At 41.2% G+C, this 72,089-nt stretch overlaps 1 protein-coding gene across 3 annotated transcripts; it reads left to right on the forward strand.

Annotated features, from left to right (window-relative positions):
- The first annotated feature begins 6,584 nt into the window (after positions 1 to 6,584).
- Positions 6,585 to 44,941, forward strand: fancl (FA complementation group L). 3 transcript variants are annotated; one of them, XM_086165147.1, is made up of 15 exons: positions 6,585 to 6,684; positions 6,778 to 6,907; positions 7,206 to 7,264; positions 7,955 to 8,015; positions 8,535 to 8,591; positions 8,891 to 8,988; positions 27,101 to 27,197; positions 30,491 to 30,559; positions 34,888 to 35,038; positions 35,118 to 35,201; positions 37,088 to 37,133; positions 39,460 to 39,541; positions 40,516 to 40,632; positions 43,996 to 44,067; positions 44,434 to 44,941. In XM_086165147.1, exons 2-15 carry the CDS (start codon positions 6,821 to 6,823, stop codon positions 44,467 to 44,469), a joined length of 1,116 nt encoding a protein of 371 aa, XP_086021273.1. In that variant the 5' UTR covers positions 6,585 to 6,684; positions 6,778 to 6,820; the 3' UTR covers positions 44,470 to 44,941. The 3 variants fall into 3 exon arrangements, with proteins under 3 accessions (XP_086021273.1, XP_086021275.1, XP_086021274.1); XM_086165149.1 differs by having other exon boundaries at positions 39,466 to 39,541; XM_086165148.1 differs by lacking the exon at positions 37,088 to 37,133.
- Positions 44,942 to 72,089: the final 27,148 nt, after the last annotated feature.

The following is a 72,089-nucleotide window of genomic DNA, read 5'->3' on the forward strand; positions in this document are numbered from 1 at the left end:
GGCGCAGAGCACCAGACCCGAGTTGGTCCAGATCATTAATGTCCTCAACTGCTGGCTTCACTGGTGCAAATTTGTTCAATAAGGCTTTGGCACGAGTTTCAGGATTTGATTTTGATACAGCCACGGCATTCTCTTTGTAGCTGCTCAACGGGCCACAAGGTTTTCTCAAAACCAAAGAAGCATTCAGTTAAATCATGATGTGACGTTTTTCTTTATGAGTGTGTTACAGGAAAAAAGGCTAATGATTTTATAGTGTGAGCTGATTAATGAACATGCACGCTGCCTCTCAGCCTTGTGAAGAACACCTAGAGTCAGAAGAACATCCATAGTTATCAATAAAAGAATAATAGTTCATTGAAATCTTTTGTCATACATGCACATACATGAACCATGACAAATTTTCTGTCAGATTTTGTCAGATACTATCAAATATTCTCACATCCTTAATGTAAAACTAAGTGAAATGTCTAACCGTAATAACTTCATCCAGAAAGGAATAAACTTGTTCATACTTTTCAGTAAAGTTCCGTAAGTTATCAAAGCTGCGGCACAGCGAGCCAGTTTTAATTACCAGGAATTTTCCTTATGCTTATGATTTCAATTTTGCCCCATATAGCCAGTAATGATGTTCAAAACGCCTGCTGGCAACTCCTCATTTTCTCCTGTCTTTTCCTTCTCACTAAAGTAGCAATTCCTCAGTTTATATGGCTTATTTGTCCTCCAGTCACTTTGTAAAATCTTTATTCTGTCGAACATTTCTTTTTAAATGCAAGCCTCGCTGGAAGGAACGGCAATAAAGGGTTTTGGTTGGAGGGAGGGCAGGAGGAATGAAGGAAGAAGGTGGGGGGGATCAATGCAGAATGTATTAGCCTGCACTGCAGCGAGCGACTTCAATAATAAAAGAATTGATCCTTTAGAGTGAAGCTTATACTGGGCCTGCATGGTAAAGGAGGATGGGCCATTCCAATACTGCACAGGCCAGATGGAGAATCACAGCAGGCTACTACACCACTCCCGCATCAGCAACCCCCATCCCCCAAAAAACTGACTTCAAAGCAGTGATAGTTTAGTGGCACATTAACAGTTTTTTTTGTTGTTGTCTGTTTTTATTCAAAGCATATAGTCTGCAAAGAGGACAGCAAGTATTAACAAGTAAAAAGAAAGGGTGATAAATCAGGTTACCGTGGAAATTATTTTTTGAGTAAATATGAAACTAGACAGAGAATATTTAGTTCAATAGGGCAATTCAGACAGAAGTTAATTTTCCCACGAATTATTTTATCCCAGTCATATACAGTTTTCCCTTAAATTCTAGTGCAGGCCATTGCCAAAACTGGAGCCGCTAATATTTCTCCATTTCCATTAGTCACCAAACACATCAGATCCCAGCAGTGTCTCCGTACACAGCTGTTGGTAATAATGTGCCAGCAGTAATAAAGCATGAGGGCTGGATATATAACAAGCACACTTCACTGTGTGCCTAACAAGAACACTTCACACACTAATCAGCTCAAGTGGACTTGCACTGCATCCACATACTTGTGTTTGGTTTCCACCTCCAGGAGATGAGGGCTGGTTTAGATGACGAAATTTCCTGAATAGTTTCAATAGATAAGGTTATCTTTGATTCGCTGGAAGTAATGAGTGTGTCGATGTTTTGCAGGGAGGAATGATTCCTGTTGGTGGTAGTATCAGTGACTGATGTGCCAGAGATGCAAAGTGGTGAGCTGCAAGTAATCAGGGAAGAAGCAAATACACACACACAAACATACAGACACACACACACACACACACTCACACATGCACAAGCACAGACACTCACATTTGCACATGCACACACAGACACAAACACACACACACACACACACACACACACACACACACACACACACACACACACACACACACACACACACACATAGTACTTTCTCTAAGCAAACTTCACTTTTTATTGATCCTCTCAGAGAACAATCAACATTAGAGCTCAATGTGTTGGATTATTAATGGATTATTAAATTCAAATGAGTTATCTAAACCCCTGAAAAGTAACAAGAAAGGAGGTATCTAATCATTTCTCACATTGCATTCACTGATTATTTTATAGTCAATCAATTCAGATTGTGTCTCTGCAATTCAAAAAGAAACATCTTGCCATGCCAGTAAAAACTAAATTTTATTAACCCTAGATAAACACACAAAAGTACCTGTCTAATTTTGAAGTTTTGTAAAACACAAGTAAATTATACATTCTCAAATAAAATGCTAAAATGACACCCACTTTTAACGTTACCCATTTGTCTGCTGTGTGTTTACATTCCACTTTAGCAGCAATATATATTTTACTTTTAGTTTGAATATTTGAAAAAAAAAAATGTGTCTAACGGATGAATTGTGAAGTTGGTCAAGCTCGTATGTGCAATACAGGCACATACACACACGAACACAGACACACACGCATATGCACACACACATACACACACACACTGAGAAACTGACATTGCATAGCAATCCATTTATAGTGTATTATTTCTATAGGAGGGCGTTGTAAATGAACATGCGCAAGCATGTGTGTGTACTCTGCCAGATAACAGTAGTTTAAGTTTTCAACTTGCTCCAAAAATGCGTTTCTGCGCGCGCACAACCACACGCAACATTCATGAAAATATATAGTGTAGGGTGTGCAAATATCAGGAGAAAGAAAGAAAAAAGGACGAAGGAAAGAAAGAACAGAAACCATCAAAAACAAATACTGATATTTCAATCCAGTCTAAAGCACAAAAAATACCTAATTTGATTTCAATGTAAAATATACAATAAACAAATAGATAGCTAGATATCAACTCTTTCCATTCACCCCTTTCAACACTTGAAATAAAAGCAAATATCGACAACGGATAAGCTTCAATTGTAAATAGACACCATGAACTAGAAGTGGCAGATTTTAGAACACCAGTAAAAACTGTACCGAGACAGTAAAATGTGCACATTCAAAAAAGTGCCCCAAAACAGAAAAAAAGAGGAGAGCAGTGCATAAATAGATGATTCTGCAGCACATTTGCTGCCAATCAATCACCGGTCAGTGAAACAGTATACATTATACATGCAAACCATAGCGGCAACAAAGACAAGGCTTTTCGAACAAGGTACCCCTGCTCACGTCTTGCTTCACAGAGAAGGAGAGATGGAGAGAGAGATTGGGAATTTAGAGAGAGAGAGAGAGAGAGAGAGAGAGAGAGAGAGAGAGAGAGAGAGAGAGAGAGAGAGAAAGACGCAGGGTGCAGGACCCACAAGGTGCAGTTCCAGCCAATTGCATTCCAGAGAAGTGACCATGGTCATTGATAAACAAAGCCCGATAGATCTCTCCTCTCCAGACGGAGCCCAGCGCTGGCGGCAGAAGCGGCTATGACGGCAAGGCAGCGAGAGAGAGAAGAGGAGAAGCAAACAGAGACGTAAGACAACAGAAAGCTCACCGCCTGTATGCCTCTGCCCCTCCGCTATCCCCCGATGCTACATTTTCACGCCCCTTTTTCTTTCTTTTTTTTGCAACTGGAATGCCAATAAACCCACCCGCGTACGCAGATTTTGCTCGCCATGACAAGAAGGCAAGGAGAACTAAAGTCTGAGAAAAAAGAGGGAGGGAAGAGTGGCTGCTGCTGCCTCTCCCTTGCAGATGCAGCTCCTTAAAAAAAAAAAAGAAAGAAAGAAAGAAAGAAAGAAAGAAAGAAATACTCTAATTGTTCGCGGTTCCCTGCGAGAACAAAAAAGGGCATTCAAAACTTACCCTTCTCTGAGACCCAAGACACATTTAAGCCCAGTGTGCATCACACCAAAGCCCTCAGATATTCCTCCAAAACAGATGTGCAAAGAGGAGCAGTGAGATTCTTCCTCTTTTGTTTGTGAGCCTGCCAAGCTAGATTTCTCTGTTTGCATCAGCTGGCTTTTAGCAGCTTTCAAGCAGGTGGATGACAAAAACATCAATCTCTCCAGGCACATTGTGTGGCATGCATGCTTTGACACACTCCCCTCACCAGGTCTATACAGTATAATCACACATTCCTATTCTCTGCTCATGGCTTCAGGGATGAATATGGAGCAAAAAGGGAATTGAAGGACAAGTGTGTATTGTTGGAGTGAGCTTTCATGTTTTGATTGGATTAGAATAGGAATTTGAGATATCTCCAGAGATCCCTGTGCCATATGTTGCAGCAATTTAAGACACATGGGTATGGAATGACAATGGTCGATGGATTGAAATTAGCATCGGGCAATATGCGTGAACCAGAATCATAAGGTACCTCTCCCCTGCAAAAAACAAATTAAATATAGATTCTTCAAGCAACTCTGAAGATGAGAAGATATAAAACAGGGTTAAAATGTATAATATTGAAAGAATATGTGACAGTACAATTACTTTTTGTTATTTGAGGATTTACTGAAGTGTTTTTCTCTCTGTTTGCATGAACATGAGCCTGAAATAGAACAGTTTATCTTTCCAAAGATAGGAACACTACTGAGGGAAACAAGACATAAAGAACAGCCATCAGCTAAGATTGGATATGTTTTTTTAATAACCTTTTTGTGCTAATTTCATAGATATTTTCTTGAGATAAGATAAAGGGAGAACAGACTGAGTTTTGTTCCCATTCAAGCTTTTCAGTTCATTTTCAGAACAGCATTGTTTAAGTAAATATAGACATAAACATGATGTGTTAGCTGTTTGACACACACTGCTGTTTACCACTCTGGCTCATGAAAAATGCTACCTTAGAATCAGGTGCGCTATTGTGGCAAAAACCTTTGGGGAAACAGTTTAGTTTTTGGATTGATGTATATTGCATTTTGGTGTTACTCAGGTGCAGTGTTTATTATAGGGTTTTATGGCAATGTTTGTTGGTTTTCTGTTTCATGATTGAATTTTACAGCAATAAATGTGAGCCAGAAAAACAAACTGAGGATTTCATTAGATAAAAGTTTCCTTTGGGTACATTATTCAAAAGCCAAAATTCAGAATAAACGGCACTGTATGTGAATGTTGCTGTATTGTGGGGCTTAAAATTTATAAGAATCTCAATTGCAAAATCCTGAAATGGGTCACATATGTTTCTTTGATTACTTTTTTTAAACATATTTAAACGTAAAGTGTGAGAAAATGAAAAAAAGAAATTCTCCCCCTTCCAACATTTTATCTTGCAGATACCTGCTCTATCACAGTATTTTATTTAATTTACATTACCGTATAACAAAATGATAGGCATCAATAAAAAATACATGACTTTATTGAAGGCTTATCTACTCATTCATTTGGCTAAATGTCAAAGCCATTGAATGTCCTGGTACCCTCATCAGTTACAATAAATAAGTGATTTATCAATTACAGCTATACCAGTTGTCATAGATGCATATCCGCAATACTGGGAAGTAGCAACATGTCAAACCGCTATCAAGCTATCAACACTGAAAATGATATGTCAAATAGCCTATTTGAAGAATAGTCCACATTATTTTTTTTCCCCGACTTTTCGGTGATCATTTTGGTCTTGGATGAAATCTTTGATGGATTGTAGTGGATTCAGTTACGGTCAATACAGTAATGTGACACACATGCTGTTTGTCTGTTGTCACTCTTTTTATGTTGTTGTTTATTTCTTTATAGTTTTGGTTGTATAGTTTCATCCATACTGTCTGTTTGTTCTGTTTTCCATTCTTATCCTTGATTTTGTTACTGTTGTTGTTCTCTCTGCTGTCTATTGTTAATGTCTTTTGATTTTTTAATTTGTCTCCTAATTATCTCTTTATTTATACTTATATTCATATTTATTTGACATAACTGTCAGGCTGCTGTGACAAAAGAATTCCCCCCTATTGGGATCAATAAAGTTTATCTTATCTTATCTTATCTTATCTTATCTTATTTTATCTTATCTTATCTTATCTTATCTTATCTTATCTTATCTTATTGGAAATTAAAAATGTATGTGTGTATTTTTTGTGGTGTATTTTACTAATTGATGAATGTCCTCTTTAGCAGTTCATTACACAAATGCAATTCCCTTTTCATGTTTGCATAACAAAAAGAACTGCTGAAAAAAAATCGGTAATTAAAGTATTAATACATTGTAAAACATTTAAGTACCCTTCTCATTCCCACACTTTCTACTTGTGTGATTTGTTAAGCATTTGTTCCATTGTCTTATGGACAGTTTAGAAAATGTGACATTTGGACCATTAAACCCTAATTGTTTATTTAAAGTGTATATCCTCATTATGTGTGTAAAATTATACCTTTGACATTTTGTTTTATCGATATTTTTTTTAATCTTTTTTTTGCCACCATACATAGCAAAGTTGTTTTCCTCTTTAAGTTTGCAGTGTTTACTTGAAGCCAAATTATTTTTCATTATTCAATTTTAACTTTTTACTCTTGATTTCCAGAACGGGAAAAGTGCAACGGAACGTAATTACGCAGATTGAAACCAAATCGTAGTTTTATTAACGTCAATAGCACGGTAGCAAGTGAGGAGAAAAAAATACGCCATCTTCTTAAGTCGCTGAAGGCAGCTCCATGACGTCACCTGTTTTGTTTTATTGGCGCGACGGAATACGGAAGTTGACCCACTGTCAGTAGTTTGGGAATTACTCCGGTCAAAGCGGTTCAAGTTTTGCGTAAGAAACGCACCTATAAAGGTATGTTTGAATATCAGATATGTAGCTAATAAGTGTATTAAAAAGAAGATGAAATAGCACAGGTTTGTTCATAGTGTTTGTTTGTATTGGTAGAGGAAACGGACCTGCTTTGAAAGGAAGAGTGAGTGTGAGCACAATGGAGAGACTATTGATAAAAGACAATCCGCTGCTTTTACCGCTCAACAAGGAAAGAACCGTATTTGATGGATTCATATCAGTCCAGGTATGATAATATTAATAACGTTGTGTTTTCACTTTCAAAAATGACAGCTAGTTATATGGCTTCCATGTTAATAATGGAAAGTATGTTTTATTGTTAAACTTTTTTACATTTGGTAGAACTTAGACGATTGTTAGCTGGACACGTTTTTGTAGTCCGACGCAGACATTAAGCTAACAAGGATGAATGTATATGCTCGAATTTGATGTTGTAGAGATTATTACACAATTCAGCTAGCTACACTATTAAGTTAGATGGTACGTTTTCATGGCTGTCTTGATTGTGACTTTTGCCATCACAGGAGCGTGACTTCAGAATGAGAATAACCCTTCCACCAGATCGACAGCTCAAAACAGCCAAGTACATATCAATCCTGTCTTCGCTTAAAGCTACTATAATATGCACTCTGTACTCCTTCACTTTTTCATTCCCCTGTGCCTGTGGATTTGACCCACTGCCCTCCACTATCCTCAGTTAGGTAATTTTAAAGATTTTTGGTAAAAAAAGAGTGTATCACATAATTTTAAATTGAATTTAGTTAATCAAATATCAAGTAGTGACAACTCCTCTTGATTGGAATGCCAGTTTTAGACATTGGCTATATAACAGCTGGGAACATGTGATTGTTCTTTATTTTCTTTAGATACTAATCATGACTAAAGTCAAAAAATGATCCTAACAAAGGAGTTTATTACAATGTCACTTCACATCATATCCTTATAAATATCACTCTAAATATTAAACAGATTTTTCTTTCAGAGTATAGAATATAAAAGCTTTAAGGAGCACTGTTTCCTAAATTTCAAACAGAATTTTACTCCTCATTTTACCATAACCTGCCTGCTGTTAAACTGTTAAAATAAAATTCCACCAGTATTTCACATCTTTTACTCTAGAAATGCACTGCAACGTAGAAGCAAGACACTATCAAAACATTGGTTTATTATTGATTATAGGGGGTTTTCCTAATTCTAAGCCTACCTCATCACCAAAAATGTGTTTTGCTAACTTTTGTCAAGGTTTGTCATTCTTTGTAATATGTTCCTGTAGGTTGCACTGCTGCTGGCAGTTAAAACACCTGTTGCGTGGGTATGAGAACATCGTAAAGCAGGTGAGCGTTACATTCAGGACTAAAGCCTTTCTTGAACTTCACTGCTAGTGATATTCCCTCGTAATATTTTGTGTTGTTTTGTGTCTGCCATCTCTGATTGAGATCAGGGACCTTGTTTTTTTGTGTGTGTTCGTGTTTGTGTCTCATCTTAGCTCTTTTGTGTTGGCTTCCTCGTGGCTGGCATCGTTCCTGTTCTCGCAGCCATCAGGCTTACTTCACTCTGAAGCAGGGAAAAATATTTTTCGCTGTTTAATTAACATTGCCTGGAAAATGTCCCCATTTGTTATGTGGCCCCTCAGGGTTATTTGCATGAGATTGATATTTCACCCCGGGCTGCAAAGTTCATTATTTTCTCAGCCTTTAAGCTATCATTAATTATTAAAGCAGGTGGCAGCCCCCATTAATCACAAACACTGTGTTTGATTTGAATGGCTGGCACGAGGAAAAAAAAATAGTCTGTGTCACTTCATTATCCCCCCATTCAAGGATGTCTTTTCTCTCTTGTTTGACTCCTCTCAGAGGCTACAGCAGTCCACTGATCTTGTCACTTTCATTCTGGAGCTGAAGACTGTCTTGGTAAGGAGGAGAATGACACAGTACTTTGCACTGTCACTTTGACATTCTGGGTCTATGAAGAGAATCCAATTGAAAACCTTCACACATTATCAATAGCCTTGGTTGTGAGACACAGGTGCACATGTATGATCTTTTAAATTAACAAGAGCTGTATTGACCTTTGAGTTGCCTGACAATTCTCAGCCCAGGTACTCTTCACCTGCAATTGTGGTTTTTGCTTTATGTAGAAAGCTAATTGCTAAGGTGTAATATGTTGTAGGTATCAAGCCAAGCTTTAACACCTCAAGCTTCTCTTGCAGGAAGTGGGCCTGAAGAAACACCCGGAGTGCCATTCAATCACACCTCCACAGTATTACTCCCAGCTCCTCTCAGAGATGGAGAACCTCGGTTGGGACAAGTAGGTGGACCATAGTAGGATAAAGCAGTCAAGCAACTAGGAATCAGTGTTAATCTCAAGCTGAGTCAATGGATTTCGCAGACATTGGCAAAGTTGCCTTAAACTTGCTTGAAAATTAGCCATGTATTTTTTTCCTTCTACATGACATGGAAGAGATCAAGTTTTTTTCTACAGGTTTAAAGAAAGTGTCAGTGCTTTCTGGATTCCAGAGGGTGTTGGAGGTAGAAAGGATTCTTTCCTCTCTACTTTTACCACCCAATCGTTTGCAGAAGAAATCTGGCAACACTTAAATATATTGTGTTTGAGTTGGCGACTATATTTGGATCTCTATTTAATGAAGCCAAAATGGCCTGGCTTCAGGCTCATCACATTTCTAATCAAAACTAAAAAATACCAGTGGAACATTCATTGGCAAAGGAATGAGCAAAAGGGATTTGGAGGCCATTTGCTAATGTGGAAGTGAATTGAAAGTAAGACATGTGCCATATTGGAGGGACATAGAGCATCTCTTGTTCTCATCTATGTCATATAGATATGTTCTATCAATTATTTTAATATCCAAAAAAATTACCTGAACAAAAAAGTTTGGGTAAAATTTCATCCTTTGGTTGTGCTTGTTTGTTGATAAATCACATGTAATTGACTGAGAAATTTACCAAGACAAGGGATTTGAAATTAAGAGTAAAAATGACCAAATGAGAGGAGAAGAAATATTAAGAAGAGGTGCCCAAATCCAAAGCCTAGTATTACATTTTTTGTGTTAAAATATTCAGTGAATACGCATTAAGACTTCCAGTTCTGGGCCCAGCTGAAAACAGAGGCATTGCTAAATTCAAGTATGATTAGTGGCTTTTTAGCTGAATTTATCAGAATGAGTCTCTTCAGAGGAATTATCTTCATGGGAATCTGAAAAGATGAGAAGCTGCGGTAACTGCATTCTCTTCCAGCAATACTCTGAATGAATTGCTGCTTTATATGCATGTAAATAGTTCAAAGAGGCAAATGGTGAAAATCAAGCATTAATTATATAATAATTTTCTCCTATTGAACAACATGACAGTGTTCCATTCCCTGTTTACATGGTCCCAGGACACTCTGAGAGTAATTTGTCTGCAGAGTGCTGGCATGGTTTGTTTCACTGTGAGCCAGATATCCGCTCCTTTTCTTATTGGAAGCTGCACTGGGACCCCATTCTATATCAGTCCAGGAGTTTATGTAAAAAATGTGAACTGTTCATAACTCAGAATTGAAATACCAATATATTGATATTGTTTAGTTTTTCACTTTTTGTTATTTCCCAAAGGGAAGATTAACTAACCGCGTTGAGGTGTATATAATGGTAGGGACTGCATAATGTGGCTATATGGAGCTATTGTGTATGCTGATTGGATAGCCTGAAACAACATATTTACACATTGACAAATGTCTCTATGACTTCCTTATTTTTAGTTATTGAGTTATAGCAAAATCCAGGTCACATTTAATAACTGTCAGCCCACATGCAGTGACAGCCTTGGCTAGTCTTCTTGTCAGGAACGAGGAGGAGGGGTGAGATATCTACTCCACTCCCCCCCTAGCTTGGATTAAGCCTTGACTACTCATTTTCCACTTTGCTATTAATGACCACAGCTACAATTATGATATTAGCAAAATGCAAATAGCTCTAATTGAAGACTCTCAGGTTTTATTGGAAGAAGGAGGGGTGAAGTTATGCATCATCCCCTCATCCTAGATAAGGGACCAACATCATTTTCAGTGTTGTGTTACAGTTAGGAGGTATTATACACAGTCGGCCTCAATCTCCATAGCACTCGAGATTCACTTAGTGTCTTAATTGGCATGGGTTGTGCAAATAGCCACCAGGGGTTTTCAGCTGTAATTCTGTCTGCTGATTGGGCCAGGTAAATGAGTCTACCTCCCCTGGTCTCTGGCTCCCCCCTGCCCCTTTGGCTCAGTTCTAGTGTTATGAGAAAGCGGTCATCTTAATTGGCTGGAGATGGCGTACCATGTGTTAATTAATGGGAAATGAGGTCAGATAGGTCAGCTGTTGCCACTTTATGGCCTGAAAATGTGGCCCAGGAAGCTGTGGGCTTCATTACACCTCACAGCTGGCACTCTAAGCTTTGAGTCTGCCAACAAGCATAAAGTGGTATTTCCTGTTATCATGGTGTTAGTGCTCAGTCACACTGCATTGCTGCTCCTCTGGCCATGCTCCCTGTGGCCCTTTGAGTCTCTGGGTGGTGACTGCACTGCCTTTTTTTAAACATTTTTTATGTATTTTTTTTCAGGGCCAGTTAACAACCCATTCTTGCAATGGTTTAATGCATCCATGCTGTATTGGACCAAAACAAAACAAAAAAAACTGGTAATGCTCAGGTTTGAAGGTTCTTGTTGAACATCTTGAGAAAATTAGAAAACTATATGAAAATTTTACTGAATATACAGTACCTACCAAGCATCCAGTCAAGTGCCAGTAAGGGCATTGGATGACTTAAACAGCCATCTCTGCCTTTTGCTTCCTTTAATTTTTGACTTCTTCTTCTTCTTTTGGCTTTTCCCTTCAGGGGTCGCCACAGCAAATCAACCTTCTCCATCTCCCCCTAATCTCTGTATCCTCCTCTCTCACACCATCTACCTTCATATCCTCTCTGGCAGCCTGGCAGCTCCAATTCTAGCATCCGTCTACCAATATATTCTCTATTCCTCTTTTGTACATGACTGAACTATCTCAGTCTGGCTTCTCTTACCTTCTCTCCAAAACATGCAAGATGTGCTATTCCTCTGAGAAAACCTCAACATCTTTATACCCGCAACTTCTAGCTCTGCCTCCTGTCTTTAGGTCATTGTAACTGTTTCTAGGCCATAAAGCATTGCTGGTCTCAGCACTGTCTTGTACATCTTTCCTTTCATTCTGTCTGAAAGACTTCTATCGCATAGTACCCCTGACACTTTTCTCCACCCATTCCAACCTGCTTGAACCTGTCTCTTCACCTCTTTTTCACACTCTCCATTGCTCTGGACTGTTGGCCCCAAATACCTGAAATCCTCCAACTTCTTGATATCTACTCCCTGTAGCCTCACCACCTGAATTCCTCTCATTCACACACATATACTCTCTCTTTGTGAATAAGTTTCATCCCTCTCCTTTCCAGCGCACACCTCCACCTCTCTAGATTTTCCTCAACCTGTTCTCTGCTCACACTGCATATCACAATGTCATCTGCAAACATCATGGTCCATGGGGATTCCTGTCTAACCTCATCTATCAGCCTGTCCATCACCACTGCAATCAAGAAGGGGCTCAGAGCTTATCCCTGATGGAGCCCCACTTCCACCTTGTCCTACTTCTCTGCCACTCAAGATTTCCTCATACAATACCAGAGCTTGTCTCTTGGCATCCTGTCATATGTTTTTTCTAGGTCTACAAAAACATAGTTCAGCTCCCTCTGGCCCTCTCTGTACTTCTCTATAAGCATTCTCCAAGCAAATACTGCATCTGTAGTACTCTTTCTAGGCATGAAGCCATACTGTTGTTCACAAATGCTGACTTCTGCTCTCAATCTAGTTTCCATTACTCTTTCCCATAACTTAATTGCCACAATTCTGCACACCCCCCCATTCTTAAAAATAGATACCATCACACTTTGTCTCCATTCTTCAGGCATCTTCTCACTCTCTTAAAATCCTGTTGAATAATCGAGTCGGAAACTCTGCCTCTCCTGCACACTTCCACGCCTCCACATGTATATCATCAGGACCACTCTTCATCCTCTTTGATGCTTTCCTCAGTTCACTTCTAATGTCTGCTACTTTGTGGTCTACAATAGTCACCTCTTCTACCCTTGCCTCCCTTTCATTTTCCACATTCATCAGCTCTTCAAAGTACTCTTTCCATCTTCCCATCACTCTTGTAGCATCTGTCAATACATTTCCCTTTCTATCCTTAATCACCCGGACCTGTCGCACATCCTTTCCTTCTTGTTCTCTCTCACCAATCTGTTTCACCAATCTGTATAGATCATTCTCTCCTTCCTTACTGTCCAGCCGAGCATACAGGTAATTGTACGCCCTTTATTTTGCCTTTATTACCTCTAGCTTTACCTTATGTTATATCTCCCTGTACTCCTGTCTGTTCTCTTCAGTCCTGTCAGTATCCCACTTCTTATTTGCTAACCGCTTTCTCTGTATATACTCCTGCACTTCCTCATTCCACCACCATCTCTCCTCATCTACTTTCTTTCCAGCAGACACATCAAGTACTCTCCTACCTGTCTCTCTGATAGCACTAGCTGTAGTTGTCCAATTATCTGGAAGCTCTCCCTGACCAGCCAGAGCCTTTCTCAACTCCTCCCTGAAAACCATACAATACTCCTCCCTTTTCAGCTTCCACCACTTTGTCCTCTGCTTTACCTCTGTCCTCTTGATCTTCCTTGTCACCAGAGTCATCCTACAAACCACCATCCTATGTTGTCTGGCTACACTCTCACCTACAACTACTTTGCAGTCACTGATCTCTTTCAGGTTACCTCGTCTATACAAGATGTAGTCTACCTGAATGCTCCTACCTCCGCTCTTAAAAATTACTTTATGTTCTTGTCTTTTCTGGGAAAAAAAGGTGCACTACAGCCATTTCCGTCTTTTTTGCAAAATCTTACCACCATCTGTCCCTCTGCGTTTCTATCCTGTATACCAAATCTGCCCATCACTTCTTCATCATCTCTATTGCCTTCACCAACATGTCCATTGAAGTTTGCACCAATTACTACTCTCATCTCTTGGGATAGTCTGCATCACTTCATCTAACTCATTCTAGACAGTCTCTTTCTCCTCAAACTCTCATCCCACCTTCACGGCATAGCCACTAGTAACATTGAGCATCACACCTTCAATTGCCAGTTTCAGACTCATAAGTCTATTTGACATTCTTTTCACCTCCAGAACATTCCTAACAAACTCCTCCTTCAAGATAACTCCTACTCCATTTCTCTACCTTTCAGTTCCACAATAGCACAATTTAAAGCCTGCTCCTAAGTTTCTAGCCTTACTACTTTTCCACCTGGTCTCCTGGACACACAGTATATCCACTTTCTTTATCTGCATCATGTCGACCAACTCTCTACCTTTTCCTGTCATAGTCCCAAAAGTCAACGTCCCTACTCTTAGTTCCAGACTCTTGCCTTTCCTCTTCTCTCTCTGCTTCCGAACAGGCCTTCCTCCTCTCCTTCTTTGACCTACCGTAGCCAAGTTTTCCATTGGTTCCTTGTAGGTCATTGATACCAATGGCGGTTGTTGTTAACCTAGGCCACAACCAATCTGGCATGATCTGGTTATTATGTTTGATTCGTATGTTATGTTTTGGCAAAAGTTTTATGCCAGATGCCCTTTCTGACACAACCTTCTGCATTTATCTGGGCTTGAGACAGCTCAGAGAGACACTGGCCCGTGCCCCCCCTGAAGCTGGCTCAGGGAGTGCTGCCCTGAGGCCGCATTGCTCCCTTTAATTTTTGAAACTTTCTGTAATTTAACTGAATCATGCAGTAACATTCAAGTGATTGTAAAGAGCTCTACATGACACAGTTTGACTGCAGAACAGAATGACTCTTGATGAAAGTTTTTTTTTTTTTTTTGTGCTTTTAATTTATCAATGTTTTTGTCCTCCTCTGGCATCTCATGTCTTATGTTTGCCATATTTTGCATGTGAATTTGTCATGCTGTACAACAAGTGCATTGCATCTACTTTGATGAGAGAGAGCGAGTGAGAGAGAGTGAGAGAGTGAGAGAATTGCTCTGTCTGGATACAGCTCACTTGGCTGTGGGGATGCAAATGGGATCCTCTCATCTGACTTTCCCAGCAGGATGTCTGACTGTCATGCTGTTTCTGTCAGGGCCAAGTATGGGATGGCAACCCGTCCCTGCTATCATGGGCATATGTCCCCAAAGGAGGGAAGAGGGATGTATGCTTTAGTGCGCACCAATGACACTTGTTCATGACGTGCGGGAAGTATGACTGCTCCTGTAATTTTTTTTTTTTTCTTTTCAATGGTGGCAAAGGCATGAATGCAAGAGTGACAATGATGCTGCATGTCATAGACTTTTCTTTGGGGGGAAGGGAGGGTGAAAAAACAAGACTTACCCACGCATTTGTTTAATAGGACTGATGGTAGCTGTTTCGCAGTCACAATCTTGGGATTTTGCAATGCAACCAATTTTAGATATTACAAGCACGGATGTCTATTGGACACAGACAACTCCCTGCATCTGTTATGTTCACGTTTAATGGTTGGGGTCACTATTAACAGGCTGTTAACAAACTTTACAAATAAAACCTCAACAGGGCTGTTAATGCACTTGTTCTTTAAAGGCATACATTTTAATTCAAAAGTGGTAGATGATGTTTATTCTGATTATGATGATTTTTATTATTAACAAATTTTATAGTGAATTTTAGAGTTTGCTTGATTTAATGCCCTCTTTCAAAAATCAAGGGGCTCAAAAATAGCCATACTCCTTGGCTAACTGAGGATTGTTTATCCTCAGGATAAAATGCAAAAAAAGTGAATTTTGGTGGCATCATTCCATGTTTGAGTTTTTTTTTTGTTTTTTTTTTTCAAGCAAGGCAAGATAGCTTGATATGGTGTCGGACAATGATGGCGACAGTGAAAGCAGGCTGTTATTCGAACTTAATTGTTAATAATAAGCATGTTGCCAGAAAGCTATTTGACCTAATCTCTCGCTTATTCAGCCCAAACAGGTGGTCAGCACTGATCCTTTTGCACACTACATTTTAGTGTATTTCCCAAGAAGGTTGACAATATGGGAGATAAGATTAATCAATCTTTTAAAAGTGAGGTGGGGGAATTTGTTGATAGGCCTGTATATGATGGGCATCATTTCATGATTTTGAACTTATCTCTTGCAGCTCTTATTCAGGTTGTTATGACAACCTGAGGTTCAACCTGTTCACTGGATCCTCTGCCGTCTTGGGTTGTTAAACAGTTGTAGTCAACATTAGGACTTTATGAATAGAATAGTGTACAATCTTCATTTTGTTTTGGAGTTTCCCCATCTTTTCGTCAACTGCACTGGCTTGGAAGCTGACTCACTGGTAACTTACATACCAGTCTCAAACAGAAACCAGTTCTACATCAGAAGCTTCATTATCTATTAACACATTTCCTCTTTACTATGCCACTTTACTATGCTTTTGTGTGTGAATGCAAGGAACTCGGCTGGAACGGTAAGGCTACAGGGAATGGAGATCAAGAAGTTGGAGGATTTCAGGTACTTGGGGTCAACACCCCAGAGCAGCGGAGAGTGTGGAAAAGAGGTAGAAGGTTCAAGCTGGTTGAAATGCGTGGAGAAAAATGTCTGGGGTTCTATGCGATAGAAGACTATCAGCCAGAATGAAAGGAAAGGTGTACAAGACAGTGGTGGGACCACTGATGCTGTATGGCCTAGAAACAGCTCCAATGACGGAAAGACAGGAGGCAGAACTAGAAGTCACATAGATGAAGATGCTAAGGTTCTCTTTGGGAGTGACCAGGATGGATAGGATCAGGAATAAGTCTGTCAGAGGAACAGCACATCTTACATGTTCTGGAGAGAAGGTCAGAGAAGCCAGACTGAGATGGTTCGGTCATGTACAGATGAGGGATAGTGAATATTTTTTTTGTAGACAAATGCTGGAATTGGAGCTGCCAGGCAGGAGGTCTTGAGGAAGACCAAAGAGAAGATTTATGGACGTAGTGAGAGAGGACATGAAGGTATTTAGTGTGAGAGAGGAGGATACAGAGAATAGGGTTAGATTTAGATGGAGAAGGTTGATTTGCTGTGGCAACCCCTGAAGGGAAAAGCCGAAAAGAGAAGAAGAAGAAGTATTCTATTAGAGCAAATCCCACTGCTGAAACAGCCATGACAAAGGTGGTAAAACTGCAGTGATAGACTCAGTCCTCCTCTATCTAATTATTGATAGGCCTGAGTGCTACTTTTCATACTGTAAATCGTTGTTTTTTGTTAGACAGGAAATTCCTAATTTCAGGTAAGGTCTTCCTGTAGTTCAATTCATGCATATCAGACAGATCTCAGTGTTCTGTTTAATTACACCATCTCTGAGCACTGTGCAGTGAGGCATTGGGTTCCACTGGGTTCTGTTCTGTTTCCACTGCTGTTTTCACTCCACTGGGCTAGACTCTGCATTCATTTGACTGCAAGCATATGATCTGCAGTTGTATTTGGCTCTGAACACAGATGGATTGGATACATTTAAACTTCCTGCCTTTAAATGGTATTAAGAGCTGGTTATCAGCAAATATTTTTCTGTCAAAGTCTGAAAAGACAAATGATCAATTTCAGACCTGGTAGGCTGAGTCAATTTTAACACAAGTTTACTCTGTCTTTGAGTGGAACTGTGAGTGGCACTGCAGCGATAGAAATCTTGCTGTTTCCTAGCACAGCTTTTTCGACCTTCAAATTGAAGAGGTCACTGAAGATGTCTTCTTTCACCTTTAGAAAATTTGCTAAAATTAGATTTTTGCTATTAAAGGACGCAGAAATCTAAATCTGTGCGTTTTGGAGAAAATTATTGGATTATCAGAATTCCCTTTTATCCCTTTTGCCAAAGAAGTGTGTCCATATGGTTCAGAATGCAGCCGGTGGAAAAATTGTCCATATATGCAAACAGAGTGAACGGTTGTTTGTCTCTATATGTGGCCCTGTGATCAACAGTGTACCGTAAAAAGCACTTGATCAATATCTTCTTCCTTTTCTTGAAGCTGTTCCCTTCTGTGATAAGAGCAGCAAATAATTTGCCTCCATCTAACCCTATGATGTGCATCATCTTCTCTCACACCAACTAATTTCATGTCCTCTTTCAACAACAGCATCTTTTCATTGATTTATTCACTATACTGTCCACTGACCTCTCTAACATTATCTACAAAAAATTTAACATGTGCCTTCCCTCTTGATAGACTTGCTCTTGATCCTATCCATCCTTGTCACTTCCAAACAGAACATATTCACATAAGATAAGATAAGATAAGATAAGATAAGAAAAGAACAACTTCATTTATCCCGAAGGGAATGATTGTGCCAGTTTCAAGTAAAACATAACAATAATAGATGATAGTAGGAAGGAGGGAGAATAAGAAATACAATAAAATATAAAGTGTCAAAGTTAAGGCTATCAAGTGTTTTAAGGTCTTGAAAAGTACAAAGATTTGAATATTCCCTTCGGCTGAAGGAAGAGGAATTAAAAAGTCTGATAGCCTCAGGTAGGAAAGACCTCCTGTGGCATTCAGTGGAGCTCCTTGGTGGTATCAATCTATGACTTAAAGAGCTCTGTTAGGATGTCTGTGTGGCATGCAGGGGGTGATGGACGTTGTCCATGATGCTGAGGTGCTTCCTCAACATCCTCCTCTCTGACACCTACACAACAGACTTCAGCTCCACTCCCAGGACACATCCAGCTCTCCTGATGAGCTTGTTGAGTCTGTTGGTGTGAGCTGTCTTGAGCCTGCTGCCCCACCACACAACAGCGTAGAAGATGACGCTGGACACCACCTAGTGGTAAAACATCTGCAGCATGGTCCTGCAGACGTTGAAAGATCTGAGCCTCCTGAGGAAGAACAGACGGCTCTGACCCTTCTTGATGATGGCATTAGTGTTAAAGGTCCAGTCCAGTTTATGGTCCAAGTGGACACCCAGGTATTTATAGGTGTCCACAATGTCCACATCAGTACCCCTGATGGTGACCGGATTCAGGCGGGTCCTTTGTTTCCTGAAATCCACCACCAGCTCCTTTGTCTTAGACACATTGAGCTGCAGGTGGTTCAGTCCACACCACTCCACAAACCTGTCCACCTCACTCCTGTACTCCTCCTCCTGGCCTCCGTTGATGCAGCCCACTATGGCAGAGTCATCTGAGAATTTGGCAGGACTGCGAGGAGAACCTGAAGTCTGAGGTGTAGAGCGTAAACAGGAAGGGAGACAGGAATGTCCCGTGGCACCCCCGTGCTGCTCACAATGGTGTCCGATGTGATGTTCCCCAGCCTCCCGTACTGCAGCCGACCTGTGAGGTAGTTGTTGATCCAGGCCGCGAGTGGAGCATCCACCTGCATGTCCAGAAGCTTCCTGTACAGCAGGGCAGGTTGAATGGTGTTGAAAGCACTGGAGAAGTCAAAGAACATGACTCTCACAATGCTTCCTGCCTCCTCAAGGTGGGTGTAGACTCTGTGCAGCAGGAAGATGATGGCGTCTTCCACTCCTATCCGGGGCTGGAATGCGAACTGCAGGGGGTCCAGCGAAGGTCCGACAACAGTACAAAGGTGCATTGTACACCTTACCTTTCATTCTCGCTTATCTTTTATAAAATTAATTTAGAGGCTTTGCTCCACACATTCAAACCTGCATGCCCACGTTTCTTCACCTCTTATCTTCACTCTTTGTCGCTCTGGAATGTTGAAACAAGGTGCTTAAAATCCTCCACCTTTTATAACTCTACTTCCTGAAACCTCACCATTCCACTTGGGCCCCTCATTCACACATATCTTGTTGCGGTTGAATCTCATTTATCTCCTTTCTACTCATACCTCCACTTCCATGCTCCCTGCTCTTGCTACAGATCACAATGGCATTTGCAAACATCATAGTCCATGGAAATTTCTGTTAAATCTCATCTGACAGCTTGTCCATCACCATAGAAAGTAAGAGGGGGCACAGCTGATCCCTGATGCAGTCTCAAGTAAGAGTGGCAGCCTGTTAGCAGAGAACTTGCATTCATTCTGAGGTTACTTGAACACTTACCATATTTTCTGCACTATATGACGCATCAGATTATAACCTTCAATGAATGGCCTGTTTTCATATATTTGGGTGTACCGCATTATAAGGTGCATAAAATAGGAACTACTTTAGTGGCTGGGGTTGCGTTATGCATCCACAGGGAATGCCAACAAAACAATCAGGTAAATCAGTCAGTCAAACTTTATTAACTTTATTAATAGAATACAAACCAAGGTTCTGACAACTCCGTTCACTCCCAAAACAAGTTAGTGCTTTTCACAATCCGGCACCGTACCGGTTGCTCTTACTGGTATTTGCGCTGCCTTCGTTGAAAACCATGGATTTCCAACTCCATTTGTCACAGTTCAAAGCTTTTCATAACAAAAGCACCAAGAAGGACCGCCTCTAAATTCATTGGTGTTCATGTTGCTAGCTAGCGCTGTTGCCTTCATTCAAATAGTGACTGTAGAGACGCTTTTACTTGCTCAGGCCTTGACAACCTTTGGCTCCCGAGCCACACGCGGCTCCTAAGTTCATGTCGAATTTTGTGTTTGTGTCTTTTTACTTGTGCAATCACGTGCTGCTCCAGCGTTCTCTGCGCACTGCAAAAAAAAACAGACAAATATAAAAATCTAACATGAACGTAAGAGAAGCATGTGGCTTGGGAGCCACTGGTTGGCCAGGCCTGTACTTGCTGCTCTCTGTTAAATATCCCACTGTTCCAGTTTGTCCTCCAACTTTGGCCATCTCGCTTTTCTTCCTCGGAAACTCTGTTTAGTCTTCTTTACTTGGTGCAGGTCATCTTGTTCCTTCCTCCACTTCTGTACCATTGATTCATTAATGTTGAATTCTCTCGCTGCTGCCCTCTTCCCATGCTGCACTCCATGACTGATTGCATTGAGTTTGAACTCTGCATTGTAAGCGTGTCTCTTGAAAGGTGCCATTTTGGGATTTTTAAACACACACAAGTGGTGTGGGACTGGAATTCCCCTTTACCTTTTTTACCACTGCTACTTCGGCGACACCCCCTGACTACGGTAGCCATAAATTAACCAATATTGATCCATATATAAGGCGCATCAGATCATAAGGCGCGCTGTTGGCTTTTGAGAAAATTGAAGGCTTTTAGGTGCGCCTTATAGTGCAGAAAATTGGTAATTTTATTTGTTAAGATGTCACAGTGGTGAAAATTTACGGATAGTACTACACATAATGTGGCATCTGATGCTTCAGTTAGATATTAAAGTTGGATTAAGGGATATCTATAAACACAAGGCCAAAAAATATTCCAGCTGATTATTCATTTATACTTAGATAACAGCATTGAAACATTTGCTTAATGATATAAATAAACCAGATGCAGTAAATCCACATTTAGTCTCCACAAATAAGTTTAATTTTACCTCTTCTGAATTTATTTGTAGTTTGTGAGCAAGGAACACCCAAAAATCACTTTTGGAAAGTCAATAGCAATGATTCTTCACTCAACTAAGCCCAGTTACTATAAATCATGACAGATAATTTATACTTTATGAATCCCTCATGGGGAAGTTCCTCCTCTGCATTGATCTCAACATGGATGAGCCATGAACAGTTGTTTGCTCTCTTTCAGTGCCAGCAGAGCAGGGGTTCAGTGTCTTTTTCAACATCGCTTTGACACACTAGGCACCAGGAATCAATCAGGAATGTTCGGTTCCAAGGATGATTGCTCTACCTCCTGCGCCACACCACCCCCACAATTTGACACATTAGAAGCTTGTAATCAAACCAAGAATGTTGGGCTCCAAGGAATAAATATAAGGAATAAGCCACAGAATCACCACAAAAGAAAAGTAATTCAGTTACACTGTGTTCTGGAAGAGGCAGAGATATGCTATATGGCCAAAAGTATTCGCTCATCTGCCTTGACTCGCATATGAACTCAAGTGGCATCCTATTCCTAATCCATTGGGTTCAATATGAGGTCGGTCCACCCTTTGCAGCTATAACATCTTCAGATCTTCTTTGAAGGCTGTCCACAAGGTTTTGGAGTGAGTCCATGGGAATTTTTGAGCATTCTTCCAGAAACACATTTGTGAGATCACTCACTGATGTTGGTCAAGATGGTCTGGCTTTCAGTCTCCACTCTAATTCATCCCAAAGGTGTTCTATTGGGTTGAGGTCAGGACTCTGTGCGGGTCAAGTTCATCCACACCAGACTCTGCCATCTGTGTCTTTATGGACCTGGCTTTGTGCACTGGTGCACAGTCATGTTGGAAAAGGAAGGGGCCAGCTCCAAACTGTTCCCACAAAGTGGGGATTATGGAATTGTCCAAAATGTTTTGGTAAGCTGAAGCTTTCAGAGTTCCTTTCACTGGAACTAAAAGGCCAAGCCCAGCTCTTGAAAAACAAGCCCACACCATAATCCCCCCATCCACCAAACTTCACACTTGGCACAATGCATGTACCGTTCTCCTGGCAACCACCAAACCAAGACTCATCCATCAGATTGCCAGATTGAGAAGGGTGATTCGTCACTCCAGAGAATGTGTCCCCACTGCCCTAAAGTCCAGTGGCGCTGTGCTTTCCACCATTGCATCCAACACATTGTGCTTTGTTATGTGTGGCTTGGACGCAGCTGCTCAGCCATGGAAACCCATTCTATGAAGCTCTGGGTGCACTGTGCTTGAGCTAATCTGAAGGCCACTTGAAGTTTGGAGGTCTGTAGAGATTGTTTTGCTGAAAGTTAGCGACCTCTTTGCACTATGTGCCTCAGCATCTACTGACCCTGCTCTGTCAGTTTATGTGGCCTACCACGTGGTTGAGTTGCGTCGTTCCCAAACATCTCCATGTTCTTATATTACAACTGACCGTTGATTGTGGAATATTTAGGAACAAGGAAATTTCATGACTGGAATTGTTGCACAGGTGTCATCCCATCACAGTTCCATGCTGGAATTCACTGAGCTCCTGAGAGCGACCCATTCTTTCACAAATGTTTGTAAAAACAGTCTGCATGCCTAGGCACTTGATGTGAAATACCTTGTGCCATGGAACTAATTGTAACATCTGATTCCGATTATTTAGATGGGTGAGCAAATAATCTTGTCCCTATCATCAGCTGCAGAAGCTGGCTCTTGGGACATGAAATGTCCCCTCTCTGGCAGGGAAGGAGCCCGAGCTGGTGTGCAAGGCTGAGAGATTCCTACTAGATACAGGTCCTTCTCAAAAAATTAGCATATTGTGATAAAGTTCATTATTTTCCATAATGTAATGATAAAAATTAAACTTTCATATATTTTAGACTGCACACTAACTGAAATATTTCAGGTCTTTTATTGTTTTAATACTGATGATTTTGGCATACAGCTCATGAAAACCCCAAATTCCTATCTCAAAAAATTAGCATATCATGAAAAGGTACTCTAAATGAGCTATTAACCCAATCATCTGAATCAACAAATTAACTCTAAACACCTGCAAGAGATTCCTGAGGCTTTTAAAAACTCTCATCCTGGTTCATTACTCAAAACCGCAATCATGGGTAAGACTGCCAACCTGGCTGCTGTCCAGAAGGCCATTATTAACACCTACAAGCATGAGGGTAAGACACAGAAAGAAATCTCTGATCGAATAGGCTGTTCCCAGAGTGCTGTATCAAGGCACTTCTGTGGGAAGAAAAAGTGTGGCAGAAAACGCTGCACAACCAGAAGAGGTGACCGGACCCTGAGGAAGATCGTGGAGAAGGGCTGATTCTAGACCTTGGGGGAGCTGTGGAAGCAGTGGACTGAGTCTGGAGTAGAAACATCCAGAGCCACTGTGCACAGCCGTGTGCAGGAAATGGGCTACAGTTCCGCATTCCCCAGGTCAAGCCACTTTTGAACCAGAAACAGTGGCAGAAGCGCCTGACCTGAGCTACAGAGAAGCAGCACTGGGCTGTTGCTCAGTGGTCCAAAGTACTTTTTTTGGATGTAAGCAAATTTTGCATGTCATTTGGAAATCAAGGTGCCAGAGTCTGGAGGAAGACTGGTGAGAGAGAAATAAAGGGTACCACATTCAATTGGGAGACTTCAATGATCGCGTGGGCAATAACAATGTGACTTGGAAGAGCGTGATTCGGAAGAACAGCCATCCTGATCGGAACGCGAGTGGTTTTTGTTATTGGACTTCAGTGCTCATTATGGATTGTCCCTAATGAACACCGTGTTGAGACATAAAGATGTCCATATGTGCACTTGGCACCAACGCACCTTAGGCCACAAGTCTTTGATCGACCTTGTGGTTGTGTTGTCGGACTTGCAGACGCATGTCCTGGACACCTGGGTGAAGAGAGGGGTTGAGTTGTGAACTGATCACCACCTACTTCCATGCTTCCATTGTCGAGGTTGCAGATGGGAGCTGCAGCCCGTTGGTGCGGCAACTCATGAACCTGCTGGTAGACCCCAGTGGTGAGGGATGCTGTCAAACTGAAGGAGTCCTATTGGGCCTTTCTGACCTGTGGGGCTCAGAAAGCAGCTGACAGGTACTGGCAGGCCTAGGGGCATTCAGCAGCTTTGGTGGTTGCAGAGGCAAAAACTCAGGCTTGGTAACAGTGGGGAGACCATTGAGAATGACTTATGTTGGGCGCTGAAGAGATCCTGGTCCGCCATCCAGCAGTTCAGGAGGGGGAAGCAGCGCCACGTCAACACTGTGTACAGTGGGATCGGATGCTGCTGACCTCAACCAGAGATGTTGTAGAACTGTGGCAGGAATACTTCTCAACCCCGTTGAAATGCCTTCCATTGAGGAAGCAGAGCCAGGGGATTCTGGAACGGATACATCTATTTCCAGAGCTGAAATTGCTAAAGCGGTCAAAAAGCTCTTCAGTAGCGGGGCCCCAAGGGTGGATGAGGTCCGCTCTGGGTTCCTCAAGGCTCTGGATGCTGTAGGGCTGTCATGGCTGACATGCCTATGCCGCGTGAAAGTCAGGGACAGTACCGCTGGACTGGCAGACTGGGGTGGTGATCCCCCTTTTTTAAAAAGGGGAATTGGGGAGTGTGCTCCAATTACATGGGGATCACACTCCTCAGCCTCCCTGGTAAGGTCTATTCAGCAGTGCTGGAAAAGAGGGTCCGCCGGGTCATTGAACCTGGGAGGAATCCAGGAGGAACAGTGTTGTTTTTTTTCTGGTCATGGAAGAGTGGACCAGCTCTTGTGGAACCCTCGGCAGGGTCCTTAAGGGGGCATGGGAGTTTGCCCAACCAGTCTACATGTGTTTTGTGGATCTGGAAAAGGTATTCGACTGTGTCCCGCGGGCAATTCTGGCGGTCCACAAGGCTGCCCTTTGTTACTGATTCTGATCATAACTTTCATGGACAAAATTTCCAGGCACAGCCAGGGTGTCGAGGGGATCCGGTTTGGTGGCAACAGGATCGAGTCTCTGCTTTTTTGCAGAAGATGTGGTTCAGAGTCCACAGTGATGTGGACTCTGTGCCGGTCTGTCTTGGTGAAGAGGGAGCTTAGCCTGAAACTCTCTATACCAGTCAATCTACATCCCCACAATCACCTATGGTCACGAGCTATGGGTAGTGACCGAAAGAACAAGATCGCAGATACAAGCCGACAAAATTAGTTTTTTTGCAGGGTGGCTGGACTCTCCCTTAGAGATAGATTGAGAACTTTGGTCATCCGGGAGGAGCTTGAAGTAGAGTCGCTGCTCCTCTGCATAAAAAGGACTCCGATGAGGAGGCTGGGCATCTGGTCAGGATGCCTCCTGGATGCCTCCCGGGGGAGGCATTCTGGCAATGTCCATGTGGATGGAGGCCACAGGGAAGACCCATGACACGCTGGAGAGACTATGTCTTTGGGAATGCCTTGGGGTCCCCCCAGAAGAGCTGAACCATGTGGCGGGGAAGAGGAAGGTCTGGGCCTCTCTGCTTCGGCTGCTGCCTCTGTTACCCAATTCCAGATAAGCAGAGGAAGATGATGGATGGATGGATGGATGGATGGATGGATGGATGGATGGATGGATAGAAGATCAAAAACAAATAAAAAATGTAACATGGTTGGCGAATAGAACAGCCCATATAGTAATTTATCTACATCTTGTGATCAATAATAGACATTTCCCACCTTACACGTGTGTAATTATAAATGCCCTGAGATCTGTTTTAAGAAGGTATGGCAGTGCTTTACTAATATCTGTCCAAATTCTTTTAATACCCCGCAAATTTTAGTTGCATCAATTTACCCATGGAGACACAATATCACAAAAATAATTTAGATAATGTAGGTTCTGTTTAAACCTCTTTGCAAAACCCTGTATCTACTGCAGTTCGAGAACTTGGTGCTGTTTTAAGTGCTACATTCTGTTATATTGTAGTTCGCCTGTGTCACATTTTCAGAGTGACTTTGTCTTGGACTTGCAATGCAAAAACTGTTCTGAATGATATGCTGAACAGCTTTGGTGTATATCCAGCAGCCCTATTCTGCGCATATCTCTCGGTTGACTTTTTTTTAACGGATCCTTGGTTTTTGTACCCCTGCAGGAAGCCAGAGAATCATTTATTTATTTATTTCCTTAAACCAGCTGGGGGGAGACTTAAGCGGAATAAACAGTATAAGAAAAGCTAAGGTCAGTAACATGTTCATTTTGATAACTTCAACTCTGCTGCCCAGTGATAAAGGCAATGCTGTCTACCTTTTAATGTAGACAATCTCTTTGTGTCCTGCAATGACGATAAAGACTATTCTGATTCTGATGTCTTGTTATACTCTATGGACGTCTAGTGGGTTATGTGCCACAAGTTTTCTAGCTGGGTTCTTGCAATTTAATTCCTGAATATTTCATGCTTTTGCTTTCTACATCATGGAGATAGTGCCTAAATTTGATGGAAAAATGATACATTTTGCCCTATCCATCTATAATGATGCTTCAGTACTATATGGGATTTTTTGGAGTTTTCATCCACAAAAAGGCCTGCTTTGACATAATTACCACTACTATTTGTTTACTTTGATACTCTTACACATGAAGTTTGGTCCAAACCAAGATTAAAAATCATTACATATTTGCTTGACTGCGTAAAATGTGCCATGACCGAATATTAAGACCGAATATTAATATGAATCTTCAAGGCTCAACTTGATTTGACTTTGGTATCATTAAATCATTAAGAAATTGAAATAGCACCTATTTCAGAACAATGCAGGAAAGAGGTTTCAAAAAGTAAAATTTGATATTGGTACCATGGTTGATAAAAGTGATTGTTTTCCTCCACTGATTAATGATGGACCATGGCGTCTGTCTGTTTACACTGTATTTCATATTGTTCTCCATGCATGTCAATGTATTATGAATTTCCATCTTCAGGCTACTATCCATAGACATGCAGTTCCTCACAGTGAAACTGAAGGCTGAGGACCCCTCTGGGAGGCAGCACACTCTCACTGTTCACCTAAAGTCTACAGTAAGTTGCACCCTTAGTTGAATATTGTCAGGACCTCATACTGAAAGTACTCTCAGTATTCAGATGTATCTCAGTATGCCAGATGTGACAGCCAGCTAGTTTAAATACAAACAGGCTGACTTAATAAATGGAACATTCAGTTTGTTGATATCACATCAGTGATTTACATCTGTGACCCAAAATCTATCTAGGACACACTAGAGAGGGTGTGGAGAGACATGATAACCCACTGTGACTGAGATGTAGCACAGATAAAACATCCCCTCATAGACTGCAGCATGATGGAAAGCCTTCCTCTATGAATGGTGAAAAATTAATCGTAATCACTCGAAGTACACAAAATCTTCATCAAAAGTAAGCTTGTGGAGTAATGGGCATTTACAAAGTTCTGTGTTTTCGACAAACCAAACTGTCAGATAACAGGTTAAAGAGATTTTAATGGATTCATCAATAAATTTATTATTTGATTTTCAGGAATATATCAACATGCTGCATACTCATATAAAAAAACTAAGTATTTCACTAATGAGAATTTGTTAAGCATTTACTTAACAAATTGCAGTTTGTAAAGTCTTCTTCTTTTTCTTTCGACTTTTCCCGTCAGGGGTCGCCACAGCGAGTCAACTTTCTCCATCTAACCCTATTCTCTGTATCCTCCTCTCTCACACCAAGTGCAGTTTTTAAAGTATCCGCTGCAATTTGTTGTTACTTTAAACATTTGTGTATATACCTATATATATATATATATATATATATATATATATATAATTTCTTTCTTTCTCCATTATTTAACAAAACAAACATTTATTTTTCCAATGACATTTTAAAATGTTGCAGAGCATATTTCAATTCACTTATTGTGCCTTTTTTTTCTTCACTAACATAAGAAAATGTCTGGAATCAGAATGTTAACATTTTTGATGAGTTGTTCAGACTCTTTACACAGAAAAATAAAAATAAATAGATTGTATTGAAATCATTAAATAGGAAAATTAATAAATAGGAAATGAACGCTCTTTCGGGAATGTTAGCTTATAGTGGTAGAGAATTATGCATCTTCCCATGATTTTGGGAACTTGAGTTTTCTTGGGCATCAGCCCAAGTAGGGTCTCCCAAGGCAGTATGGTCCCTGGTTTGATAAAAACTTCCTGAAGAACAACAGCAGAAGGCAGCAAGGCACCTTGCCTTGATTAGGGAGACTGGGGCACCTTAAGGGATCCAGTCCCATATCAACAGCAAATGAGGGAAGTGCCTTGTGGCAGAGCTCAAATAAAGAGCATGGAGCCATTGCCCTGCTGGCTCACCTCCCACAGGTAGACACAAGCCACAGAGACACATCAGGGTGCTATGTATTTTGGATGGCAGACAAAGGTTAAGACCTAAATTTACAAAGCTGAAATTACTTTCCTCTTTTTGAGTCATGGATAAGCTGTTGCACAATAAATGAATGAATCATAAAATCATTGATTGGATGTTTGTTGAATTTTATGAGTTACTGTAAATGAAAGACAACACAATGTCAAAGTAGGTTGTTGCACACAACATTTATTAAATAGTATATGTTTAAATCAGGTCAGTGCCATGGCTAACATGGCTTGAGCCTCAAAGCAAGAGGGTCCCTGGTTAGTGTGCGTGTGTGTGTGTGTGTGTGTGTGTGTGTGTGTGTGTGTGTGTGTGTGTGTGTGTGTGTGTGTGTGTGTGTGTGTGTGTGTGTGTGTGTGTGTGTGTGTGTGTGTGTGTGTGTGAGTGTGCGTGTGTGTGTTAGAATAATATAAAAGATAAAGACTCATTCCCAAGGAAAAAAAAACCTCCACAAACTGATCTGAAATGTCACATTTTGATCTTTGAACCATGGGGTTTCATGTACCATGGTGAATTATAGATGTTTAAAAAAACTGATATTTTTTATAACCATATAATTTTAAAAAATTGCCAAAAGAAGCTGGCAGAAATGTTAGCACCTCACTGTGGGCTGGCAAGCTCCAGTCATGGTGAGTTGGTGCTTACCTAAGCCAGGATGACATCCACTGGGGACTTGGGAGTGAGTAGAAACCCCTCTCAGTGCCCACCTGTCCACCTCACCCCTTGAGCCTGGTAAAAAAAGAAAAGCCCAGAATCCTCACTGTGTCCCAGCTGCTTCCACCAGAACCAGCGCCAGGTCATCCCTCACCATGCACAGTGAGGGTGGAGGCAGCACTGGCACACAGAGGATCTGGTGGCAGGGGAGGCAGAAAGGAAAATCTTGGCAAATCGATGAAAAGTTGTGAATGTGATGTTGAAGGTGAAAAGACTGGGTAATTTTGGTAATCTAAGATGCACTAACAGAAGGGCTATGATATTATATCCACAAGAGAACACTTATCACCTAACACTAAACAATCTGAAGCAATATATAATATATCAATCCGGGTATACCTCTGTCTGCCTTCCTCATGAATTACAAAACAGAACAATGCCAACAGAACACCTAGTTAAAGACTGTCAAAAATACAAGATTATAAATCTAGACATGAAGCTACTCCTTGTTAGTCAGAGGACTAGACCAGGTTGACTGACAGCCAAGGCAACAGTGAAAATACCCTAATTTTTGCCTTAAACATACTAGCAGAGCGTTTACATCTGCCTCAACAAATCTCCCCCACAACAGTGACTTAAATTTGCTGTTGATATGGGACTGATCTGTGTTAGATGGTTCGAATAACCTTAGTTGGCTCCTCGTAATAGGGGGAAATCTACATATTTCACATATCACCTAAAAGAAAAATAAACCAGAAGCAATCAGACTTATTTTGTTTTATGTAGGTAGCATTTATTAGAAGGGCTTTATAAAATATTAAATGGCATTCAGTTATTTGTTAGTTTTTGTCAGTCTTCCGAAGCTTTCCACTAATATTCTTTAATCTGCAGTTCTCAATTAATTTTCTCTGTCTTGTCTCTGTGCATCCATCCATCCTTCCAGGTTTGGCATCTCACTTCTCCAAAACATCAACAGTTTTATTTATCGTACCTCAAGCTCTTGTATTACACATTACACCGGACACTTTTCTCCAACTATCCCAACAGGCTTGCACATGTTTCTTCTCCTCCTTTCCACCGTTCTTAACCTGTAGTATTGCTAATTATTTTGAAGCATACTGAAAGTGGACATAAAAGACAGAGGAAGTATTCTAATGATTCAAAAGCAGTTTTAGTTCATTGATGCTTCACAGCATAGAAATAAATGTCATTTTTTTTTACATTATCAAGAATGATAGATTCAGTCCCCCTTACTGAGTGGTCTCCTCCCCTCACAGTTCCCTGCAGAAGCACCTGAATTCTCAGCTGTTTTGCCGGTCCCATTGGCCATTACCTGGACGCCACAGGTAAATATACACTGTAATAAATATCCAAGAAGGTATTTATCCAAAAATGATATTTGCCCATGAGGTTCAATAAGTATTATCTATATATAATGGAAACCACTCATAATATTGAATGGTGGTGCATTGTGGTAAGTTTTTGGCTTCATGATGTATACTGTATTAAAGGGTTTTCTGAATTGTGATATAATGCTTATTTTGATGGAGTATAATCATCATCATGATAACATTACACATAAATTTCTAGTATTAAAAATAGCTGACAATACTGTTTACATGAATTGCTGACTCCTGTCACCTAAAGAAAAAAAAACACAAAAGTTGACATTTAGGTTGTCTCTGACATCAAAGGTACGATAGTGCAAAACCACTTAAATATGGTTCAGTCCTCATTTACTTGAAAAAAATGCAAAATCATTTAATCTGGCAGCTGTCCCAGACTTTAAACACATTAATAATACGGGATGAATCGAATAAGGCCTGTTGAACAGGCAATTTCAAAAACTGTTAAGACTCAAAAGACAAAATATACTAATTCACACCTGCCTCTTTCTGAAACTCTTGATTTGCCCTGTAAGGGATGCCATATCTGCATTTTCAGAGCCTGGCTATCATAGACATATGCATTCGTTTGCATGGTTTAGGTACACAAACAATGACAGGTTAACCTGCGCTTGACCCACATGTGCATAGAATAACACTAACCACGGCTGCAGGATAACAGGCCCCAGACTTCCTTGTCCTTTGGAATTTACAAAGCTGAAGCCACACACACTTGTGGAGGCCTTTTCGACACATACTGACATTACATTGAAAAGTTTTCTTTCAGAGGCCTTTGGTTCTTGCATTAGCACAAATTAATGACTTACATCCATCCATTGCCTACCAGTTATCAGGGTCATGGGGAATGCTACAGCTTACCCCAGCAGCCATTGGGCGAGAGGCGGGTAACGCCCTGGACTGGTCGACATTCAATCGCAGGGCCACATATACAGCCAGACATTCACTCTCTCATTCACACATCTGGCCAATTTTTCCAGTATTTCCAATTAACCTGTCTAATTTGATTTTGGACTGTGAGAGGAAACCCACGCAGACACAGGGAGAACATGCAAAAAAACACAGAGAGGTCCTCTGTCGGAATCGAACAAGGGTCCTTCTTGCTGTGAGGTTGAAGCGCTAGTCACCATGCCGCCCCCAAATGAATAACGTTAAATCCTATAAAACATGATTCTGTTGGAATGTCATGTTGACATTAGACAGACCACAGAACAGCATGGACTTTGACTCATGGATTCTATGTCCATCTTGCAAAGTACAATAAAGGACTGAGACTGCTATTGCAAAACTATTAAAACGATTTAAACTTTTGAAATGTAACTGTTAAATCACTCAGAAAGTCATTAAGCCACAATTGGATGTGGACAAGGTAAAGCTTCTGTTCATTATTTTTCTTGCCATGACATTTCATAGCACTTTGAGACATAAGTCATGACAAAGGGCTACACAAACCCTCTCCGCTCGCCCTCTGATGCTTATTGCATAATTTGACAAAATACTTCTCCACCTGCTGTAATTACCACAAGACTGCTTTGATGTGTATCTCTTTGCTGCCTCATTATTATTGTTTGCTGTCTTGCTTCTTTCACTCCAGCTCAGGCTTTTTCATCTCAATCACTGCCTCTGAGGCGGCGTGTCACTGAACTCCTTCACCCACTCAAGGAGACGTCTTATTTTCCAATAGTCACACCAACAGTTGCTCAGTCCATCATAAAAGCTGAATATCACACTGGACCCCTCTGTTCCAAATAGGAGGAACATGTATGTGTGTTTGTATTGAGTGATATGCAGGCAAAAATCCGGGCAGAGGGAGGGAGAGAATGCGGAGGCCAATGTGTGGGCAGATTTGTGTGTGTGTGTGTGTGTGTGTGTGTGTGTGTGTGTGTGTGTGTGTGTGTGTGTGTGTGTGTGTGTGTGTGTGTGTGTGTGTGTGTGTGTGTGTGTGTGAGAGAGAGAGAGTGTGTGAGTGTGTGCGTGCGTGTGTGTTACTGAGCTGATACATGGCAGGCGTAGAGTGAGGACCAGCTTAGAACAGCGCTACCGTATGGAGCTTGTCTGCCTGCTGGGCCTGTGATGGATCTCTCCCACACTGCAACATGAAGTGTGTGTGTGTGTGTGTGTGTGTGTGTGTGTGTGTGTGTGTGTGTGTGTGTGTGTGTGTGTGTGTGTGTGTGTGTGTGTGTGTGTGTGTGTGTGTGTGTGTGTACAAAAGCAAGTGCGTGTGCGTGCACTTGCTTTTGTGCCAAGTGTGTTTTTTTTTTGTCTTCGATGTATGTGTGCTTGCATGCATGCAAGGCAGGGGGAAGGGCCTGTCAGCACTGACATGTTCATTTGAATGAGTAATTATTGCCTGCTCTGTTGCAGGGCCAAGACGTGCCATTTTTTTGCATTTGTGTGGAACTATAATGGGCTGAGTAATAAACCTCTGTGTGAGTGTTGGTTCCTTTTTTTCTTTCACAGCACATAGAAACAAAACTAAAAGTTTAAAACATAAGGAGTATCATTTTGAATTCTAAAAAATAGGAGAGGGTAGTGTTAATTGCAGGTCAGGGGACCCATAGCTTCTTAATGATGTAAATATTTCACTCAGTTTTTTCCATGTCATAGGCCACTCCTTGTGACAAATTTTTTTCGCGATAAAATGTTTTTTTCTTTTGAGCAAGTGGTAAGAAAATAAATGTTTTGATTTGACACTGTTTAATTGGCAAAAATGATTGTATAGTAGGGGGCAGCAGAGGAGAGCTCTAACCATTTCTTAACTGACCCAATGGTTCGCCGGCCTCTCTTTCAATTGAAATAATAGTGTTATCTGTAGTCATCAAGGATTTTGCATGATTTTTCTTTAAAAGGTAAAGCTTATATGCAAGGGGTAGATTACTTTGGCGATTCAGAATTTCATATTGGTGTGAAAGAATAGAAACAAAAAGGGGGAAAAAAAGAGTCAATTGTTTCAGTCCAGCATCTTTCAGGAGCTAAATAGAGAATAGTTGGAGATGTCATATGAAGAGAACTGATTGAGATGACCAGAACCCACCACTTTCATATTTTCAAACAGCCTTCTCTCAAATATGGCAGGAATTGAATTACCAGTTCTTACCTTTCTCTTTTTCAAATCTTACCGAACTAAACTCTGCATAGTTACCGTGCATAGAGTCATAACCCGCATTTAATTAGGCTGTAATTGCCGAGGCTCTCCACACCTGGGCGATGCTTAATTGTGTGCAATGTGGTGGCACAACGACATATAATTCTTGCTTCTTTTTTTTACTCTCGTTTCACCTGCTTTGCTGTCCCATGGTTATGCAAGCTTTACTTCCACTCATGTGACCATGTTTGTGTATGTATTATCTGTGTATCACCTTCCTAAATTCTATATTGTATAATATAATATGATTTCAGTATAAACAAATTAAAGGCTATATACTGTGTGTTTGTGTGTGTGTGCACTGTATATAACAATAACTAATGCAAATTTTAAATAAATACATGGGCAGTGCATATAAATAGCCATTTAAGCTTCATTCTCATCAAGCTATACATCATTTAGGTCACTTAAAAATGAAAGCACTTTCACCACAGTGACATATGATTTGAAGCATTTTCAAAATATCTTACCGGAACGTGTCATCCTGTTAAGGTTAATGTCCAACATCAAGTAATATAAAGGTATTTTTGTCAAACAGATAGATCACTTTTTCATTTTTTTAATTCTGTCAATTGACTTTATTAGACCATCAGACAGTTACAATATTAAAATGTCTGTTTGGATATGAATTGCTTCTGCAGTGATGCATCCATTTACCAAGTTGGCCAAGACTCCTTTAGGTTTCACTCAGGGCTTTTTTTTCAAGCCTAGACAGGTCTGAAAGTTATATCTGAGCTGCACTCAAAATATTTTGACAACTCTTAAATTTACATCGCCTGATGCTGTATAAACCTTGAACTGTTGAGGCTCAATTTTTTTTAGCCATATCTTTTTAAGTCTGTTTTTGGGTTGATCCCATGGCAGGCTATGAGCATTTCTGTTTGTCTGTTTAAGCTGCTGCCTCTAACCAAACTATACAGAGCACTGTTTTGGGAGGTTTTGTTGTTTTTCAAAGTTGCTAAGGAAGTAATCAGTTTTACTTCAGTTTTCTTAAGTATTTTTATTTTTAACACAAAGACTCACTTAGTAGCATTTGGTGGTGCCCGTTGTTGTCATAGCACTATGCAACTTTCCCTGTCTTTAAAGCTTTTTTCCTTCTTTTTTATAATGCTTTATGGTTGCATAGACAACTTTGAAGCAGATCCACAATCAGTTTCTGCTGCACCTGGATTCCCTAACTGAGTTCTGGGATGTCCTTGATGAAATTGACTCCAGCACCTGGATTCTGGAGCCAGAAAAACCCAGCCGATCTGACACCATGAGGCGAATAGCCATTGGTACAGTGTAATACATGGATACTACAGCCTCAATTGACTTCTTGGTTTGATAGAAACATGTTCTGATCGGTTTATGCAGGAAACAACCTCTCAATTAAAGTGGAAGTGGATCCCAGGCACCCCAAGATGCTGCCAGATTGCTGCCTGTTGGGGGCTGAGCATGGTGAGTAGAAACGCCCGACACACTACACATTGGAATGTATTGCATGCACACAAATCACACAAATCATAAAAAAGGAAAAGTGGTTTGAGAGGAACTTTTTTTCGTCAGTATTCTTATTTTTTGGCTGAATTTGTTTTAAAATTGCCCACATTAATCATCATAGAAGAAGTATTGGTATATATTTCTTCCTTATATAATACTTGCATTCATCCGTCCATCCATATTTAGCTATTACACAAAATAACACCATCCATGAAGCCTGAATGAAGTGGAGTGAATGGACATTTGTCAGTAAAATATTTTTATCTGCAAAATTCCCCCCAACATATCTAGCCCGATAGTATTTTTAAAAAGCCAGTGAAATCGTAGTAGTTTAGTTCCTTTGACTTCTCTTTTGGTCTTGTTGAATAGAATCAAGTCAAATAGACAATCTTCCTTAAATAAAATGTTTCCATTGTATCATGCAATGGAATTTAGAATATACATGGACTCTGAAAAGCAGTATTTCTATTATCATACCTTTTTGTACAAAAAATATTTTTCTATTTTATTTCTTAAATCTCAATTTGACATACGTTTCAATGGGATGGGAGAGTGCCTTATGGGTACTTTAATCCATTTTTTGATTTGCACATTAAAAATGTTATTGAAATGATTAATGAAGGTGTCTGAAGTCCAGACTTTCGCCTTACTTCTCTGCATTGCCTTAGCTATTTGAGAGAAGAAACATTTTAGTTGTATGGCACATCAAATAAACCAAAAAAGTAATTGATATTTGAAGGGCAAACAGTTTTTTGGCCTATTGCAGCTTGTTCCTTTAATATATATGGAAGTACATAGCCAAATGTTTCTATTATAGAAATATTTTACTTCTGTTTGACAGCTGCTGTGACTGTCAACACAGTGGACAAAAATTGGTCAGTGCAGATGGGAGACCATCATTCGTCAAAGTCATAAAATTGTATTATTTTATCCTGTAACTGTTGGTACTCCAAAAAAGAGGGAGCTTCAGAGTCACATCACTGCAACCAGATGATCTGCCTGTTTTCCCAGACTAACCTGCCTGGTGATGAAAACATGTCAAGCCTGTGTACATTATTCAGATCAGGTCAGAGGGAAAGGAAAAAAGGAACATCGCTATTTTTTGAGAATTCTATATATCTGCACTTCATCCACTCTGCTTCTGGTGACTACTGTTGTCTGTCATGTCAGAGCTCTTGCAGAATCCTTGAATCATTTTCACTCTTGCCAGCCTGCAAGCTCCGGCACTTTCTATTTAAATCCTCGTCAACTGTCGGCCATTGTTTCTGTAATGCCAGGGTCATGAAACTCCTAGCCTGTTGCTTAGCAATGCAACTCAAAAAATATTAAACACGTGCACACTTCAGCCATCCAAGATGAGAGGCAGGTGGTGACCCTCAAATCAGAGGGGGGTCGCACTGAAATATTGCTTTTGCATGTAGGAATAACAAATAGTGTGAGTGATGAGTGCTGTACAGAAAAAGAGCTCCCCTGTGGAAGCAATGATGGTTAATACCTGACAGTGGCGACACCACTGTCAGCCATGAACAGGGCTGTTGGTACATGAGGGAGACACTTTTCAGTGTATGCAGATAAGTTTTAAAAGAGTTGGTGGCCGCTAGAAATGTGTGGCTTAAGAACAAAATTTAGGTACCGACTATTGTGATTAATCAGACACAGCTGGCAAAATTCTAACATTTTTTTTAGATCATGTAAACCACTGTTAGTGGGTAAGGTTAATGTCCTCCATTAAAAGCTGTTTATGTGCGTGTGTGTGTGCTTGTGCTTGTGCGTGCGTGCGTGCGTGTGTGTGTGTGTGTGTGTGTGTGTGTGTGTGTGTGTGTGTGTGTGTGTGTGTATTGCAGTTGTAACTCCACTGAGGAATAAGCTGAATGCCAACATGCATCTGTGGTGAGAAACATTTGTCTTTTACTGCTTCTTAATGACCATGTTATTACACAAGATCATCATTACCGATAAATACTTTAAAACTAATGCTAATACTACTACAACTAATAATAGTGATGGTGATGATGATGATCATAATATAATAATTACTCTTTTTATTTCACTCACTCATCATTTAGTTCCATCTTTACTTTTGAGAAGCAGGGCTTCAAATGTTCAATTTCTTCAATTTTATTTTCACAGTATTACAGTAATAGCATTGTATAATGTGCAAATTGTTTATCATGGCCTTTGTTTTCAGTGGGAACTCATAGGAGTGGTTGAAATGGAGTAAAACAGTCTTAATTTCCTCATGTGCTTTCTAATTAACAGCATCATAGCATGTTACTATAGTTTTTTGTCACCCACATTTGCACCCCGATCAAACTACACAGATCAATGAGTATAAAAAAACACAAAAGTATTAATGAGCCTTTGCATATTGTTCGCACTGGTGTCTGAATCTACTGCGGAATTATTCCCCATCGTTTTAAGACTTAATTGGTATCCTTTGCTTCTTAGTTGTTGCAATCAGCAGCATAAGCATTTCTCTGTATAGAAGAATTATCAAAGAGAAGAATGAAGCATGTAAAAGCTGTATGTAATATAAAAACTGTAAATGAAATGGTCACAACATGAACACTGAGGGTTGTTAGAAAGGACATGTACTTGTATGTTGGTACTTTAAAGATAAGTACCAACATAAAGGGGTTCTGACAGAAAACAAAAGTACTGCGATAGACTCTGCTGCTCACAATTCTAAGTGTCATGTCAAAGGTAGATAGTGCAACAAACATTCTCTACTAGGCAACTCATAGAAAGGCAGCAGAAAGACGAACCAATTAACACCTACTTGTTACTAAATCCAAACAGATCAGATTACTGTTCCACATTCAGCATCATTTACACAGTTTGAGTCAAATCATGAATTTCACTGAGGCAAAACGCAGGCTTACAGATGGCACACAGTTTTAGATGCTTCCTGGTAAACGACTTTCCTCAGCCAAGGAATCACTGTCATCTTTTTTGATCTCTGGTATCATTTTGAAAACTATTTGGCACAGAATGAACTGGTTTGACCTATACCCCCATTCTGGTTGTACATTACAGTATTGCAGTATTATTAGGTCATAACTCTGTAACAGTTAACTGGTCTTCACTAATAATAGTCACGTTGAATTTCTAGCATTAATGATTCAGCAAAATATATACATTTTATTTATTTAGTGTAAAGATGCTTATAACAGTGGTAACAAACATTTAACATAGCTCATACAATACAGCTAACTATCAATGTTATCTTAATGAAGGTGTAAAAGAGAATTTGAGAACAAAGGAATTTAATGAATTATAGATTAACAGCTAATACTGACACAAAATGTTCTCATGAAAAATCAATCCACAGACAATAAATCTCTAAGTGAAGGTTGTTGATTGTGTTCACTATCGTCATTGAAAATAAGTGGGGGGGGCACTCCCTCTTATTTATAAAGATGTAGGTGAAAATGTTATGATATGTTCGCAAGCTTTTTATCAACTATACTCCAGTTTTCTTACTTCCTACTCATGCATTATAATACTACCACTAATACCTGATTCAAGGTCTTGGTGTTTCTTGGTGTTTTTATAGCTTCAAAATTTATCCTTTTTTGTTGTTTTTTTTTTTTTGTTACATAATATTTTCATATTTTGGTGAAGCCCTGCTAATTTACTCAAGACATTATTTTAATTGATTTCTAGAAACAATCAAGTTCTGTTATACATGGTATGGGCTACTCATGTTTGTTTCCATTCTCCATTTTGTAAAGTCAACCTGTACTTTAGAAGCCCCTGAAACTGTTTTTAGTAATTATGTCTGACCACTTTTAGGGGGTCAGCCCATGTCCTTAACTCTTGGTTAAGGCTGAAGTTACCAGAGATGAACTTTAGACACACATTACACACCACTGGAAGTTTCTTTCCGTAAAGCAACCATCTGATTATCTCTTGGGGGCTGGGGGGGGGGGGGGGGGGGGGGGGCAACATGATTACTGTTCATTTCAGGAGGAGAGATTTCAAAATTTCACCACAGGCCTCTACATTTACCACCCTGCGTGACATGTCTCAGCTAAATCTCCTCAGTTTAATGCTGTAGCAGAAATGCTGCTGTTTATTTTTTCATGTTCTTTTCTATATTTTTTATTTTCTAAGCCAATGGAGAAAGTCTCCTAATCATCCCCCAGTGTCGTCGCGGATTCATTTGCATGCTGTTAATTAGTGTGTGAAGGAGCTGTCTGTGGTCTGCTGGCAGGAACAGGGACTCCAGCGTCTTGCGCAACCTCCAGGATGTTTTGGAGATCGAATTGCCGTCACCTGCCACCCACGAAAAATCTGTATGTCAGTTACCCAACCATCACCTCAACCCTTTCCATTTAAAATATGTCCACTAGCATCACCCCAAGGAGTTTGTGAGTTAGCGTGCTTATGTCTGTGCTGTTTGTATGTCAGTCCAAGCTTCACATTCTAAAGGGGGCACGGGCTAGGTTTTTCTGTATATTTCCATTTTTCTGCAGTCTGTTTTTCAGAGGTGGCCACAAAGTCCTTTAATTAAGTTGTTTACATATCCAATCATTAGAATAACAGCAAAATTCTTCGCGACATCAAATCAGTCTAATCATACAAAACAATTTATCTCTCTCTCGCCCCCCTCTTGTAACACTAGTTCTCATCCCCTCCCATCACCGCTGTGGGGTTGAAAGGGCGTCGTGTTTATCCACTGTCGCTACCATGATTAATACCTCAGTTTCGTTAACATTCAGGGGAGCAGAGAGGAAAGTTGGCAAAAAAAATAAAAAAAACAAAAGTTGCATTGGGCAGATGTTTATTCTTTTACCTGCCCATCCTCTTTGATAAGATAGTTGCAAAAAAGCAGGAGCTTCTCATTGAGTAAAAGTGCAAACGGAAGCTGAGTGTGATGAGAGACGTCCCACAATGCCCCACTGTGGTACAGACAGCTGCATGCCCCCCCTCTCATTGTTCACCGTTGAAGGCGGCGAGTTCGCCAATTTACCGGAGAGCCCCGCCAGCACAGGGTCAGACTTAGTTGCTATTCACGGAGGGCAGTGACCGACAGTGTTGGTTGAGAAAGAACTTCTGAGAGGGAAAGAATACAGGAGCAAAATAATTAAAAACAAACCCTCCACAGCCTCTCATTTACTGGTTTATTACAGTAACAATTTTTCAATAACAATTAACAATTTCGCCCTCCGTTCCATAGAACAGAAAGTCTTTATATGCACATAAAAAGTGCATACTTACACATTTCATAACATTTGCAATCCATCGTAGTGTTTCTGTGTTTGCGCAGAGTTTCAGCATTGAGTGTGGAATCTGTTACTCCTGTCGGCTCCAAGCTGCGATCCCTGACCAGGTGTGCAATAACCCTCATTGCGGCCAGCCCTTTCACCAGGCTTGCCTGTATGAGGTAGGTTCGCACAATCAGTCACAAAAAGCAAAAAATATCAACTGCCCTCCCAAGAACAGAGGGTCATCATCACTGAATCCTCATGTGATAACACTAGACCATGTCAGCCTGAAAGTTGGTTCGCCATAGCAAACCAACTTTCTCCTTCTAACCCTATTCTCTGTATCCTCCTCTCTCACACCAACTATCTTAATATCTTCTCTCACTATGTCCAGACCTGCCTGGCAGCTCCAATTCCAGCATCTGTCTACCAATATATTCACTATCCCTCCTTTGTACATGACCAAACCATCTCAGTCTGGCTTCTCTGACCCTCTCTCCAAAGCATCTAACATGTGCTGTTGCTCAGATAGACCCATTCCTGGTCAAAGAGAACCTCAACATCTTCATCTCTGCGACCTCTAGCTCTGCCCCCTGTCTTTTGGTCATTGTTACTGTTTCTAGTCCATACAGCATGGCTGGTCTCACCACTGTCTTGTACACCTTTCCTTTCTTTCTGTCCGATACTCTTCTATCACATAGTACCCCTGACACTTTTCTCCACCCATTCCAACCTGCTTGAACCTGTCTCTTCACCTCTTTTCCACACTCTCCGTTGCCAGTCTAACATACTTCTCTCCCTCTCCAGGCTTCCTCATACAATACCAGATCTCCTCTCTTGGCATCATGTCATATGCTTTTCTAGGTCTACAAAAAATAGCCATACTGCTGCTCACAAATGCTGACTTCTGCTCTCAGTCTAGTTTCCACTACTCGTTCCCATAACTTCATTGTACGGCTCATCAACTTTATCAGCAATTCTGCATAACCCCCTTATTCTTAAAAATAGGCACCATTACACTTTGTCTCCATTTTTCAGGTATCTTCTCACTCTCTTAAGATCCTGTTGAATAATCGAGTCAGAAACTTTACCGCTGCCTCTCCCTGACACTTCCACATTTCCACAGGTATATCATCAGGACCAACTGCCTTTCCACTCTTCATCCTCTTATATGCCTTCCTCACTTCACTCTGACTAATGTTTGCTACTTTGTGGTCTACAATAGTCACCTCTTCTACCCTTGCCTCTTTTTCATTTTTCACATTCATCAGCTCTTTCAAGTACTGTTTCCACCTTGCCATCACTCTTCTAGCATCTGTCAATACATATCTCTATCCTTAATCACACAGACCTGTTGTACATCCTTTCCATCATTATCTCTCTGTTTTGCCAACCTGTATAGTTCTTTCTCTCCCTATGGTCCAACCAAGCATACAGATCATCGTATGCCCATTGTTTTGCCTTGGTACCTCTATCATCACCTTACGTTGTATCTCCCTGTATGCTTCTCTGTTCTCTTCAGTCCTCTCGGTATTTCTCAGTATATGGGCTTCTTTTTTGCTAACTGCTTTCTCTGTATATACTCCTGCTATTCCTCATTCCACCACCAAGTCTCCTTATCTACTTTCCTTCCAGATGACACACTAAGTACTCTTCTACCTGTCTTCTTGATGACACTAATTGTTGTTGTCCAATCATCTGGAGGCTCTCCCTGACCACCCAGAGCCTTTCTCAACTCCTCCCTGAAAACCATACAACACTCCTTCCTCTCCCTTTCAGCTTCCCCCATTTTGTCCTTTGCTATGCCTTTGTCCTCTTGATCTTCCTTGTCACCAGTCACCCTACAAACCACCATCCTACAACTACTTTGCAGTCACTGATCTCTTTCAGGTTTCCTCATCTATACAAGATGTAGTTCACCTGCGTGCTCCTACCTATGCTCTACCCTATGTTACTATTGTTTCTGGAAAAATGAATTTACGACAGCCATTTCCATCCTTTTTGCAAAATCTACCACCATCTGTCTCTCTGCATTCCTATCTTGTATACCAAATCTACCTGTTACTTCTTCATCACCTCTATTGCCTCCACCGACATGTCCATTGAAGTCTGCACCAATTACTACTCTCTCATCTCTTGGAATATTCTGCATCACTTCATCTAACTCATTCCAGAACTTCTCCTTCTATTCAAATTCACAGCCCACTTGCGGGACATAGCCACTAACAACAATGAGCACCACACTTTCAATTTCCAGTTTCAGACTAAGTCCCTCTGACATTCTTTTCAACTCCAGAATGTTCCTAACAAACTCTTCCTCCAAGTTAACTCCTAATCCATTTCTCTTCTTGTCAGTACCATGGTAGTACAACTTAAAGCCTGTTCCTAAGCTTCTAGCCTTACTAACTTTCCAACTGGTCTCCTGGATACATAGTATATCTACTTTCTTTCCCTGCATCATGTCGACCAACTCTCTACCTTTTCCTGTCATAGTCCAAATATTCAAAGTCCCTAATCTCAGTCCCAGAATCTTGCCATTCCTCTTCTCTCTCTGCTTCCGAACACACCTTTTTCTTCTCCTTCTTTGACCAACAGTAGCCCAGTTTCTATTGGTTCCCTGTAGGTCATTGATACCAATGGCGGTTGTTAATCCGGGCCACAACTGATCCAACATGATCTGCTTATTGTTTTTGATTCGCATATTATGTTTTGACAAAAGTTTTATGTCGGATGCCCTTCCTGACGCAACCCTCTGCATTTATCCGGGCTTCGGACAGCTCAGGGAGACACTGCCCCTTGACGTCCCAAGGCTGGCTCGGGAAAACACCGGCCAGTGCCACCCTGAGGCTACATTATACATACATACACATATCAATGTGTATGTATGTGTATATATGTATATATATACACATACATTCACCTTTTAAAAAAAACTGCAATAATTCCTCTATATAAGGAAACGTTCACCTATAAAATCCTTTCCGGACTCAATGATCAAAAAAGTCTGTCAGCTGGCTGCTGGACGGTAGCATTCACTCTTTAGCTTGTTGAAAATAAAAAGATTTGGTCCAAAACTGTTGCAAACTGTTTGTTTGTTTGTTTGTTTGTTTGTTTTTGAACAAAGAATTACCCCTTTTGTCATATTTGGAATATATCCTGAGCTGATCGCAGTGACTTTATCTCAGAACTCAAAACTACATCCCCGGTGGTGGACAGACAAGTTTGAGTTTGATGACTGATAGACACACTGCCGCTTCAAGTCACACGTCACATAAGGTCTCTGTCCTCCTCACATTTGGCAAACAGCTGACTTGTTGTCTTTAAATTTTTGACTCTTTGTGTCCTGCTAAATATGGAAGGACACTGAAGTATTCTCAGGGCTTTCACCTGAAACTTTACAGAGTATTACTTGAATGTAGCTTTCAAAGTGTGCAGCATTGAGTGTACATTGAAACAAGCTTTATTATCACTTGACACTGACCCATTCGATCCAAGGTAACCATTTGATGAAGTGGTCTTTTCTCTTTGTACTCCCCTCTCAGTGGCTGCGCGTGCTGCCCGCCAGCAGGCAGAGCTTTGACATTGTTTTTGGAGAGTGTCCTTACTGCAGCAAGGTATGTCTGCCTTCAGGAAGGCCTTCACTGCAAAGTCAATAGTCAGAATACTTAATTAGGATTACTAAATACATCACGCAGCCTTCTCCTTTCTGAAAGGCTGGGGAGCGCATTCACAAATATGCATCGCATTCAGGTGCTTTTTACTAAAACTACTCATCCTGTCAAAAAAGAACACGTAAAGTATGCAATAGTGGAAGTATGAATAAGGCACATTGAAAATCAAAGACAGTTCTATTTGCACATGTGATCGTTCAGTCTATTTAATGAACAAAGATGAAGGCAATTTTCCCTTTTTCCAAAGAAGTAATCCTTCATTTCAGCCATCAAGAACATACACTAAGCAGAACTCTCCTTCTGTTTCAGTCTATTACAGCGAAAATGGCAGCTCAAAAGTCCTGAGAAGTGGCTTCATGAGCGATTACAACTTTGCAAAGTGACTTAAAAAGACTGTTAATACCACAAGAAGCACCTCCTAAAAAGCAGAGTGGATCCATTACAGGAAGTAGGCTTCAGCAGCCAGGAGAAGGATGGCTGCTTCAATTACCAACCAGTGCAACTATGTGGGATCAGCTGTCTGTCCTTCACCTCTGCGTCGCTCAATCTCCCACCTTTGCTGCAAGCTGAGCCTGCTCTGTGGATTGCCAGCCAAAAATATTCCCTTTCCCATGAGTCCATGTGTGCCAGGCCCCTGTTTTCATAATTCCTGTGTCCCTTGCTCTGGGGCAGATCTCTTGACTTGTTTCACTGAAGGTGCAATAAGGTCATCTGTGTCCAGAGGTATCTTGGTAGAATTTAATTTCTGGTCAAGAAAATTTTTGTTCTCTAAGGGTCAAACACTTCGTCTGAATTAAATAAATGTATAATAAGTGGACTTCTAGCATGGCATTGTCGTATTTTCTTCACGTAAAGCTAGTTCAAACTGAGACATGAATAGTGTTATTGTGGTCATTCATAGTATGTTTCAAACCTGTACTCACACCTGCTTAGGCTTTACTCTGTCTTATTGGAGGGCCTCTCAAATAGCAAGCAGGAATAGGATTGGCCCTTGGCCCTTCTTTCTCAACATTGTCATCATCAGCACTGTCCTCTCCATAATCTGTCTGTCCAGACTCTGGCCTCAATGATCTTCTGACTCCCTCGTTATTCTATGACCAAAAAAAAGTGCATGATGGAGGAATAAACATCCTCCTTCAAAGGACATTCTCTATTTTTTTTTCTGTGGGTATTCAACTTTACATGACTAATGGGGTTGTTATGCTATTTGGAGTGTTGTTTGAGACAAAGCTACCTTTACCTTTTCAAATACCAATCCAGGTAATCTCAAAAGTTGCTCCTTTGTCCCCAGCGAATGACAATACCATTAGCATAACAACCCCCTTAGACCTTGTTTCTGTCGATCAACTCTTCTTTTTACATAACAAGCCACCATAACCTAGACCTGCCCAAAACTCTGGCAGTCATATATCCCCCACAGGTCATTAGAATTGAAGAAGCCTCTCGGATGAGGTGTGAAACGTCTTCAAGTGAAGAAATTCAAGTACAGTTGCCATGAAGAAGAAGATTTCGACAAAAATTCACCATGACCTGGATGACTGAGGACATCCATATACATAAAATAGAAATAAAACTAGACTACTGAAAAGTAATATAGAAAACAAATATTGTGTAGCTCAATGTGGTGGTGAAATGGTAGATCAGTCTAACAATTCACTGATATACAGTAAACATCAATTTTCCAACTCCATACTGTCCAAAAGCCCCCACAGATGTTCACCTGGGTTGAGATGTGATGAGTGAGGGTAGTGAAGCACACTGTTTCTGTCATTTCACCCTCCTCAACCTCAACCAAGCCCCTCTGTTTTGTCCAGGAACACCCGCAACCATTATCTTCCTACCCCTATATTGAAGTTTGAGGAGTCACCTGTCTCTATGTCCTAGAACAACTGTTTTCATGCTTGACCAGTTTCCATCAAACTTAGCTCTCAGAGCTTCAATCGTTCAGGAAATAATGAACAGAGAAATCAGTAGTGGAAAATGATGGTGCCGACATGGCAGCTTTTATTCCCATTTGACATTTACTCTCCTTACTAAACCACCAGTAAATGGCCACTTCTATTTAACTAGGAATCAAACTGCCCAGCACTTTATGGAAATTAAAATGACAGGATGAGAGGAAATCGGGGGCATAATTGTCGACACCTTGCGCAGTATAAAGTGTGTGTCATCAACTTCTTCAAATTGGGCCATTGAGAAGGCTGTCGTCAGGTCCCAGGGGTCAAGATGTGAATCTGGTGAATTTGAGGAGCATCCTCCAGCAGTCCATATCAGTCAGGCATGCTCCCATATTGCTGCCCTCACATTTCCTCTCAGATTATCAGACTTAACATGCTGTTTTGTTACAAACACCGACATGATGGACAACAAGCACCGCATTTCAATAATATATTTTTTACTACCCCACATACCAATTTATGTCCTCATTAATAGGGAAAGCATGAAGCAAGAGGGAACATATAAAGCTGGTTTACATAGGAGTTGTTAACCCGTTGGCCAATTAGTAGCATTAGCTTGGACAGTTGGTGTATGTCATGACAAAAAAAAAGTTTTATTTTTTTTAACCTGCAGACTTATGAGTAAACCAATGATGACTGCAGTTAATAGAGACAATGTTAATTTAAGCATGGTTCTTCCATGCCTGCTTGATGACATAAGTTGAAGAAGCCTATAAACAAAGAAGAGTAAACTACTTGAGATCTCTCCATGCACTTGCTATAATGGCTTAAAAGAGATTAGAGACACCATCAACATAGATACGTTGGATGAAGGGTGGCCAGCCCCACCCATCAACATCCTTGTTTGAACAAATCAATCTGTAATGTAATGGATGTCACAAGTTGTATACTTGCCTAGTTGACTCTTTCTCCCAGGAGCTCCTGACCAAATCATGTACTTACCTTACCATTGGTGGAAGGACGATTTAGGTTATTGGTTGACTCCCCTGAAAGTCTGCAAGTCACAGTTAAGTCTAAGGTATCCCTGCCTCCAGCATGTCCTTACGACACTTAAGAGTCTGGCTACTGGTGGTTGTACAAATATCTCAGAGGATGAATATGGCCACCTCATCTGAAGATACAAAGTCACACAGGAAGTTAAAAAAAAACAGGCATTTACATCTGATATTGATAATTAAACTACATTGAGTAAAATGGGTGGAGTCATTTGGTATAATCATATATTTGTGACTTCAATTTCATAGCGGTCCAGATTCCAGAAAAAAGTGTTTCTGTGAGTTTGCATATTGTGCAGATAATGCAATACCTTGCTATGTAATGTATCTCCAACGTCCTGTATTCCCCCAGAGAATAGATTAGCCATTGCCACTGTAATGGAAATGCTGTGTGTGTGTGTGTGCGTGCGTGCCTGCGTATCTACGTGCACATGCGTGTGTGTACATGGGTTCTACAAAGCCGACCAATCTCAATACGTCACACACTGGCCAGACGTTGTGTATGACATATATTGTATTAGAACATGTATCTTTCTCAGACACAAATTTATTTGATGCATATACTGCTCCTTATCTGTGGTGGGCACCTGGGCTTTGTCAGCAGAGGAGCATGTGGTCCAAACAATACATAAAACACTGCCTTCATACAGGTATGACCTCACCTTTTAAAAGGTTAAAGATAAAACTTGACAAACCCTAAAGACATGGCAACGAGAATGTTAGATTGTACGGTTCTTGTTTAAAAATCTTTTTTTTTTTTTTTCCCATTCCATTCCATTCTAAAGAGAACTGTCTGAAACACAAAACACCCAGTAACACATGGCTCACTTGTGTCAGCACCATTTAGTGATAACTGCTGGACTGACTCTGGCAGCTTATCCATCAGTCTGGAACATGAGGTAGCAGAGATCATACAGCAAGTGTGAAAAGAAAATCAGGAGCAAACATGATTTATAAAGAGTGGGAAAAGAGCACAGACATGGAGGAGTCAAAACCAGGTCTGTTGTTTCATTTTAGAAATTTCTTTAAAATTCATGGTGACTGTGGTTGATTAAAGCAATAATTCCATAGTGGGTGGAAGAACTGCAACAGTCTTCTGCTACATGTTCAGTGGCACTGAACATGTAGCACAGCTACCTGCCACTGTAAATTACTGTAATTTCCAGACTTTGAAAACACCTGAATATAAGCCACACAAGCTAAAAAAGAAATAAGCAAATATACATACATTTATAGGCCATACTTATCCATAAGCCACAGGTACCACATTGTACCATTAGATATTTAAACAGAAAGATGTTCCACAGAGTGATGCAGCCTAAGGGCGACACTAGCCGGTATCTCCCCGAGGCCAGCCTTTGGACACAGAGCAGTGTCTCCATGAGCTGGTCCCAAGCCCAGATAAATGCAGAGGGTTGCGTCAGGAAGGGCATCATTGTAAAACTTATGCCAAAACCAAACATACGAATCAAACCTTAATAACCAGATCATACCAGCTCTGACAAGGCCCGGGTTAACAACGACCGCCATTGGTACGGATGACCAGGGTACCAATGGAAACTGGACTACTGTAGGTCAAAAGTAGAGACAGAAGTGGAAAGGCAAGAGTTTGTGACTGAGAGTAGGCACTTTGAACTACTATGACAGGAAAATGAAGAAGCCCATGGGAAACTGAGTGTGACGGGTCAGGCGGACTCGGGCAGGGAACCACACCACCAGAACTAGAGTTAGATCGAGTCTCTTTATTTCTGACCGGTACTCTGGGTTTCACAGGGTCGGGGTCCGAAGGTCCAGATGGGGCTCTTGCAGGGTCAGGGTCCAAAGCTCCAGAGGGGGCTCTCGCAGGGTCAGGGTCCGGTGGTCAACAAGGTGCTCTCGCAGGGTCGGGTGGAGAATTGCAATTCTCCAGCGCCAGGCGGAGCGTGGCACTGCTCTTTATAGAGATCTTGATGAGCGGCAGCTGGCCGCTGCTGCAGCTGGCGCTGATTTTTAATTGGGACCCAGCCGTGTCTCCTCTCGGCTGCCGAGAGGAGATCCTGACACTGAGAGGACTGAAGACAACAAATAACAGTACAGGGAGATACTACGGAAGGTGAAGATAGAGGTAGCAAAGCAACACAAAGGGCGTACAATGACCTGTATGCTCAGCTGGAAATTAAGGAGGGAGAGAATGATCTAAACAGGTTGGCCAAACAGAGAGATAATGATGGAAAGGATGCACAACAGGTCTGGGTGATTAAGGATAGAGAGGGAAATGTATTGACAGATGCTAGAAGAGTGGTGGCAAGATGGAAAGAGTACTTTGAAGAGCTGATGAATGTGGAAAATGAAAGGCAGGCAAAGGTAGAAGAGGTGGCTATTGTAGACCACAAAGTAGCAGACTTTAGTAAAAGTGAAGTAAATGAGGCATTGAAGAGGATGAAGAGTTGAAAGGTAGTTGGTCCTGATGATATACCTTTGGAGGTGTGACAGTGTCAAGGAGAGGCAGAGTTTCTGAATAGTCTCTTCAACGGCATCTCAGAGTGAGAAGATGCCTGAAAAATGGAGACGAATTGTGATGGTGCCAAATTTTAAGAATAAAGGGGCTATGCAGAATTGCGGCAACTATAGAGGGATAAAGTTGATGAGCCATACAATTAAGTTACGGGAAAGAGTAGTGGAAACTTGACTAAGAGCAGAAGTCAGCATTTGTGAACAGCAGTATGAATCATGCCTAGAAACAGCACAGCAGATGCAGTATTTGCTTTGAGAATGCTAATAGAGAAGTTCAGAGAAGGCCAGAGGGAGCTGCATTGTGTTTTTGTAGACCTAGAAAAGGCATATGACAGGGTGCCAAGAGAAGAGCTCTGGTATTGTATGAGAAAATCTGGATTGGCAGAGAAGTATGTTAGACTGGTGCCGGACATGTATGCTAGCTGTGAGACAGCGGTGTGACTTGCTGTAGGGGTAACAGAGAAGTTCAAGGTGGAGGTGGGACTCCATCAGGGATTAGCTCAGAGACCCTTCTTGTTCGCAGTGGTGATGGACAGGCTGACAGATGAGGTTGGACGGGAATCTCCATGGACCATGATGTTTGCAGATGACATTGTGATCTAAAGTGAGAGCTGAAAACAGGTTGAGGAAAATCCAGAGAGGTGCAGGTATGCGCTGGAAAGGGGAGGAATGAAAGTTAGTCACAGCTAGACATAATATAAGTGTGTAAATGAGAGGAACTAGGATGGAAACAGTGAGGCTACAGTGAGTGGAGATCAAGAAGTTAGAGGATTTCAGGTGTGGTCAACAGTCCAAAGCAACGGAGAGTGTGGAAAAGAGGTTCTGGTTCTGCTTGAACTCTCAGGTTCAAGCAGGTTGGAATGGGTGGAGAAAAGTGTCAGGGGTACTATGTGATAGGAGACTATTGGCCAGAATGAAAGGAAAGGTGTACAAGACAGTGGTGAGGCCGGTGATGCTGTATGGCCTACAGCAGAGATGAAGATGTTGAGGTTCTCTTTGGGAGTGACCAGGATGGATAGGGTCAGGAATGAGATGTTGAGGTTCTCTTTGGGAGTGACCAGGATGGATAGGGTCAGGAATGAGTCTATCAGAGGAACAGCACATCTTACATGTTTTGGAGAGAAGATCAGGGAAGCCAGACTAATATGGTTCGGTCATGTACAGATGAGGGATTATGAATCTATTGGTAGACGGATGCTGGAATTGGAGCTGCCAGGTGGGAGGTCTTGAAGAAGACCAAGGAGAAGATTTATTGACGTAGTGAGAGAGGATATGAAGGTAATTGGTGTGAGTTAGGGGGATACAGAGAATAGGTTTAGACTTAGATGGAAAAGGTTGATTTGCTGCGGCGACCCCTGAAGGGAAAAGCCAAAAGGAGAAGAAAAAGTTCAAAGCATGAGAAAAAAGTAGCAGCTTGTAGTCCGGAAATTACGGTAAACAGGGAAACATTTGTTGGAAAGTCACATCAGTGCCACCCTCACTTCTTACAAGTGGACAAATATTTTTAAACCTCGCATCAACCGGTGTAGAAGAACTTCAGGAGTACACTGTTAAATAGATAAACAGTCAAATCAGCAGGGCTGCCAGGGCAGACCTTCTTGGATTGAGTGTGTCTTAGTCACCTAATGCTGAGTAGGACTCGTGATGAAATAAGCTAAAAGATCCATCATAATCCATCAAATCGTATTGTGGAATAAATGAGATTATGTGCAGTGCATCCTGGTTGCTGTTGGTCTCTAACAGAAAGAGTGTGAAAGGCCTACTGTTATCACCTATGCAGCAAAGAAAGAAATAAGAGCTATTTATGAGGGTTGCTTTAATCTTGATTCTTTAATGCAATTATGAAGATAAGGTATTCTAGTTTTCATCATCATTTCTTATCAACACTTTAAATCTAATTTCACGCAACAAATTGAATGTATTTTTCCAATTTATCTTTTTGTTTTGTTTTTTTTCCTTGAGCAGTTAGTCTGACATGAGCAACAGTGGCAATGACAACAACTATAATGATACAATTGACCCACACACAGATTTGAAATCTGATTCCATAAAAGTCTAATAGTAATGTCTCAATGCCATAATTTCTGAACAGGATCAAGTTCATGGCTGCCTACCTTTGTTTGGACTCCTGTACTTGGGATGGGTTCTCCAGAACATGCCCCAAGGAAGATTTCCACATAGACAATTGAGCAGACAGAAACCCAAAATCAGCAAATCACAATGCCTTGATGGAGCTTCGAAAAAACAAGACAAGTTATTTTAAAACAATAAATCAATTATGTACGGTATATATAAAGTTAGGTATTTGTCACAATTTACATCAGTTGTTGCCCGTTTCTTGAATGCTACATAAAGACCGAAAACTTTGGGAGGGATTAAGCATGGTCACTTTCACATCAATACCGTTCAGTCAAAAACAAAATACTAGTTTGTGGTGAGAATGTGATCTATTCTTCATCCTAATCAGCTTCTGGATGAACTTTGGGTAAGTGGCAAAGGATATGCTCTGCATCTCTGGGTGTTACAATGGCACAAACAGCACGGCAGCCTGTGTGGTTGAAAAGTTAAGCCCAAAAACTCATCCTCTTGAACTACACTTGTCAGGATCTCCTCTCGGCAGCCGAGAGGAGACACGGCTGGATCCAATTGAGAATCAGCGCCAGCTGAAGCAGCGGCCAGCTGCCGCTAATCACCCAGCTCCATAAAGAGCAGCGGCATGCCCTGCCTGAGACCCTGCCCTGGTGAGACCCCGTCTGGGACACCACCTGTGAGATCCTTCCTGAGACCCTGCCCAGGGCTGGAGGATTGTGGGACCCTGCCTGTAACTCTGCTTGGGACCCAGCCATGTGAGACCCAGCCTTGTGAGACCCACCCTGGTGCGACTGTCTCGGGGCCGGGGAATTGCCAGAGACCCTGCCTTTGTGTGACCCTTACCCTGTAGCTCGGCCCACCATATCCCCCTCGTCTTGCCCTACCTAAATAAAGAGTTCCGACCTGATTTCAGCCTTGGTGGTGTGGTTCCCACTCCGAGTCCGCCCCCCGCCCTGTGACACACTACCTGAATTGCATTTTTTGTAAGTCGCTTTGCATAAAAGCATCTGCCAAATGACTGTAATGTACCTCTTCTAGTAGACAACAGTTGAATGTCCTAAATTATTTGTAATGACAGTTTTTATTAAATTGAAAAAAGGTTATCAAATTAATTTATTCTAACCAAAGCAGACAAAGCTGCATTCATGGAGAATAAATAAAAAAAAGTAAGTAAATAAATACATACATACATACATACAAAACATGGATAGGCTGTTTTTATTTATAAAGTAAATTTCATACCCTGGTGAAAAGGAATTGAAGAAAGAAAGAATGGTGCAGAACAAATATGATGAAACAGGAGTAAATAAAATAAGCTTGAGCTTTAAAAAAGGTGTCCTGATCTCAAAGATCTGAAAACTACATAGGAGGTAAAAGATTTCCCAATGGAAATTGGGAAAGGGGAAAAAAATAGAAACAACAATTGAAGCTGAAGTAAAATGGTAATACTTTAATAATAATTTATCCTTTATAAATCGCTATGGGGAAATTTTTGGGGGGGAAGTATGAATTGACAGTGTTTGAATAATTTAAAACCGCATTATTGTTTATATATACTCTGTAAATATTGTCATCACAAGGTACAATGCTCTCTGGGGCTCAAACAAAACCCTTTGATATCTCATAGACAACCAAACACTAAATTATTTAAAAGATATCAGTGTGAAATCCCATTAAGTCAAACAAGTGTTTCTTATTGTATGTTGGTGATTTCCACTACTTTAATGTGAGAGGTCCATCAATATTTGTAGACAGAGTCCATCAGGGAGGGTCAAGCCCAGGGAGTTACAGCAGCTCAATACTGGAACACCCGCCATGCGTCTTTGCAGAAATTACGTATTGACTGCCTGCATAAGAGGAGAGAAATCTCCTCTCTGAGCCATAGCTGGGATTGATCCTCCCTAGTCAACAGTCCAATCTGAAAGGGGAGTATGGTCACTGCCACACAAGACCAGATTAAGTGGAGTGAGGTAGAAGTGATTTGACTGTGAAAGAACAAATTTGTATTTGGAAGGGTGTAACTGTTCATTTATATCAACAAATCATCATATGTGGTTTACATCCATAGATGTAGACTGTCAAGCAGTAGTTAATTTAAGTTGCCGAGCCATTCCTGGGAACAGCAGGACTCAGCAGGGAGATTAAACTATCACTGAGGATGACCAATGTTGGCGACTCTCACTAATTATGTAGGGCCTTGACGTAGTAATTCAGCTGACCAGACAACAGAGTACCTAACTCGAGTGTAATCATATTACATCATACAAAATGTGTATATTATATTGAAACAACACCATTATAAATTTATTGGAAACTAGAGTTGCTTATGAAGGATGTAAAACCTATATGTACAGTGGTAAAAAAGTATTTAGTCAGCCACCAGTTATGCAAGTTCTCCCAATTGCAAAGATGATAGAGGCCTGGAATTTTCATTATAGGTACACTTCAACTATGAGAAACATAAAGCAAAAAAATACAGGAAATCATATTGTCTAATTTTTAAAGAATTTATTTGCGTTTTATGGTGGAAAATAAGTATTTTGGTCTCCTACAAACAAGCAAGATTTCTAGCTCTCATAGACCTGTAACTTCTTTTGTAAGAGGCACCACAGTCCTCCACACATTACCGGTATTAATGGCACCTGTTTGAACTGGTTATCAATATAAAAGACAACTGTCCGCAACCTCAAACAGTCATACTTCAAACTCCACTCAGGCCAAGACCAAAGAGCTGTCAAAGGACACCAGAATCAAAATAGTAGACCTGCACCAGGCTGGGAAGACTGAATCTGCAATAGGTAAGCACCTTAGTGTCAAGAAATCAACTGTGGGAGCAATATTTGAAGACATACAAGACCACTGATAATCTCCCTTGATTTTGGGTGCCGCGCAAGATCTCACCCCATGGGGTCAATATGATCACAAGAACGGTGAGCAAAAATCCCAGAACCACCGGGAGGGACCCAGTGAATGACCTGCAGAGAGCTGGGATCAAAGAAACAAAGGCCACCATCAGTAACAGACCACGCCATCAGGGACTCAAATCCTGCAGTGCCAGACATGTCCCCCTGCTTGAGAGAGTACGTATCCAGGCCCGTCTGAAGTTTGCTAAAGAGCATTTGGATGATCCAGAAGAGAATTGGGAGAATGCCCTATGGCCAGATGAAACCATAATAGAAGTTTGTGGTAAAAGCTCAACTTGTTGTGTTTGGAGGAAAGGACGGCTTAGTTGCGTCCAAATAACATCATACCTACTGTGAAGCATTGGGGGGAAACATTATGCTTTGGGGCTGTTTTTCTGCAAAGGACAACTGATCAATCTAAAGGAAAATAATGAATGGGGCCATGTATCGTGAGATTTTGAGTGAAAACCTCCTTCCATCATTAAGGGCATTGAAGATAAAACATGGCTGGGTCTTTGTAAGTGGCTTCGTAAGAAGCATTTCAAGGTCCTGGAGTGGCTTAGTGGGTACCGTGACCACAGGTCGGGTAGGACTGGGCAACAACCCTAGGCCTTGCTACAGCAGGGCCAAAGGGAAGGAGAGGCGCAGGCTCATTCAAGATGGGGTTCGAGCAGAAGTGGAAGAGGCTCGCCTCACCAGAGCAATGGGCACGAGCAAGCAGGGGGCCTAGACCAGGTAGGAGCAAGTTACGAGCTGCAAGATCACCAGGACTGATCTGTGGAGGGCGGAGCCACATCATTTCAAGTTCCTCATACAACCTGTGTATGATGTCCTCCCAAGCCCGCTAATCTGTTCACATCCTCAGCTGTTGCTCAAAGGCCTTGGGAGATGGGAGGTACCGCTGGGACCACGACTAGGTCCAGGCAATACAGACACCATCTGCACCAGCATCAACATCAGCAAGGGACAACAGTCAACCAAGAGAGCGCTTGCCTTTGTCTGAGCAGGGGAGAGACCTCAACCCTGCAAGAAGACACAAGAGGGCCTGCTTTCAACAGCAAGATTGCTGCACTCCTTCCAGGCATAGTGTTGATGTCAACTTCCAGCAAGCAGGTGGTGCTCCTTGAGCTAACAGATCTCTGGGAGGACAGAATGAAGAAAGCCCAGGAGAGTAAAAGAGCAAGATATGCAGAGCTTGTGGCTGAGCGCCGGACGAATGGTTGGAATGCCCATACCGAGCCAATTGAGGTGGGCTGCAGGGGGTTTGCAGGCAGATCCCTACACCATGCCCTTGGACTCCGAGGAATTTGCGGACTGCAGAGGCCAAGAGCCACTACGAACATCTTGGAAGCAGCTGAGAAGGCTTCATGGTGGGTCTGGTTGAAAAGGAGGGAGGCGTGGCATAGTGTGCTACCTGGACACAAGTTGGGGGACTGATCAACCATGGCTGGGTCGTCCGAGTGAGGGTGTTTGACTAAGACCCGAAACACCCATTAATCTCGGGAGAGTCAGTTAAGATGTGTCCAGGTTGCACCACAAGGTGTATTTTAAGTCTACTGCAGATTTACTTGAATTTGCACTTCGCCAATGGCGAAAAATGGTTTTCTGTGACACTGACCTCTGTGTTTGAGGGTAAACACCCCCAAGTGAAGACAAAATTATGTCGTATTACATTTTATAAACATTTAACTCAATGTAAACCATACATCAACTTAAACCATGAAACTGTTGGCTGTAAAATATACATCAATTGAGAACTGAAGTGCGGTTTCCCATTTTTTTTCGAAATAGTTAGACTGCACTCAGTTAATAAACGAAGGTCAGTTGAATGGAAATATATGTGAAAAATACATGAGTTACTGACACTGGGAATAGAAAGTGTTAGAATACCCAGAGCAAAATAATGGATTAACTGCTAAAATGGTCAAAAGCTACTGAACACTAAGCGTCGCTGCCCTTTGAGTGTGCTCTGGGGGTGTTATTAAAGCTTACAACTGTTTTATATGACTGCTCACCTGTGATTAATGCATTTTTCCCTGCTACAAGGAAGTGCTCTGGACAAGTGAAGCATGATTAATGTATACTTACACAATCAGATACCGATAAACACTCTCTCAAAGGGAGCCTTCAAATGGGGGAAGTCAAGTGATATTTGAGGTGTTGTCAACTATCTCAATGCAACTTCCGTCTACTATGACGTTTAGAGATGAAATCGTGATCTGTCGTGAGAGCAGGGAGCAGGTGGAGAAATTTGAGAGAGGTGGAGGTATGCCCTTGAAAGGAGAGTAATGAAGGCTAGCAAGACAGAATACGTGTGAGAATAGGAGGGACCCAAGTGTAATTGTGAGGTTACAAGGAGGGGAGAACATGGAGGATTTAAATTACTTGGGATCAATTGTTCAGAGAAATGCAGAGTGTGGATAAGAGGTTAAGAAGCTCGTGGAAGGAGATTAGAATTGTTGGAAAAAAGTGTCGGGTGTTATGCTTAATAAAAAAATGTCAGTGAGAATGAAAGGAAAGGGTGTACTAGACAGGGGATTGACCAGTGATGTTGAATGGTTTACAGTCAGTGGCACTGAGGCAGTGAGTCAGTCAGTCAGTCAGTCAGCCATTTGGCAAATGCTATTATCCAAAGCGACTTACAAGAAGTGCAATTCAGTCACCAAAGATCCGAATTTATAGAAGGGCGGGGGAGGGGGTAGTTGGAGGCTAAGTGCGTTTAGTAGGGTAGTGCTTGGTGAAGAGCTATGTTTTCAGCTCATGGCGAAAAATGGCAGCGACCCCGCTGTTCTGACTTTTTTCAGGAGTTCGTTCCACGACTGAGGAGTCAAGACCGAGAAGAGCCGAGACCGGTTAGATTGGTAGCTAGGGGCTCTGAGTGATGGGGTAGACAGTTGCCCAGAGGTGGCAGATCGGAGGGGAAGGTTAGGAACATATGGCTTGACCATAACCTGGAGACAAGATGGGGCTGTCCCATTCACTGCCCCCTAGCACTAGCAAGGCTGGAGTTTTTGGGTACTCCTAGAAGAACTGAACAGGGATCATTTGATCCCCCACCCCGGAATGCGGTGGCTGAGCAGTCCCTGTTATTATTCTAATGTGCCACTAATGGCAGGCAGCCACTTGTTGGGAGAACAATGAAAGGTGTGAAATCTAAATGAGGCCTTTGTCTTCTTGGTGTCTTCACATTCTACAGTCATGGCCAAAAGTTTTGAGAATGACACTTTCACAAAGTCTGTTCCTTCAGGGTTTTTAGGTGTTTGCCAGATGTTTCTATGGTTGTGTCATTCTCAAAACTTTTGGCCATGACTGTACTCCCAGCAAGTCATTGTCCACTTGGATTGTATATTGCTCAGCTACTGAATCTCATCAAGTATGTACAACCCCATCCCTATGCAACCATGATGAGTCATCATTTTGATTTCATTCGAATAAATCGCATTCAGAATCAGCTCAGCCTCACAAACATATCACAAGAAGACCAAGTCCTCACCTACAGTACAATGCAAGGTATGAAATGTAGGGGAGGCCTTGGTCTTCTTATGATGTGGTTCTGAGGAACACCGGGAGTGAGCGAGTGCCGACAGACAGGTTTGCAGTAATTTCTGAACTGTGGGAATCATTTCGGAAGGACTGTGTCACATTCTACAGACCTGGTCGTTACACCACAATTGATAAACAGCTCTACCCATCGAAGACACGTTGCTGTTTTTTGCTACAAAACCTGATAAGTTTGGCATCAAGTTCTGGGTGGCTTGCGACTTGACGTCGAAACATATTTGCAAAGTCTTTCGATATGTTGGCAAAGAACCTGGTCGTCCCAAAGAGGAGAGACTGTCCAAGAGTGTGGTTATGAAGTTGATGGGACCATTTCTGGACCAGGGCAGAACTGTCACAACGGACAATTTTTTTACCTCCGTTTCCCTTGCAAAAAAGTTGCTCAGCCGGAAAACTACCCTTCCTTGGACAGTCAATAAGATTTGCAGAGAATTTCCCCCTTTGGCTTGAGAGATGAAATGCAATGAGTTCAGCGCTCAGTGTTTTCAACAACTGATGCCACCCCGACAGTGTATGCAGCCAGCCGGAAGAAGACTGTACCTTATGAGCAGTATGCACAGTGTGGTTCAGATTGAAGACAGCCACAAAAGAAAGCCAAGCACCATCACCCAGTACAATTCCACAAAATGCGGTGTTGATGCCATGGATCAGATGGTGCGCAAGTACTGCGTACGGGCAGGGACACGAAGATGGCCAGTCACTGTGTTCTATAACATGGTTGACATGGCAGCCCTGAACGCCCATGTGCTGTATCAAACCTGCACAGGAAGGAAGGAAAGGCAGCCAGATTGTCTGATGCAGCTTGATAGTGAGTTGGCCGAGTCTCATGTGAGGGCAAGGAAGATTGAAAAGGAGAACTGTATTCGCAAACAGGCTGCCACACCAGATGATCTCGCCAAAAGTAGGAAATGCCAAGTCCAGCACCGGTGCAAAAGGAACCCTGCTACTATTCAATGTGTGCACTGCTACAAGTTTACGTGTGGCAAATGCACAAAAGAAGTGCAGTGGGAGTACCAGGTCTGCTCAGACCAAGCACAGTTTTAAAAAAGTTTTAAATATGTGTGAATTTTGGTTGTGTTTTTGTTACAAGGTTTTATCCAAAAATAAACAGACCATTCGAAAAAAGCAAAGTTTCTATTTTGTATATTTTTCATTCCCATATTTTCATGTCTTACTAAATTGAACTCAACAAAAATGATAAATATGTGGTTATGAAGCATCAAGATATGCAGAATATTTACAAAAAACAAGAACATTCAAGCTTTCAAGAGGAAGATCAGAGTCAGAAGCAATGAAGTTACAATTACCCTTGGTTAGGTGAAATCCATGTAAAACTGATTCACACTTCTTACTCCCCCCTCCCCCCAGAGCTGCTCCTCTGACAAACTACAATCAACTCTCAGCAGGAAGCTGCCATATTATTAGCATACTGGAAAGACCACATTCCATGGCAAGGGGATCAAATGATCCCCCTGCAGTTGCCAAAGGTATGTGGATCAAATGATCCATCCTTAGTCCTTCTAGTGCTAGGTGAGCACCAGGGACTTGAACTTGATGCGGACGGCTACCGGGAGCCAGTGTTGGGACATAAAAAGGGGGGTGTGTGGGAGAATTTGCCCAGGTTGAACACCAGGCGGGCTGCCGATTTCTGAATAAGCTCCAGAGGCCTGATGGTCAGGATGGCATTGGGTCTTTCAGGGCAAATGTCGCTCTAATTATATCACTTCATAAAAAATGGCTCCACCTGTATTGATCTATGTATAGAATTGTGTATGGGCACGTTATCGCTCATCTTTACCCAGTCACTTCCTACTTCAAAATTTCCATTAAAATTCACAGGATTTCAATTTGATAGTCAGTGCTGACAGAGCAGTTTTTGTACATCTTTTGTCAGTAATTACATTGATAGAAGCATTGCTACTGCAGATTAGGCAGTCTGAACCACACAAATGCAAGATATTGAGCTGGTGGGTGGTGGAGCTGGCCAGCGTGAAGGTTATCTGTGGTTCAAGCCACACTCTAACCAAACATCAAAGCTATTAATTAAGGGGGGGGGGGTAAATACATGTTGCAGGTTATGACTCCTGCTAATTAGGAGATTGTTAAACAGAGATGGTGTCTGGAAATTCAGTAGGGGCCGTTGGATGGAGAACTGATGGTCAATGAAGACGTGGAGCATGTAGGCAATTTGCCCGTTAATGTGTTCCCAATATCAGCTGGGGGTTGTGGTGGGTAACGGGTGGGGAATGTTTTAAATCAATTGGCAGACTCTAAATAAATGTGAAATACACCCCCCCATGTTTTATATATATATATATATATATATATATATATAAAAGCAACACATTTTATGGAACAGCTCTTCTCTTGCTTAAGTACGACAGGCAAAACATTTTTCAAACATTTAACCTACATTTCATTTTTCAGAGGTCAATATTTTGATGATTTAACTTGAATCAACCTGCAGCTTATATCAAGCTGCAGGTTGAAAGGTCGATTAAATTAGCTATTGTTTTGACTGATGTAACAATTTTAAAACTATCATGAAATTATGACAATTAAAACATTCTTAGATAACAGTGTCCAACCTCTTCAGATAAAGTTCATTTGTGATAGCTAAAATTTCCAGAAAGCATCTCTATTGACATGTATATTGCAGTAAACCCACAGAAAAAAATGCAGTTCAGCTTGGTTATGTTCAAACTGAGGGAATGTATCCATAACGTTAACCATCATATTGATGTTGGAGCTGCAAGGCAGGAGGCCAAAAGAAAAATCAAAGAGAAGATTTATGGATGTAGAGAAAGAGGACCTGGAGTTGTTTGGTGTGAGCAAAGAAGATAAGCAGGATAGGGTTACATGGAGGCAGATGAATGACCCTCCACAGTGCCATGTTGGTCCATTACTGCTTGTGTCAATACCAAACTAAAAATTTCCCCCTGGGGAATGGAACTCATGGAGCAAAAGTTTGAGCTGGGCAGTTCTCAGCACTTTGTTATTTGTTGGCCAAAAGCAGCTACTGACTTTGAACCCTACTGAAACTGTCATTGCTTTAAAATGCTGTCTAAAGATACACTTTATCAGAATATAGTAGTCTATTTTGTTTAAGATATCACAATTAATTCAAACTTAATTGTACTATTACTTGATTTTAAGAATATTTCAAATAACTGTCTATCACATTAGTTACCTTTATTCATGTAAGTTTATTGTGAATCCGTGTAGTCTTTTTGCATAGTCTTGAAAGTTTTTTTTTTTATAATTGAATTGTTTATTTTAAGTTGTCTTTGGAAGAAAGTTTGCATTCCTAGCCTGTATAGTAACAACAACAACATCAACAATTGCGGTTTTAAAGTCTGTACTTTGATTCAAATATTCTAAGTTGCTTCCTCTTATCAGACAGGGAGAGCTCAGTAGCCAACAGATCATCTGAAGATGTTACAAATTCATCTTTAATTGGATATACAAACACACACTGATGTTGAAATCCCAGGAGTTTTGTCTTATCTGCAGTGGGTATCTTACCTGCTCCATTGTGAGAAGCAAGGCTGGTGTACTCCATGGTGCCATTGTGGCCTTTCTTTGTAATCTTTGTGGACACAATCAGGACAGCCTGTAGTCTACTAAATACACTTATGGTACAAAAGAAAAAGATGTACTAATTACAAAGGCCTCAAGGACATAAAGTTAGTTGGTGTGAGAGAAGAGGGACAATAGGGTTCAATGGAAGAGGTTAATTCGCCGTGGCAACAACCCCTGAAGAGATAAGCCAAAAGGCAAAGAAGAAGAATTACAAAGACCTCAAAGTCAGTATTTATCTTTCGCCTTTTACATGAAAAAAAAGTCTGATTTAACTCTTGTGTGGTGTTCTGGTCTGTGGGCACACACACGCTCAAGTGAAAACGGGTCCCACAGACCCGAACACCACAGAAGGGTTAAAAAAAAGAAAAAAACAATCGGAGCCACGACTCTGAACAACAATGTATTGTTTAAAAATTGTATATTAGTGAGTCAGAGGGATAGCACAGCTTTTTGGAGATAAAGTTAGAGAGGCCTGACTGAGGTGGGTTGGACATGTACAGAGGAGCGGTAATGAATATATATGTAAAAAGATAATGAGGTTGGAACTGCCAGGCAGTTTTTAACCTCTAGAAAAAACATTGTTGAGAGAAATGCGAGAGATTTTGTACAGCATTTCTAAAATCTTATCACAGACCAATGCAGCCACAGGGCGGCACTGGCCTGTGTCTTTCCAAGCCTGCCTTGGGGGGGCACGGAGCAGTGTCTCCCTGTGCCGGTCCCAAGCCCGGATAAATGCAGAGGGTTGCGTCAGGAAGGGCATCCGGCATAAAACTTTTGCCAAAACCAAACATGCGAGTCAACCAAAACTATACCATACCGGATCGGCCGCGGACCGGGTTAACAACGACCGCCATTGGTACTGATGACCTACAGGGTACTAATGGAAACGGACCGGGTTAACAACGACTGCCATTGGTACTGATGACCTACAAGGTACTAATGGAAATTGGGCTGCTGTGGGTCGAAGAACAAGAACAAGAAGAGGAGGAGTGCGTGTTTGGAAGCAGAGAGAGAGGAGGAAAGGAAAGAGCCTGGGACTGAGAGTAGGGACTTTGAATATTGGGACTATAACAGGAAAAGGTAGAGAGTTGGTCGACATGATGCAGAGAAGGAAGGTGGATATACTGTGTGTCCAGGAGACCAGGTGGAAAGGTAGTAAGGCTAGAAGCTTAGGAGCAGGCTTTAAGTTGTACTATCATGGTACTGACAAGAAGAGAAATGGAGTAGGAGTTATCTTGAAGGCGGAGTTTGTTAGGAATGTCCTAGAGGTGAAAAGAATGTCAGATAGACTTATGAGTCTGACATTGGAAATTGAAGGTGTGATGCTCAATGTTGTTAGTGGCCATACCCCGCAGGTGGAATGTGAATCTGAAGAGAAGGAGAAGTTCTGGAATGAGTTAGATGAAGTGATGCAGAATATACCCAGAAATGAGAGAGTGGTAATTGGTGCAGACTTCAATGGACATGTTGGTGATGTCAGGATCTCCTCTTGGCAGCCAAGAGGAGACACCTGATCTCAATTGATAATCAGCGGCAGCGGCCAGCTGCAGCTCATCCAGGTCTCTTTAAAGAGCAGTGGCACGCTCCGTCTGGTGCCGGAGAATTGTTATTCTCCACCTGACCTTGGCAGACAACTTTACAACTTTAGACTGGCGTATACATGAAAAAATATGTATAACTATGTTTATTAATCATCTACTAACAATTAGTGATATATGAAAATGAGAAATAAGTAATTATAACATTTTAACAATGCTACCCAATGTAAAGCTACTTTAAAGTGTTGTCCTAGATACTATCAGTGGGTCAGCAAATTATTGAACTTGAAGAGACGAGTCCATGAGAATGCTCTAACCAGTTCTTGGCCAAGCACAGTTGCCTTTTGAATTGACCTCCACTGCCATCACACAGCTTCTTGAGGTCAGTGCCAAATCTTTTCATGGCCATGAAACGATACCTGTGTGAAAATGAACAACATATATCAGCAGTCCAAAGCATTTTAATTCTTCACAAAATGTAAACTCAGGGTGAATCCTGCTGCAGTCAATAGACATGCAATTAAATAACTTGGGATGGTGTGCAAAAAACAAGTATCTCACCAAATATAATGTAAGTTGCTGATAATAACCTTATAATAAATGATTCAGTTCTTCTTGTCTTCCTTGTTGTATTATTAAAACTAGTTTTGAAAGAAAATATTACAAAATATTTGAGCATAACAACGAGCATAATCTTAAAATAGTTTTATTATAATTAAGTATATGGGAAAAACAAGTTTACAAGTTAAATAAACACCGCTAACTACAAGCTCCTCTCAAAATTGCATCTTAAATTCAAACATCATGATGGCCGAATTGTCGATTTACCGAGACATGCTGTCCACCATTACAAAAATACCTTAAGTCATTGTATTCAGCCAAGCCTGGGCCCCAGTAAATAAGGATGCAGAGGTATTCAAATCCCGCTTGTCATCCAAGTTTGCACTGAAATAAAGATACAAAAATGAAAGAATAATATTTTTCTTGTCATTATTTGTTGTCAGAGCTTTTCATTGGCACTGTGTATGGTGGCATGTGGGTGCACACGCGCATGCACACACACATTCTGCTGCTTATCCAGAGTCATGGCAGGTGCTGGAGTCTATCCCAGCTGTCATCGGGCAAGAGGCGAGGTACACCCTGAACTGGTCGCCAGTCAATCGCAGGGCCGCATAAAGACAATATTCATTCACTCACTTGTGGCAATTTTTTCCAATTAAGCTGCTACATGGTTTTAGAATGTGAGAGGAAACTAGAGAACCCTGGGGAAACCCACATAGGCATAGGGAGAACTTGCAAACTCCACACAGAAAGGTCCCCTTGTCAGAATCCAACCGGGTCTTAGTGCTACCTCATCTCTCAATTTTCCACAACCTGTTCCCTGCTCTCCCTACAGATCACAATGTGACCTGCAAACATCATGGTCCATCGAGATACCGGTCTAACCTCAGCCTGTCTATCATCACAGCAAAAAGAGGGTGCACAGAACTGATCCCACCTCCACCTTGAACTGCTGCTCATAAACGCTGACTTCCGCTCTCAGTCTAGTTTCCACCTTTGCAATTAATACAAGTGTGTGAATGACAGGGACCAAAGTGGAACGTTGAAGCGACAAGGAGTGGAGATAAAGAAGGTGGAAGATTTTAAGTACTTTGGGTCAACAGTCCGAACCAACTGAGAGTGTGTACCAGAGGTGAAGAAACATCTTCAAGCAGCAACAGATGGAGAAAGTGCCAGGGGTAATGTGTGATAATAGAGTGTAGGTCAGAAAAATAGAAAAGGTGTAATTCTCTCGGACACAAGTCTTTGTGTAAAATGTTAAGATTGTATTGTTACATGAAGATAGAACTGTCACACAGCATGGTTTTAAAATTAGCTGAGCAGTTGAAAAATACTGGTACATGAATTTTGTTTGTCATGCTATTTCACAATGTAAACATAGCCAATTTGCATTATGAATAGTTTCACCTTTGTTAAGAGTACATTTTGTAGAAGGATCTTCAGTGCATTTAGATAAGGGATTATCAGCTTACAGGCAATGTTTGAAATATTTCTTGAAACTCAATCATCAGTAGCAAGTTCAGAAAAAACAGAAGCAGCTAATCAGCATATCTGACAAAATTATTATTACAAAAAAATACATTCCAATTTGATTGACCAATGAAATTATTAGCATATGAAGATACCCATAAAATTTAAGAGTGGACATTTTCCTTGTAGTTTGCAGTTTGTAAATTGAGCAACAAGTGAAGCATAAGTGTACTAACTAAATTTAGGATACAATACAGTAAGTGAATAAGATATAGCTCAGAGAACAAATTATCCTTACCTGATACTATTTCAATATGCGATGTAGATCAGTTCAAAAGAAAAGATAGTTCAGTTAAAAATCATTATTTGAACCAATTAATTTGCTGCAAAAGGCAGCATTACTCACCAACTTAACCACAAGGTCAGCATCCATTGGAACTGGTCTGTCTAGGTCCTGAGAACCTGGTAAATAACAAATTGAATACACATGAGGTGAGACGCAAGCATCATATTAAGTTCAGCCTCAAATGCTACATACACTGCGTGCACAATTATTCGGCAAGTTGTATTTTTGAGGATTAATTTTGTTATTGTACAACTACAGTGCTCTTGGTCAATCCAAAATGTTAACAAAGCCTCAAACCTGAACAATCGGGTAGTAAAGTGAAGTTTTGGCTTTCTTAAGAGAATAATTATATGTACATGACTATAAGGCAACTATTAGTGTGCAAAATTATTATGCAATTAAATGAAAAACAAAGATTTTCCCATCTCACTTATTTTCACCTAATTGAGAATAATAAGCAAACTCAAATTTACAAGTAAACTTTTCTGAAATTAAAAAAAAAAAAAAAACAACCCTCAGTGAACAATATATCATCTTTTGATAACAGTCACAAGCCATCCATTCATGGAGTCAGTCAGTTTGTTGATCTGGTCGGAATCAACTTTATGTGCAGCTGCAACCACATTCTGCCACACACTGTTCAGAGAGGTGTACGATTTACCTTCAATTTAATTTCCGGCCACACAGTGGAGTACTTTGATGTATGTGAAGGAGTGTTGTCTTACATAAAAATCAAAGCCTTCTTGAAAGATAGGACATTTTCCTGTACCACTGCTTGAACAAAGTATCTTCTAAAAATGTTCCACTAGATCTGAGAGTTAATTTTGATTCAATTTTCAACCCCAAAAAGGTCCAATGAGCTCATCTTTAATAATACCTGCCAATACAAGTACCCCACCTCCACCTTGCTGGCATCGGAGTCAAACTGGCGCTCTGTGTCTGTTACTGAGCCAACTATAGGCCCAATTATCCGATCCGTCAATAGTCAATCTCATCTCATCATACAATAAAACATTTGAAAAATCTGTTTTCAGACATTTCATAGCCCATTCTTGACATTTCAACTCATGTCTTGTTCAGAGATGGTGTATCCTCTCTTACCTGGTCATGTCTGACAACTGAACACCTCGTACTTCTTAACACTCCAGGTAGGTTGCAGTTATAGAATATGGCAGCACTGGAGGATGATGGGTTCCTGGTTGCTTCATGTTGGATTCCTCTCAAATCCTTGGTGGTTAATTTGCGTCTTTTCTTCAACACGTTTCTTGTGACCCTGTTGATCTTTTGCAACAAAATGTTTGATGGTTCTGTGATCACGCCCAAATGTCTTAAATATTTCAGGAGTGCTGCATCCCTCTGAAAGATTTTTTTACAATTTTTGACTTTTCAGAGTCAGTGATATCTCTTTAATGGCTATTTTTCTTGTGGAGAAGTATCTATCTAATAATTATGCATACCTTGATATAGATTGTTGATCTCCTAAGGCTACATTGTCCCTCGTTACACAAATACACATCACCTGATATGCATTTAATCCAATAAGCATTCAAGTTCATAGAGGTTGGAGTTGGAAATTATGGATAATATGATGATAATTTGGTCAAACTAGTCACAATAATTGAGCACACAGTGTATAATGAAAAGCTTGCTGTCCTCTACACATTCCTTTTTTTCATTTGGGAATATAAGCTCACAGAAATAAAGAGGGTCTTCTGATCTCAAATGACTAGAGTATAAATAGCCAACATTTTCTAGACCCCATATTTTTGAAACAATCTTATCTGTCCAAGCAGGTTTTGTATCCAGGAAAAAAACAAACAAAAAAATCAGGAAATTGGAACTCTACTTGCATGACAATTTATGTAAGGATGCAATGTTTGTATTTGAGGAGACATATTGTTAGACACATTGTTCTCACCCAAATAAATTAGTCCATGACCCCCCTGACCAATAATTTCCCTAAGTCTCCATTTCTTCTACCCAGAGTCAATCAATGCGAAGCCCTGTGGGAGTGCTTTGGGCAGCACACTCTTATAGGTGCCACCATGGAAACTGCAAACAAATATGTTAGTAAATTCCACAAACATGTTACTTGACACTGACATAATGCAGAAAACATAAATTAACAGATGGATGATAACATTTAGGTGAAATGAAACTGTATATCTACATTCCTACACTGTTTACATTACAATAAACATAAAATGCTATTTTGGTGGAAAATCGCATTATACAGCATTGTCATAACATTAGCTAATAAATATGTTTTCAAACGTTATCGGAACATTAACGTTGAACCAATCTTGGTAGCAATAATATTAGTAGTTAATTTTACTATTATGAATATAGTAGCTAATATTTGCGAAATTAGCTAATGAAATTTGTGTGCAGGAACACATCACGTGAAGACAAAAGCATACCCAACTCTGTATTTTTCCACTAACATCCCTGCACACTATCGATGACGTATCCCAGAGAGTCGCAGCTTGGCACAGCTGGCTAGCCACTTCCAAAGAGTGTGAAAAACAACTCCTTGGGGAAGTAACCTTGACCATTGAAATAGTGGTATAAATCACCCATTGTCCCTCAGAGCGCAGTCAGAACCTCCTCATCTACACATTGGACTGGATGCTTCTAGAGAGGGTGAACGATCCTCGTGGGGTAACATTCATTCTGGACGGGGAATTCTCGTAAGTGTATTTCCTGACTTAAAATAAACCATTAATTGCTTGATCAATTCCTGACCATTGTGACATTTTCCTTGAATCACATCTATACTCACTGGGACAACAAAGTCTGGTCCCGTGGCGGAGTCCACAAAAAAGGACAAATTGGTGACCCCGATGTGATCATCAAACGATATGATGGTCAAATGATGTGATCTTCCCGCTGTGATTTTTCAGCGGCATAAGAGAAGCTTGAAGGCATTCAAGGACTGAAATCGTCTATTCCAAACGGCTGACACAATTACAGGTACCCAGTTTCTTTTCCTGAAAACTGCGATTGGACACTATAAATTACTGGAATCAACGATTGACCGTAATCTGATACAGAGTAGAGCCTGAAATTGGTAAAGAAAAAAAACAAAGTTGGAAAATTGATCAGGTGAAAGATGAAGTGACAAAGAGGAACTGGTCGCATATGAATTGGTTTGGAAATTAAGTAAATTACCAGAATAGCTAGAAAAAGAATAAGAGAATTAAATAATCTAGAAAAGTGGGGACTGAGTCAGAGACCAGTTGAGATCAAGAGAATCTCTGAGACACTTGCAAGAAAGCTCAGTGGGGGTTTTACAACTCCACCTAACAGGTCAAGCGGAAGTGATCACTCTGTCAACCGTTAATTTTCAAAAAGCCAAAGAGAGACAAAAAATAATAAACAGAAAATATCAGAAAGCAAAAAAAAACAATAGAATATCAGAAAGGCAAAAAAATAATAAGGGTAAGGAACAAAATACATATGTAATTTTGAAATACTGTATGTGAATGATGTGCTGAATCGCTGAATCAGCAGTGTCAGTGAAAAACTTATGGTGTAAACGCAAACTGGCAGCCTGTTGAAGTAGGTGTGAAAGTGCAGATTGTTGTGTGACTGAAAAGGCAAACTGATCATAAGACGGTGCTGGTGGAGGAAGGTAAAGGTTTTCCCCCCACCTTCACTGAGAGATGGAAGTTGATCGTAGAAACGCTCACATCTGGGGTGTCTACGGCCACCTCCCAGTTGATGACCATGAAAGTTAAAATATTCAAAAAAAAAATGAGAAACAACGGAGCTATTGGCCAAAGCCAGATTACGCAGGATGGCTCACAAGCATGTTCAAATCACAGTTGTCGAACGGGAAGGCAGACGTGTCCTATTACAAGGCCAAATGGGAGGGAGAATTATGCCTGCCTAAGTGGAGACGCAACATTCGGAAATGGGCCAAGAAAGGTGATAACGCCTCTGAGCGAGTGTGCATATTATCACACATCATGGACCTAGTGATGAAAATGGAAGGACAACAGAATGGAAATCCACAAATACAGAAATGCGCCGCAGCCACAGCCACAGCCACAGCCACAGCCCCTACCAGCGCCTTAGTTGCACTTTCTGAAAAATCAAAAACGGAAATTCTGATGAGACGCCAACTCTACCCAACCCTGCCCCCTCCTTACTCCACCCCCAGTGAATCCCCCACAAATCCTCCAACCAGCCACCTCCCATTGTTTCAAAGTACAGGCACTGTACAGAGAAAGGGGAAACTAGTCCCGACGGATGATGAAAACACTGATAGTGATGAGGCAGATGATGAAAGTATGGTATGAGTGACAGCCATCCGTCTGCCCCTCCCTTAGAACCAGGCAGCACCTCACAGTAAGGGCCGGAGGAAGTAGGCGGAGGCGGTAGTTTCTGCGATGGATTATGCCATACAGAATTGGCAAGAATGTCCAGAACTGGCTGGACTACATTGACAGGCACACCATGTAGACAGAGATCTAGTAACACAGTTGGCTCAAGCTAATTTTTGAACCAGAGGAACTGTCAATCAGAAAAGTTGCAGCCCACACTGGAGGGTTAGATGAAGACTCACAAGGAAATGAACAAGCGGGCACATACGCAAAAGTAGTTGCAGGATTTGCAACGGAAGATGAACTATTGATAGTGCTGAACGAGACAGAGGAGGAAGCCCCCCCAAACAGGGATAGAACAAAGCTCTTGTATCAGCATGGACCATGACTGACTGAAGCAGCTTCAAGAGCTAGGCACTTCCTGGAAAAGTCGGTTTGGGCAGAACATGGAGCAAGAAAAAATAACTAAGGGTTCTTGAAGACACCTACAGGAGAAACGGTGCACCCTTTGGAAGCTGCACATTGGGTAATTCAAGAAGCTCACGGCACAACTCATGTGTGCAAAAAAGACACAGAAAGGAGGCTCAGGGGTTGGTGGTTACCGTTTTTGAAACAAAAGGTAAAAGAAACATTGGATGGGTGCACATTATGCGTCCAATACAACCCTAAACCAGGGCTGAAGACAAAGAAAGGTCTGTTCCCACTACCAAATGCTCCAGGACACACAATAGTGATTGACTACACCGATATGGGAAGAGGCAAAATATATTATATATGTTGGTAATAGTGGACGCCTTCTCGGGGTGGGTAGAAGCACTCCCCACTAAGAAGGAAGACTGCAGCTGTGTGATTAAAACTTTGATCCAACATTACATGCAGTATCATGGGTTCCCTCCAGAAATTCTGTCTGACAATGGCACACATTTCAAGAATGAACATTAGAGACATGTAGAATCGCATTTCGGTATCAGACACAAGTATGGCTCAGTTCACCACCCCCAAAGTCAGGGACTGGTAGAGAGAGCCAATAGTGTTCTGAAAATGAAATTGGCAAAGATCATAGCAGATTCCAATGACAAAATGACATGGCTCGAGGTGCTGCCCATTGCGCTGCATGATATGAGAAACGCCCCAGAATGACAGGCATGACCACACGCCACATCAATTGCATACAGGGAGAGGGTACGAACATCCAGCAGGGGAGGTTCCAATCGTTACAGGGCCCCTTCCTGTGTTATCTGAAGCATACTGGACCGCACTAACAGATTCTGAGGCGTTTCTCTCTTCCCGCAGGCCTGAACCAGAAAAAGAAAAAACAGACCGGGACGACGAGGTCCTCAACTGGGTGTACGTGAAGAGATTCAGGAACAGCTGGTGGGTGCCCAGGTGGTACAGCCCCCTCAGAGTGTGCCGTCAAACATTGAACAACCTGCAAGTAGGACTATAAGACGTGGTTCCACCCCAACCACTGCGCCAAGACATTCCCTACCTTAATTCAGCAGTCCTGTGTTACTAGGTGTACTTGCAAAAACTGTTAAAATTTGTGCGCAGGAACACATCACATGATGACAAAGTACACCCAACTCTGTATTTTTCCACTAACATCCACGTGCACGATCGATGACGTATCCCAAGGCCCAGTCCAAGACGCAGCCTGGCACACCTGGCTGCCCACTTCCAAAGAGTGTAGTGAGATAGTGGTATAAATCATCCATTGTCCCTCAGAGCGGGGCCAGAACCTCCTCATCTATATGGATGCGTCTCAGCGGGTGTCTGTCATTGTCAGACACCCGCTGAAATGAAAGGGTGAATGATCCTCATGTGGTCCATCTTATACACCATGTGTTTTGAACTGAATATCATAGCCACCAAACTGGATTCATAGAGGAGCGGTTTTGCTAATACTTTATATTCAGACATATTGTAGCGTCAAGCGGAGGACTGAAATTGTTTGAGCCTTTCCCAACTCTTTGTCCTCTCCTCATCTCTAGGGATTTTTTGCCTCCCTTCACCTAATTAATTCCAGAACTTCTCCCTCTCCTCTAACTCACACCCCACCTGTAGGTCACAGCCACGAACAACATTGAGCATCACACCTTCAATTTCCAGTTTCAGACCCATAAGTCTATCTGACATTCTTTG

Source organism: Fistularia commersonii, chromosome 2 (genome assembly GCF_037954325.1).
Source record: "Fistularia commersonii isolate RoL2024-O1a breed Wild chromosome 2, RoL_Fcom_v1.0, whole genome shotgun sequence".
Taxonomy (NCBI): domain Eukaryota; kingdom Metazoa; phylum Chordata; class Actinopteri; order Syngnathiformes; family Fistulariidae; genus Fistularia; species Fistularia commersonii.

Excerpts from the sequence above, each read along its gene's own strand:
- fancl (XM_086165147.1), top strand. The coding sequence starts at position 6,821 with ATGGAGAGACTATTGATAAAAGACAATCCGCTGCTTTTACCGCTCAAC. Across the intron at positions 30,560-34,887 it reads CCATTACCTGGACGCCACAG|ACAACTTTGAAGCAGATCCA; the intron begins GTAAATATACAC and ends ATGGTTGCATAG. Across the intron at positions 35,202-37,087 it reads CCTGTTGGGGGCTGAGCATG|TTGTAACTCCACTGAGGAAT; the intron begins GTGAGTAGAAAC and ends TGTGTATTGCAG.